General features: G+C 44.8%; 2 protein-coding genes across 4 annotated transcripts in view; both read right to left on the minus strand.

Moving 5' to 3' along the window:
• Window positions 1-29,027: 29,027 nt before the first annotated feature.
• SNTN (sentan, cilia apical structure protein) lies at window positions 29,028-44,156 on the minus strand. Its single transcript, XM_040454538.1, has 4 exons — window positions 44,047-44,156; window positions 42,034-42,068; window positions 34,067-34,206; window positions 29,028-29,186 (listed from the first exon to the last, which is right to left on the minus strand). The coding sequence occupies exons 1-4, from the start codon at window positions 44,154-44,156 to the stop codon at window positions 29,028-29,030; spliced, it is 444 nt and encodes a 147-aa protein (XP_040310472.1).
• Window positions 44,157-71,028: 26,872 nt separating this feature from the next.
• SYNPR (synaptoporin) overlaps window positions 71,029-71,810 on the minus strand; it is a 318,541-nt gene continuing 317,759 nt past the window's right edge. For all 3 annotated transcript variants that reach the window (XM_040454545.1, XM_040454546.1, XM_040454547.1), the window contains one exon: window positions 71,029-71,810. This exon is cut by the window's right edge and continues 917 nt beyond it. The gene's annotated coding sequence lies outside the window, so the exon portion shown is untranslated.

The raw sequence follows: 71,810 nt of genomic DNA on the forward strand, positions 1-71,810 counted from the left end.
AAAATCTCCTACCTTGCATAGCTTTTCTGAGCTCCTTTCTATATACTGGATTGGATGCTGCCTGATTTAGGAATCGCCGAATATAGCCAAAGAGATCTTTAAAATTTTAACTGAAAAACATTTTTTGACGCCATCAACTTCGCTGTGTGGTAGGACAGTCCACTGAGAAGATAACGTGGGTTTTTTCCTCCAAGCATTTTCCATTCCGTCCCCTGTCCTGTAGCGGGGTTGGAGGTGGGTGGGAAGAGGTGTGGATCCCCAGCCAAGAACAGGAGTTGTGGGCAAAGGCATTTGCCTGTGGGAAGAGCACATCAGCCTCATAAAGAGGAAGACAGTGTCTTCTTTGCTCCTGAACCATTATTGACCGACACCTAACAGGTTGGGCAATTAACTGTCATAGTTCGCCAGGATTGTCCGAATTGCAGTACTGAAAATCCTGTACAAGTCCTCAACCCCAGGTGATCTGGGACTGTTGTTCACTCTGCAAGGCTTTGTTGAACAAACGAATGGATGAATGAATGACTTTTGGTTTCCAAAAGTCTGCCCTCGCTGAGGACATGATGCTAGATTTCCTTGAGGCCCTCAAGAGGGTAGAGCCGGGGTTGGCCAGCTATTGACGAGGTACCAAATCTGGCTGGCCGTCTGCTTTTTTCTTTTTTTTTTTTTAATAGCCTGAACACTATGAATGGTTTTTTTAAAAAATCAAATGAAGAATAAAAGCTTGTGACATAAAATTTTTCTAACAGTGACATTTTAGAGTCCATAAGTAAATGATCCTTGGGATGAAGTCACACTTGTTCATTTATGTATTGTCTGGGGCTTCTTTGTCACTCCCACCAGCAGAGCCAAGATTGGCAGGTCTGCAAAGCCTAAAATATCTGCTATCTGGCCCTTTACAGAAAATGTTTGCAAAGCTCTGTGATGGAAGGAGCCTCCTGGATTCAGAAAGAGATGAGGGGGAGAGGGAGGAGGCGGGAGAAATGGCGGGACCCTCACATTACATAGTCACAGTACCTCTCAGGCAGGCAAGACATCAAAGGGTAACTGACTGGGCTGAAGTCACCAGGGCTTTCTGCTTTCCCAAAATCCGTGCATTCACAGAGGCTGAGAGCTTCCAAGATGGGGAGCTTCCACAGCAAGGGGGTTGGTGACAGCCATGGGGGATGGGAAGTTAGGGGCCCTTTCTATCTTCTGGGTACCACAAAATTCTCCTGGATTGTAAAGCGACTGCCAGAGAGGTCAATGCTCAATGGCGACTAACATCGAATTTCAACCTAGCCTGGAGGGGGTTGCATTTGGAAACTGATTTAAACTGAGTCTTGGGGCGCCTGGGTGGCGCAGTCGGTTAAGCGTCCGACTTCAGCCAGGTTACGATCTCGCGGTCCGTGAGTTCGAGCCCCGCGTCGGGCTCTGGGCTGATGGCTCAGAGCCTGGAGCCTGTTTCCGATTCTGTCTCCCTCTCTCTCTGCCCCTCCCCCGTTCATGCTCTGTCTCTCTCTGTCCCAAAAATAAATAAACGTTGAAAAAAAATTAAAAAAAAATAAACTGAGTCTAATGAAAACAAAGAAATAGTGATTTCTTGCACACCTGAGTGTAGGGGCTAAGACTCATCAGTTCTGTGGAAGATCCTGTTGTGGGAGCTGCAGTATTGGGGTGCTCTAGAATCCGAGGACCTTTGTAACCTTATGAGTGTACCTAAGCCAAGGAGACCTGGAGGAGTGTGAGAAGCGGGAGCCTGGCAAGAGAGGAACATTTTCAAAGTCCACAGGTTTGTCACCTTTCCACCCCCCAGAGACTGGTACAGACCTGGCACACAGTTGGTGCTCAATAAATGCTTAATGAGGGATCAGCAAATGTTTTTTTTCTCAAGGGAGGAAACTCTTCAGGACCTGCTATGGGGCACCTGGGTGACTCAGTCAGTTAGGTTTCCCACTCTTGATTTCAGCTCAGGTCATGGTCTCATGATTTGTGGGATTGAGCCCTGTGTGGGACTTTGTGCTGCCAGCTCAGAGCCCGCTTATGATTCTCTCTTCTCTGCCCTTCCCCTGCTCACATGTACACTCCCTCTCTCTCAGAATAAATAAATGAACATGAAAAAAGAAAAAGAACTTGCTATGACCTGATATGGATCATTTCTTTTTTGCATTTTCTTTATGACACGGATCATTTTTAGCATAAATTTAAGTAAGTTGCTATCTTTCCTAGATATTTGTAGCTAAGCCTTATTTATAATAGTGGGGTGAGACTATTCACGACTTAAGGGATTCAAAACATTAGCAAATTCGTTGGGGTGGCAGGTGACCCAGACACCTGCCTAAGGCTCTTAGAATCAAAACTTCAGTAATTATATTAATAGCTACAGGGCACTCATTGGGCATCGGGTTCTAAAAGAAGTACTTTTTTTTTTAAAAAATTATTTAAGTCCCCATTATAAACATATAGTGTAGTGTTAATTTCAGGTGTGCAATACAGTGATTCAACACTTCCATACATCACGGGTGCTCATCATAAGTGACTCCTTAATCCCCAGCACCTGTTTCACCCATCCCCCCACACCTCCCCTCTAGCAACCATCAGTCTGTTCTCTATAGTTAAGAGTCTGTTTCTTGGTTTACCTCTCTCTTTCTCATCCCTTTGCTCATTTGTTTCACCTCTTAAATTCCACATATGAGTGAAATCCTATGGAATTTGTCCTTCTCCGACTGACTTATTTCATTCAGCATAATACTCTCTATCCATGTCCTTGCAAACGGCAAGATTTCATTCTTTTTATGGCTGAGTAATATTCCAGTGTGTGTGTGTGTGTGTGTGTGTGTGTGTGTGTGTGTGTGTATCCACATATAGAATCAATTGATGGATACTTGGGCTGTTTCCATAATTTGGCTATTGTAGATAATGTTGCGATAAACATAGGGATGCATGTATCCCTTTGAATTAGTATTTTTGTATTCTTTGGGCAAATACCTAGTAGTGCAATTGCTGGGTCGAAAGGTAGTTCTATTTTTAACTTTTTGAGGAAACTCCATACTGTTTTCCACAGTGGCTGCACCAATTTGCATTCCCACCAACAGTGCAAGACGTTTTCCTCTCTCTGCATCCTCGCCAACACCTGTTGTTTCTTGTGTTGTTGATTTTAGCCATTCTGACAGGAGTGAGGTGATAACTCATTGCAGTTTTGATTTGCATTTCCTTGATAATAAGGGATTTAAGCATTTTTCATGTGTCTGTTGACCATCTGGGTGTCTTCTTTGGAGACAATGTCTGTGCATGTCTCCGGCTCATTTTTTAATTGGATTATGCATTTTTTGGGTGTTGGGTTGTATAAGCTCTTTATATATTTTGGATACTAACCCTTTATGGGGATATGTTATTTACAAATATCTTCTCCCATTCAGCAGGTTGTCTTTTAGTTTTGCTGATTATTCCCTTCACTGTGCAGAAGGTTTTTATTTTGATGTAGCCCCAATAGCGTATATTTGCTTTTGTTTCCCTTGCCTGAGGAGGCATATCTAGAAAGAAGTTGCTATGGCCAAGGTCAAAGAGCATGCTGCCTGTGTTCTCCTCTAGGATTTTGACCGCTTCCTGTCTCACATTTAGGGCTTTCATCCATTTTGAACTTATTTTTGTGTGTGGTATAAAAAAAGTGGCCCAGTTTCATTCTTTTGCATGTTGCTGTCCAGTTTTCCCAACACCATTTGTTGAAGAGACAATCTTTTTCCCATGGAGTATTTTTTCCTGCTTTGTCGAAGATTAATTGACCATATTATTGCGGTTTCATTTCTGGGTTTTCTATTGTGTTTTATTGATCTGTGTGTCTATTTTTGTGCCAGTACCATACTGTTTGGATTACTACGGCTTTGTAATGTAACATGGAGTGGAATTATAATGCCCCCAGCCCTGCTTTTCTTTTACAAGATTAATTTGGCTATGCAGGGGTCTTTTGTGGTTCCATACAAATTTTAAGATTGTTCTAGCTCTGTGAAAAATGCTGTTGGCATTTTGATACAGATTGCTTATAGCTTTCAGAGTATAGGTCTTTCACCCCTTTGGTTAGGTTTATTCCCAGGTATCTTACTGGGTTTGGTGCAATTGTAAATGGGATTGTTTCCTTAATTTCTCTTTCTGCTGCTTCGTTATTAGTGTATAGACGTACGACAGATCTCTGTACACTGATTTTGTATCGTGCAACTTTGCTGAATTTGTGTATCAGTGTTAGCAGTTTTGTGGTGGAATCTTTTGGGTTTTCTACATAGAGTATCATGTCCTCTGCAAAATAGTGAAGGTTTTACTTCTTCCTTGCTGATTTGGATAAATTTCTTTCTTTCTGTTGTTTGATTGCTGTGGCTAGGACTTCTAGTACTATGTTGAACGAAAGTGTGAGAGTGGACATTGCTATCTTGTTCCTGACCGTAGAAGAAAATCTCTCAGTTTTTCCCCATTGAGGATATTAGCTGTGGGTTTTTCATATATGGCCTTAATCATGTGAGGTATGCTCCCTCTAAGCCTACTTTGTTGAGGTTTTTTTTTTTTTTATCATGAATGGATATTGTACTTTGTCAAATGCTTTTTATGCATCTATTGAAATGATCATATGGTTCTTATCCTTTCTCTTATTGATGTGATGTATCACGTTGATGTGCAAAGATCGAACCACGCTTGCAACCCAGGAATAAATCCCACTTGATTGTGGTGAATGAGTTTTTTTAATGTATTGTTAGATGCAGCTTGCTAGTGTTTTGTTGAGGATTTTTGCATCTATGTTCATCAGAGATACTGGCCTGTAGTTCTCTTTTTTTGGTGGGGTCTTAATCTGCTTTTGGTATCAGGGTAATGCTGGCCTCATGGAATGAATTTGGAAGTTTTCCTTCTTCATCTAGTTTTTGGAATAGTTTGAGAAGGGTAGTATTAACTCTTTAAATGTTTGGTAGAATTTGCCTATGAAGCTCTCTAGTCCTGGACTTCTGTTTGCTGGGAGATTTTTGATTACTGGTTCAGTTTCTTTGTCGGTTATTCATCTGTTCAAGTTTTCTATTTCTTCCCATCCTAGTTTTGGTAGTTTATATGTTTCTAGGCATTTATCCATGTCTTCTAGATTGTCCAACTAGTTATCATTCAGTTTTTCATAATATTCTCTTATAATTATTTGTATTTCTGTGGTGTTGGCTGTTATTTAAGATAAGCCCTGTAAGTGAATTGTGTGGAGTCCTCACAAAGCTGCAGCAAAGTAGGTATTCTTACTGGACAGATGGCAAAAATGAAGTTCAGAGAGGGCAAGAAACAAGCTCAAAGTCACACAGCTAGTGATTATCTTTCTCAGCCTTTCAAGTTCCCAGTGGGAGCAGGGGTGCCTGCAAGGAAACAGCGAACCAACATTTCCCGAAAGAGTAACGAGTTGCCAGGACCCGTCTGCTAGCTTTTCTTCCGCATGCTGTAGCTCTGCACACTAGTAATTATACGGCTACGACAGACGGACTCACGGCTGGAGGAAACATATTTCTCCCAATTGTTTCCCCAGATATCTGCCGCTGGTTCCTTTCATTGATCATCCCAGGAGAAACACAGATACATCACTGCTTCACTAGCCTAATCTGAGGCCTGGGGAAGTGTAGCAAGAGAACTGCATGATTTTGAATCCTCAACTTTCTACCTCAGCATTCCCCTGCGGGTAAGAGTGCCTGGATCAGAGTCCCAGGGGCTCGTCTGGCTTCCTTATTTACTTATGTCAGAGTCTGTCTTATGTGGAGTCCAGGCCAGTGATGTTCCCGGGGATGCAACGAGGTGTGAATTGAGGATTAATTCTTTCTCCTGTTACCTGACCTATTACTGAACAGACTTCAAGATCCAACTCTAAATTATAATGCACTAGAACCCAGCCCCGATTCTCATAACACCTCAGGGACCTGAAGAGATGATTTACCTGGGAGTTATTTACATTTATTGCTTCTTGCTTTCATATGCCAAAAACTTCCAATTGGTTATTTAAGGATTCTATTTTTTACCAAACCCTTGCTCTAATGCTCCCCACGTTATCAGTTTATGGAATTGAACAGCCTGCCTTCTGTGAGGGAGACAGAGGGTTCTCCTAGCAAAGGCATATCTCAAAAGGGAGTTGGTAAGCGTTTTTTTTGTTTGTTTGTTTTGTTTTTGTTTTTTTTTTTTTGGTTTCAGAGTATTTCAGCATTAGTGGAGCACTTAAGACACAAACTTTTAAAAATATTGCTCTTTCAGGGGCGCCTGGGTGGCGCAGTCGGTTAGGCGTCCGACTTCAGCCAGGTCACGATCTCGCGGTCCGTGAGTTCGAGCCCCGCGTCGGGCTCTGGGCGGATGGCTCGGAGCCTGGAGCCTGTTTCCGATTCTGTGTCTCCCTCTCTCTCTGCCCCTCCCCCGTTCATGCTCTGTCTCTCTCTGTCCCAAAAATAAATAAACGTTGAAAAAAAATTAAAAAAAAATATTGCTCTTTTTTTTCTTGAGTATAATAAGTTAAAAAAGCAAAACAAGTAATTATAGACAACCTAAAAAAATTAAAGTGCGTATAATTATAACATACAGCTATAACAACGGTAAATCTATTTGACATATTTATATGTGCAGTGTTTTTAAAGTGCCAAGGGCTATGCTGAGTGTTTTGCATGAATCAACTTGTTAAATCCTTTCAGCCACCTCAAGAGGTAAGTAATATTATTATCTCCACTTTCTTTCTCTTTTTCTTTCTCTCTCTCTCTCTTTTTCTCTTTCTTTCTTTCTTCTCCTCCCCCGTCCTCTTCCTCCCCCCTCCTTCTTCTTTTTAAAGTAGGCTTTACATCCAGCACAGAGCCCAATGCTGGGCTTGAACTCATGACGGTGAGGTCAAGACCTGAGCTGAAATCAAGAGTCAGATGCTTAACCAACTGAGTCACCCAGGTGCCCCAACCCCCCTTGTATAGTTGAGAGACAGGGCACAGAGAAGTTAAAGAATTTGCAGAAGGCTACCCAGAGGGGGTAAGAGGTAGGTGGGGGATTTAGACCCTCCCAAGCAGTCTGATGCCAGTTCTCAGACTCTTCACCACTATGCAAGATTCTATTTCTATGTAGTTCTTCAATAGGTATCGTATCAATGGCTCTATATGTATCACATATATTACTCTAGATATATCATATATATTACTTACACTGTGTATATAGATTAGTGCTTCTCCCTTCTCACCATTTAACATGTGTCATAAACATTTCCCCTTGTCATTTAGTTATTAAAACAGTAAATAACAATGACGCCTGGGCGGCTCAGTCAGTCAAACATTGACTCTTGATTTCCTCTCAGGTCATGATCTCACAGTTCATGAGATGGACCCCCCACATCGGGCTTTGTGCTGACAGTGTGGAGCCTGCCTGGGATTCTTTCTCTTCCTCTATCTCCTCCCTCTATCTCTGCCCCTACCCCATTCATGTTTTTTCTCAAAATAAATAAATAAATACTTAAAAAAAAAAGTAAATAGCATTTTAAGGAGTGACAGGCCAATTGGTTACATTTGTAACAAATGAAATATTGGTGTCTCATTTCACATCATGTTTCAAAATAAAACCCAGAGAAATTATAGATTAAAAAAAAAATTTTTTTTTAATGTTTATTTATTTTTGAGACAGAGAGAGACAGAGCATGAACGGGGGAGGGTCAGAGAGAGGGAGACACAGAATCCGAAACAGGCTCCAGGCTCTGAGCTGTCAGCACAGAGTCCGACGCGGGGCTTGAACTCACGGACCGCGAGATCATGACCTGAGCCGAAGTCGGCGGCTTAACCGACTGAGCCACCCAGGCGCCCCTATAGATTTTTTTTTAATTCTCAAAAGAAAAATTAAGAAAATGCAAGTGAATCAGGCTCACCAAAGCTTGACTACAAGTCCAGCCATTTATTAGCTTTGTGACCTGAACAAGTTGCTTAACTTCTCTGAGCCTCTGCCTCTTAATCCATAAAATGGAAAAGGTACAATTTCTAAATCAGAGGGCTGTTAAAGGATTAAATGAAGGATGTAGCACTGTGCTTGGCAGGTAATGTGCATTCAGTGAACATTAGAAATTGTTATTATATGTAGGGATAGAAAACACCTTGTCCAAAATTTCAGGAGATTAGTGGCCCTGCTTGCTACCCGAAAGGCTGATCTTAACAACCAGAGTCAACCTGATTCCCCCAAACCTGCACCCCATCCTGATAAGAAGGGTTTATTCTAATTGGTTCTCTAAAGAGAAGGAATTGCTTTTACTCTTATACAGGCTTCAGAGTGAGTTAAGCCACCTTCAAATTAAGTCCAGAAATGAGAATGTTGTCTTCCTTTCTCTCAGCTTATTTTCTCTTTGTTACAGAATCACAAATGAGAGGTTTGGAGTATGTATCTGCATATTTAGAAGAGGCACAAATATGATTTCCCTAACCAGGAACAGTCTCCAAGGAAAAAATCTGTCATAATTGCTAAGCAGAAATGGTGGGTGAATTCTATTCCAGAGCGACAGGTTAGATTTAACCCTACTCACCCACCCAAACAAAGTCAGAATTGTTGGCAATTCACTGTCAGGATATTGACACTTAAATATTTTTAATTTGCTTGACATTCTGGATGGCAAGTCTGCATGTATTTTTTAGGGTTTAAAATTCAAGCCCAGTGGCAGGGCTCGAACTCACAAACTATGGCATGAGAACCGTGAGATCACGACGTGAGCTGAAGTTGGATGCTTAACTGACTGAGCCACCCAGGTGCCCCGCAAGTCTGCCTATAAATCCAGCTCTACATTCAGCATGTTTAGGCCTGGATGATGAAGTTGGACAGCAGCGTTTTATCAGAAAGGGTGAAACAGTATGTGAGAGACTAATGAAGCAGGTGGTACTTCCCAAGAAGTTCCAGAGTGACCATCCCAGCAAGCGTGAAGTGCAGTGTCCTAGGGTGGAAAGTTACCTTTGAGAAATGCACACTTTGAACAACAGACTCCTCAGCAGTCTGTTGACAGCCTAAAAGAGCATCTGAAAATGCAGGAAAGGCATTTAAATTTTTTTTTAATGTTTTATTTATTTTTGAGAGACAGAGAGAGAGCCCAAGTTGGGGGAGGGACAGAAAGAGAGGGGAATAGAATATCTAAAGCAGGCTATGCCCTGAGAACAGCAAGCTGGATGTGGGGCTTGAACTCATGAACTGCAAGATCATGACCTGAGCTGAAGTCAGATGCTCAACCGACTGAGCCACCCAGGCGCCCCTAGTTTTTAGTTTTAAATTGGTATCTTTAGTTCACTATCTTGTCTGGGACGTTGTGTGGGTCCTTTAGGAATTTTGTGGTCTTCGTTTTCCTGTGCTCAGATTTCTGTATGTTCTTCACACTCCTACTGAGTTTTCTGATTTGCTGCTTGGGGACAATGCAAGTCCTCCTTCCCGTCACCTTTCCCTAAAGGGGTTTGTCCCTTATTTATCACGTAATTTGCAGTTTTACCAAACGGCATTCGTTGCTTCAGCAGTTACAAACATCGAGTGCAATGGAAGGATATTAGAAAAATAGCTAGGTGAATAAAAAGACACAAACATGACAAACAGTCCCAAAGCAAATATCTAGTTCGTGCGTCTCTGGCAGACTTAGGCGAGCTGTCACCCAGCACCCATTCGTTCCTTGTGCCTTAGTAATTGAACACCGTGGTTGTTAATTGGCCGCATCACTTCCTGGACTAAAGATTACATTTTTATCCTCCTTTGCAACTCAGGGTGGCCGCGTGAGAGGCTCTGTCCGATGGATGCAAGCCAGTGTCTTGAGCGTGGCTTCTGGGATGTGTTTTTCACGGGAGGGATGTGCCTTCCTCCTTTTACTGCGGGCGAGAATGAGGATGCGATGGATGGCGGTCCAGCTGCCAACTTGGATGATGAGAAGAGAGCACCTGGGGCAGATGGCAAATCAACAAGACAGAGTCTGGCTCCCCAGCGCCTGCAGAACTGGCACGCCAGCCCCGGACTGCTCAACAATGTGCTTCTCCAGAAAAATAAACCTCTACCTTGTTTAAGTCACCTCTCTTGCACTTGAACCTAAGGGCCCTTCCTCCTGCCCTTCTCTTTTCCATCCTCCTCCAGCCGAACTCCTGCAAGCTTTTAGGCTCGTTCAGGGTTTCTCGACTTCTGTACTATAGACATTTCGGAATAGATAATTTTTGTGGGGGCTGCCCTGTGCACTGTGGGATGTTTGAAAGCCTCCCGGGCTTGCCAGATCGCAACAACTTTTGGATGACTTTCCTTCCGTGTCACTAAAACGAGCTCCTTGAAGACAAGACTGTATCCAATTCACATCTGTAGCTGTAGTGCCGGGTGCAAGGACACACTCAGCATATTCAGTGAGTGCCCATGGCTTGAATGAATGGAAGAGGGTGTATGAATCAATGAAACATCGTATCTCCAACCATGTTTTAGGTCTTCGGAATGTTTCTCCTCGAGTCTTTAAAATGTTTTCAACTTTGTCCTTGGAAACAATTCTAATCTTATAGAAGACTTTCAAGAACAGCACAAAGAACTCTTGGGTCCTCTATACCCAGATTTGCCAGCTGTTAACATTTTATTGCAATTACTTTGCTATTCGCTCTACGATTTTTTTTTCAGAACCATTAGAGAATAAATTGCATATTATATGCCCCTTTACCTCTAAATACTTCAATGTTGATTTCTTAAAAAGAATATTCTCTTCCAAAAGCCAGAGTAAAGTTAAAATTTCAACAAATGTCACATTGGCACGCTTTCATTTAATCTGTTGTTCACATGCCATTTTTGACCCAGTAATGCCCCTTAGATTACTTTCCCCTGACACGGGATCCAGTCTAATATTGGCCATTGCATTCAGTCATGCTATTTCTTTCTTCTCCTTTAATTTGGAACACTTTACAGCCTTTTATGACCTAGAAAGTTTTTGAAAATCTGGTGCACCTCCTTTAAAAATAGGATATTCATCATTTCGAGTGAGCCTTGTGCTTCCTCATGATTGGGTTCAGGTTATGCATTTCTGACTGGAAAACTATGGAAGTGATGTGTCCTTTCAAGCATCATACCTGGAGGCTCATGACGTCCATATGCCCTTCACTGGTGATGTTAATTTTGATCACTAGGTCAAGGTGTTGTGTGGCTTCTCCACTATATCGTTAGCATTTTTATCCCTTCTAATTCATCAGCCATCTGCGAAGATTTCCCAACTCCAGCACTCCCTTGACATTTGTTTGTTAGTGCTAGGAATTCTATTCTAAGAAAGAGCTCTCCCTGTTCCTCCTTGATTACTCTTTTTGTGTATTTTCATTAGGGACTCCTGTATTCCTATTGCCAATTCTTTATAACTCATTACTAGCCTTGATTATTTTGATGCCTAAATTGTCTTCGATTTGGCCCGGGCTGGTTCCTGTGATCTCATGCCATGCCTCCATTATGGTGATGATGATTTTGAGCACTTCCCTTCTTTCTGGTACAAGAAGAGGTTCCAGGTTCATCTTGTACCTTCCCTGGCCCTGCTCTGAAATCAGCCATTTCTCCTAGGAGCCCTGTTTCCTTGGAGTTTCCCTAGACTCTTTTTAAAAAAAAAAATTTTTTTTTAAGGCTTATTTATTATTGACAGACAGAGACAGACAGAGCAAGAGCATGGGAAGGGCAGAGAGAGAGGGAGACACAGAATCAGAAGCAGGCTCCAAGCTGTCAGCACAGAGCTGACGTGGGGCGACGCGGGGCTTGAACTCACAAACTGCAAGATCGTGACGTGAGCCCAAGTCGGATGCTTAATCAACTGAGCCACCCAGGCATCCCTAGAGTTCCCCTAGACTTTTAATCACCAAATCCTAGTAGTGCATACTTGTGAATGTCCTTTTTGTTCTTTTCTGTTTTGCTTGAATTTTAAACGTCACAAGCACACACACGTGTATGTGTATATTTTCCACAAAAGTCATAAAGATATTAGAAAAGGACCCACAACCACTGTCAACCAGACCACCGCCTCAGCACAGCATCCAAATGGTGCCCTCCACCTTCTTCTAGTTCTCTTTTCCTCTCGACGGCACTTCCGAAGACAGGGAGAAACAGCTATTTTTGTTCGCATAAGACCTTTAATCTTGGGAGGCCCAGACGGGAACTTTGAAGGGAAGTGGGGAGTGAACACTGCAAATGTGAAAACATAAGGTCGAAAAGTTAAATGTAACAAGAGCTGTTTTTCCCTCCTCACACCTGAAGTGGGATGTGGCAGGCCTCTTTGGCGTAGGCTGCACCCAGATGTGACCTTCCAAAGAAAAGGGCAGCCTCCCAGCTGCTCTAGGTTTGGTCACCGTCTCAGAGCATGAGGCTCGACACCTCATTACAGTCCCCTCTGGTCGAAGTGCTCGGGCATCCTGTACTCACAGAACACGAATAGTGAGCCCGGGCATCCTTGCCTCATTTCTAATCTTGGAGGAAGAGCTTTCGGCTTTTCACCATTGAGTGAGATGTCAGCCGTGGATTAGTCCATACATGGCCTTTATGATTTGGAGGTAATTTCCCTCTCTTCCTGGTTTGTGGGGAGTTGTTTTTTTTTTTTTTTTAATTTTTTTTTCAACGTTTTTATTTATTTTTGGGACAGAGAGAGACAGAGCATGAACGGGGGAGGGGCAGAGAGAGAGGGAGACACAGAATCGGAAACAGGCTCCAGGCTCTGAGCCATCAGCCCAGAGCCCGACGCGGGGCTCGAACTCACGGACCGCGAGATCGTGACCTGGCTGAAGTCGGACGCTTAACCGACTGCACCACCCAGGCGCCCCCCCGGGAGTTTTTAACCACGAGAGGGTGTTGAATTTTATCAAGTGCTTCCTCTGCATCTGAGATGATGGTGTGATTGTTAGCCTTCATTCTGTTAGTGTGATGGGTCACGTTAATTGATTTTTATGTTGAATCATCCTTATGTCCTAGAGATAAATCTCATTTGGTCATGGTGTTTGGTCCTCTTAAAGTGCTATTAAATTTGGTTTGCTAGTATTTTGTTGAGGGTTTTTTATATCTATATTCATCGGGGAAATTGGCCTGCTGTTCTCTTTTCTTGGGGTACCTTTGGCTTTTGTATCAGAGTGATGGCTGGACTCAATAAAATGAGTTTGGAAGGTTCTCCTCATTAGCTTTGAGAAGGGGCATTAATTCTTCTTTAGATGTTGGGTAGAATTCATAAGTGAAGCCATTTGGTCCTGGGGGAAGGAGGATCGGAGGGCTCCCTGGAGAAGGAGACACCTGTGAAAAGATGTGGACAAATAAATGTGTGTGTGGAAGGATAGGGAGTAGGTGTGGAGTCTAAGGAACTTCCCTTCTCCCACTCCAACAGGACTTCTGGAAGTTTCTTATTTCTCAGCCACCTGAAAAGGATGAGATTTAGATAATAATAATTGTAACTTCTTCCGCTGGAACATTTCTCGTGTGCCAGATATCATTAATTTACAAAATTCATGTTGATTGATTAAACAATTTTTTAAATGTTTATTTATATTTGGGGGGGGGGAGGGGCAGAGAGAGAGGGAGACACAGAATCCGAAGCAGGCTCCAGGCTCTGAGCTGTCAGCACAGAGCCCCACATGGGGCTCGAACTCACAAACTGTGAGATCATGCCCTGAGCCAAAGTCGGACACTCAACCAACTGAGCCACTCAGAGGCCCCCAGGCTTCATGTCAATTCTATGTTCTCTCGATATTTCTCTGAGGCAGGTGTTCCCATTTTCCTGAGAGGAAACTGTGACTGAGAGAGTCCATGTGATTTGCCTGAAGTTAACCAGGTTGTTACAGAACTAGAATTCACATTCCAGTGGGTTTTGGTTTCAAAGCCTGTAAGCTCATATGGAGTTTACATTGCTTCTAGGCCCCACAGAAGACCTGGATATTTGGGCAGGTGGGGGCGGGGGGGGGGGGGCAGATTGGCCTGTAGCAGTCGGACTCAAGCTTTTGGTTTTCCGTGAACTTTTGAATCTGAACTCCATGATCTAAGTGCCACTATATTTTGCAGCCTCAGAAGTGCTCCTGAACTGGAGAAGATGCTTCTGGGCCCAGCCTGATGTAAAGCCTCATGGTCCATCAGGGCCACGCCTGGCACAGGAGGGCAAGACAGTGACAGAAGTTTAGTCCTGTTTCTCGGATCCGATAGCATTCAAGAGAGGCCAAGTCAGGATAGAAGCTTTCCTTAAGGCAAGTGGAGAGGGGAAAAGAAAGTCTTGCGGGCTGTGCATATGGCGGACGGGAACGTGGACTTCGGAGCCTGAGGTCAGCGGACATCTTGTATTTATCACTTCTAGCTGCACCGCTTTGGAAAAGTTGTTTGAAATCTCTGAGCCTCTTCTTCTTTTTCTTTTTTTTAAGTTTATTTGTTTTGGGAGAGAGACAGAGATTAAAGTGCGAGAGGGGGAGAGGCAGAGGGAGAGGGATAAAGAATCCCAAACAGGCTCCATTGCTGTCAGTGCAGAGCCTATGCGGGGCTGGAACCCATGAACTGTGAGATCATGACCTGAGCTGAAATCAAGAGTCAGACGCTTACCTGACTGGGCCACCCAGCCGCCCCAAGCCTCTTCCTTATAAGCAACATGATTAAATGCAAGCCCTTGCTGTGGCGGTTCTGACGATCTAATGAGATAATGCTTATAAAGCCGTAAAGCAGTGCTTTATACATGGTAGCCATCACCACCACCACCATCATCGATGATGGTTATCACTGCTATTAAAAAGCTGGGAATCCTGAGCTACCTTATTCTGGAAACTTGACTCTTTGTATTGCTTTCTCTCCACGTTTCTTAATCACTTACAAATTTGTGCCGGGCCCTGGGCAAGGAGGAACAAGAGAAACTCAAGGTCCGGGGTGGGGGGAGTCCCATGAAAAAGGCAAGCCATATAGAATGAATGACAGCACAGGAAGGATGGCCTCAGGGCAGTGAGAACCTGGAAGAGCTGTGAGTGGTGAAAGCTAGCTGCAACTGGCTTGAGCCCAAAGAGCGGCTTACTGGTTCACACCGCTGAGATGCACAGGGGAGCCTGGCTTCGTGGACTGCAGTCGTCCAGCAAGGCTGGACTTAGGCGCTCGCACAAATCACCGTGAATCTCTCCATCTCTCAGCTGTGGCTCCTTGTGTGTTGCTTTCATTCTCAGGAACCTCTCTCCAGGTATATTCCACTGGTTTAAGAACTCTTGCTGGAAGAGAAGTCCTTTGGCTAGAGAGCAATGGCACCATTTTCCGCACTCTTTGGCTTGAATTGGATACATGTCCATCCCTGAACCAACCGCGGTGAGCGATCGTTGCAGGTTCAGAGTATGCTAATCCCCCCTCGCCCTGACAGACCACACAGTCCATTTTCCAAAGGGAAACTGAGGTATGTGGTCATGAGCAGGGGGAACGGACGCTAGGTAAGCAAAGACAATGGGTGTATGCCCCTGGAACGGTGGAGAGGCGGCCATTGAAAGCTTCTAGAATGAAGGGCCCACAGAGGCATGAAAATGTGTTTTGTTTGAAGAACACCAAATAGAAGGTAGAAGCATGGAGATGGGAGTGGAAAGGTACAGAGATATTTTCAAGGGATTTCATCGTTCCAAGTGTTGTCACTTACATTTCCTCGCTTAGACTGCCTGGTGAGGCGGGCCCCCTCCAGATTTTTCACCTGTAAACTGTGGATACTTATGTCTGCTCTCCACATGCTCCCAGCAGCTCCCATTGTCGCTAAGTTCAGGTGCTCAGCCCTTGCTGGCTTCTCTGACCCTGTCCTCTCTTTTGGGAGTGGTCCCTTTGTCAGTGTCTCTGCAATGATCCTCTTGGGGTGTGTTAGCTATGTCGTGTGGGGGCCTTGATGGGTACGACAGCATATACATTCAGGGATAATGCGCAGCAGAATCGGTCCCCCCCAAACCAGATGTTTCTGTGGGGAGACCCCAGCCTCATCTTCTCCCAGCACGTGGAGAGGTTGTTAAATAACACTTACATGAATCATGCAGCGAGTTGGCCAAAAGTCAGCCAAGAAAGAAATGAATTGCAGGCTATTTGTCACCAACAGCCTGTCCAATCAAGCTCCTTCATGATTTGTAATACAACGTAGGCTTCAACAGGAAACATTTATTTTAGCCTCATCATTCCCTGCTCTTAATGATGTTTACTTTGCAAATGCTTCTCGTAATTTCCTTTTTTTTTTTTTTTTGTGACTGCCTTCTTCTGTCAGTGTCCTCTTTTGTGCCAAGAGCACAAACAGCTCAGAGATTCCAAATCCCTCAGAAGAAATGCGACTCTATTTATTACTCTGTCAAATGGGCCTCTCAAATTCAGCTCTAGAGATAAATAAGACCCTGAGAAATATCACAGGAAGATGAGTGAATGATGCCACCTGAACAGATACTAGAAATTCAAGGTCAAGCTACTTGCCCAACAGTAACATTCAGAGGCTGCTGATTGCCTCCAGGCATTTTTCCTTTTGTCCATCCGTCTGTTATACATCCACTGGGTACTAAGGAAGGAGGCTGGGCTCTAGAGATACAATGATGAGCAGGATAGACATGTCGCTGCCTCACAGAGTTTATGGCACAAAGCGGCAGTGAGAACATTAAATAGTCACTGTGCAGTATAAGCTCTTAATAGGTAGGAACGAGGCATTACGTGAGCATTGACAAGAGGACCTCAGGCAATCCAGAAGGGAGGGCCAGCAAATGCTTCCCAGAGAAATAATGGTGAAGCTGAGCCTGTGGAGTTGAGAAGGAATTAGTCAGGGGAAGGTGGAAGGGCGCACCAGGCAAAAGGAACAGCATTTACAAAGGCCTCAAGGCAGAGAGACTGATACAGATGGCTTTCTTATCACATTGCCATCAGGACCCTGTCCAGCTGGGCTGCATTTTAATCTATCTCCTTCCTGCTGGATCTCAGAAGTAGCCTCCAAATCCTTCAGCCTGTTTCCATTTCATCTTTAGTCCATTTCCTTCTTACCCATGTCTACTCTTCTCCCCTCAAACCCATCTCCGATCACATCACAGCTCTGTTCAGACATACCATGGCTGTGCACATTTTGTCTGTCATCTCCCTTTGTCGTTTGAGTCCTATTGCATTCTCCAGGCACTCGCTGCACATTATTCCCTTAGCATCTGCAAGCCTGGCTTCCGTGCCTTTGGGAGAGCTCTTCCTTTTACCTGCATTGTCCTCATCCCCTTCGTAGCTGTGTTAGCCAGGGTCCTCGCACAGTCCAGACGGTACACTCAAAAAAATTTTTTTTACATTTATTTATTTTTGAGAGACAGAGCACAACTGAGGGAGGGGCAGAGAAGGAGACACAGAAATCAAAGCAGGCTCCAGGCTCTGAGCTGACAGCACAGAGCCCGACGCGGGGCTTGAACTCACAAACCGTGAGAATATGACCTGAGCCGAAGATGGACGCTTAACTGACTGAGCCACCCAGGTGCCCCCAGAGGGCACACTCAAAATAGGTAGCTGAGAAGCATTAGGAAAAGAGACTGTTTACATAGAGGTGTGCAGGGTTTAGGGAAACCAGCATGAGGTGGTACGGTCCTCACGATGGAAAGGTTAGCAGATACAGAAAAAGTAGCTGTGTGGAAAAGGCTGTCCAGCTCAGTCTCCTCCACCCTGCTATCAGCTACAAGCTCATGGGCTTCATCCAACAAGAAGCCAGAGGCAAAGTTGCAGATAGCTGCAACCCATGGAGGTCACCCTTCTGGACACAAGTTAGGTAGAAAAGAGTACCGAGGAGACCCGGAGGGACAAACAGAATAAGCACAAAACCTTCCCCTACTTCTGCCATTCATCTCAGCCTTTTCGAAATTAGATCCCTGAATCAAGATCCAACGTGAATCTCAACCCACCCAAGGTTCCCCCCACCTGTGCCGCTCCCTGTTCTCCAGTGGGAAGCACTTTTCCTTCTCAGGATCTCTACCGTGCTGCCCCTCATTTTGTACCTTACTCCAGCACAACTTCTATGCCTGTGTCTTAGGTTGGGCTCCCTGAAAACAGACCCTGAAATGAGAATTTGGGTCAAGGTGACCTCAGGAAATGTTCTCAGGAAGAGCCGGCAGGGAGATGGGAAGAAGGAAGGAACCCTAGCCAAGCTAGGGTATGACTTAGTGCTATAGGGAGGTCTGGGATCCGTGCACATCTGGCCTCAAAGTTGACTGCGGCAGGGGGCAGGCAGCTGCCTAGAAGGATTCCCACACAAGTCAACCATTGGTCAAGGGCTTCTGGTTCTCTGAGCTCGCAGGCAGAGTGGCTCTGGCAGCCTGTCGTCAGATGCTGACAGACAGATGTAGATGGTGGCTGATGAATGTGGGCATTCATTGGGGTCCGATGTGGACAAAAATGGTGAAGGAATTAAAAAAGTGGGCGGGGGGCAAAGCACTGACAGGGCGGGGGGCAAAGCACATCTTCTCTGTATTCTTAGTAAGCTTATAGAGTGAGGACTGGATTCATCTATGGAACACCATATGGATCGTTGTAACATCAACATGAAACACCAAGGCCGGCTCCGTGGGTGTGTGACTTATGCAGCTGCACAGCTCTTAGAAGAACCCCCTGCGTGGCGTGATGCTCCGCTGTCACCATTTTGAAATTCTTAACAATTGTTGAACAAGGAGTCCTACATTTCCGTTTCGCACGGGCCCCAAAAATTACGTAGCTGGTCCCGTCTACCACAAAGTGGGCATTTGATAGGTGCTTAGGAAATGAAGGAATGCTGCCTGGCATTCATTAGGTGGTCAATAAATGCAGGCTAAATGGGTATATCAGAAGCAACGGCTGTCCTTATACCTTCAAGCGCAAAAATAAAGAAGGTGGTGTGGGGTCTTGCCATATTATACTGGCTGCTGCTTCCCCAGTTTGCATCCCTCTCTAGGCCCCTGAGGAGGTGTGGGTAAGACTTGTTTACTTCAAGTCACTATTTATTTTTCTCTTCCCATGACATGGAAAATTCTTGGCATCAGACAGCCTCGGGGTAACACTATTTTTATTTCCCCAGCAGAATAATTAAATTTAGGCTCAGTTGCTCTTCCTGAGCAGAGAGACTGTGGGCAAAATTGGATAAAGAGGCTGCTGCAAATGACTGGTTGGGATGGGTTCCAGGTAGACTGGGCACCTTGATATGGAACACATTCACTGTGGGTCCACATGGGGAGGAGGGAGGAAAGGCTTTGCTAAGATCGGTCAGCCAGACCTCTCTGCTGCATAGGGCAATCACAAACGTATCTTAGAGTTGCAGAACTGGATGGAGCCAGACGAATGGTCATGTAGACCAGGGGTCAGCAAACTACAGCAAATAAAGTTTTATTGGAACACAGCCACTGCCATTCATTTCACGTACTGTCTCTGGCTGTTTTCATGATACAACAACAGAGTTGAACTGTTATGAGAGAAACTGATTGGCATGCAAAACAGATAATATTTATTATCTGGCCCTTTATAGACAAAGTTTGCTAACCACTGACCTAGAGAAGAAACCCTCAAAGAATGTTATGTAGACACTAAGAGTCCTTCAGGATTATTATGTAAAGCCTTTCCTATTTATTATTGAGTTGAACTCAAGTCTTTTTATTTTTTTTTAATGTTTATTTATTTTTGAGAGAGAGAGAGAGACAGCACAAGCAGGGTAGGGGCAGAGAGAGAGAGAGAGAGAGAGATACAGAATCTGAAGCAGGCTCCAGGCTCTGAGCTGTCAGCACAGAGCCTGATGCGGAGCTCAAACCTATGAACCGTGAGATCATGACCTGAGCCAAAGTCTGAGGCTCAACTGACTGAGCCACACAGGTGCCCCAAAGTTGAGCTCAGTTCTATATTGAAATCTGTCTTTTACTGCTGTAACTCAAAGAAAATGGGTCAATGGGAGACAGAATTGATAGAGACCTATTTCTTGTCTCATTGCCACAGTTCTTCTGGAGTCCCAGGCATACAGAACGATTTACCCTGCATGTACCACACATGCTCCTACTTTCCTATATATGCTGCTTCTCTTCTTGGAATAAAGGCCCTATTTTATCTTCTCTATTTCATGATGTCCAATTGCGAATCATCTTCTAAAAGATTCTAAGGAATGCCTCGAATTGTCACTAGGAAGATTTCCCAAGACATCCACATGTACTGTCTAAAAGCTTATGATAGGCAAAATAGTATTCTTGGTGCTGAGAACCAGGGGAGGGGTTTTCTCTGTTTGGGTTCCTCCCCAAAGCAGACCCTGAGACAAGGACTTAGGTACAGGAAGCTTATAGGTAAGCCATCCTAGGAAGGAAAAAGTTGAAGAAATAGGGAAAGTGAATTAAGGCAAGGAGAAAAGATAATAAAGGTGTGTTAATGGGTCGACGACCCATTGTGGGTAACTGGGGCTCAGTTTCCCTGGGGTCCTTCTGCTGGACTTGTCTCATGATCATAGCCCACCTTCGTTTCCCTCATCTGCTGTAGAGCAAGCTCCCAGAGCTGCATGGAAGGGAGGCACGTGTACCTGAGGCAGGAAGTTGTCAGTGGGCTGGAAATAGTCTCCTGAGATGACAGATGAACTCAGGTGTGCTGAGAAGACACGGGCTGGGCATCAGCAGCGTCTGCGACAGGGTGACATTCAAAATATGTAACCTGAACGGGATGAGCACAGACCATTCAGAACAGAGGCCGGTTGTGAACATCTGGTGTGGACACGCCAACAATCAGCTGTCCTAAGGGTGCAGACGTGAATAAGAATCTCAGTTTTTAGGCTGGGTTGCTCCAAGAAGAACTGAGGGGATTTCTACGCTGACATGCTCTTCCAGCCCCAAATCACCCAGAACAGTTGAAATGAAGATTCCAGTTGGTTCTGTGTGGCTTCAGGGCACAGCCCAAACCCTCCCTCCTCTCTCGGCCCAATTACCCCTCTGTACGTTAACTTAAAAAGGATTTTAAGAGCCAAGAAACCCCCCTTCACTCACACATGGTCATCTGAGATTGGAAGTGGTTTCCATTCTTCACCTCTCCTCCCATCCTGATTTCAGAGGAGGAGGTGGGTGGAGGGAAATCTAGCAGGGACAGCTCCTGAACCACGAGCCCCATTACTGCTCAATTTAACGTCTCCACTATTCCACGCGGGCTTTTCACAGGGAATCAAAAACTCTTTCCTTGAAGACCAAAGTGTCAGAGAAATTGAAGATCCTTTAGAATCCTCCTTGTGGTTCTCCTTTCTCCACTTTGAATTTCATTATTGATTTTCATTAAGCCCCTCAGAGGCCCCCTAGTACCCACAGCTTTCTCTCTTTCAAAACAAGAGATTTTGAGAAAGCAGCCAGTTACAGGCTGGCAGAGATACGGCACCCTCACAACCAAATAAGCCCTCGTCCTAACCCTGAGGTGTCTGTCTCCCCTGCTGAAAGGGCCAAAAATTTCCCAGGATTAACTTGTCCCGCTGTGGGGTACAAATCTCTTTGAGGTCGAAGCAAAGAGGGACAAAACCCAGGAATGAGAAGCCGATGAACCTGGTGAAGTAACTTTGAATATAAATCATTGAATTTTGTTTTTGGTGTTGTTTTTTTTAATGTTTTATTTTTTTTTTAATTTTTAATGTGTATTTATTTTTGAGAGAGAGAGAGAGAAAGAGCATGAGCAGGGGAGGGGCAGAGAGAGAGGGAGACACAGAATCTGAAGCAGGCTCCAGGTTTTTTGAACACTCTGCACAGAGCCCGATGCAGTGTTGGAACCCACCAACGTGAGATCATGACCTAAGCCAAAGTCAGATGCTTAATCAACTGAGCCACCCAGGTGCCCCTAAATCATTGAGTTTTGAAATGGCTTTATCTTTTTTTTTTTTAAACCTTATTTATTTTGAGAGAGAGCAAGAGAGAGTGAGAACACCTTGGTGGGCAGGGATGGGCAGAGAGGGAGAGAGAGGATCCCAAGCGGGCTCTGCACAGTGAGTCCAGAGCCTGGCGCAGGGCTCAATCTCACCAGCCATGAGATCATGACCTGAGCCAAAATCAAGAGCCGGATGCTTAAGCCACTGAGCCACCCAGGCGCCCTGTGAAATGGCTTTATCTTATAAAAACGTGCCTTGAAAAAAATGGCTGGGGCTGGCCGAGGTCCAGAAATCAATAAGACACAGAAGGAGTGATCATGTGGCTCTGCCTCCAGATAATCATGGCTGGCGGATAGTTCCAGGTTCTAGGTTCCTCTGTCCTAATGGGTTGTCCACTCTGTGTGGCTTCACTGGCCCTGTTTAAACAATGGGGACGTTTCATGGTCTGTGCCTCTGATCTGGAGAATATTCTCTTCACTTCTTATATGCTGGTTCTGAGCTAAACCAGAGTGAGAGCAATCTTTAACTCTTCATTCTTGCCAGTTTTTAAAACTAGCGGTCTTTGGGAGCGCCTGGGTGGCTCAGTCGGTTCAGCGTCCGGCTCTTGATTTCAACTCAGGTCACGATCTCATGATTTGTGAGCTCGAGCCCCACATCAGGCTCTGAGCTGACAGTGTGAAGCTTGGTTGGAATTCTCTCTCTTCTCCTCTCTCTCTGCCCCTCTCCCCTTCTTGAAATACATATTTAAAAAAATGATGAAAGAAAGAAAGAAAAACTAGCAGTCTTTGCAGTAAGATCCAGCTCACCCATTTACCATTGGAGCACACTGTGTTGTGTTTTTCCCCCCTTTGGTAGGACATCGAGCTGCATCTAAGCAAACATCTAAATGTTCTCCTTCGCATGTCTTCTATTCGAGAAGAACTCATTAATTCACGTATTTGTTCGTTCAGTATTCACCAAGCAGCTACTAAGCTGTAGGTGGTGTTCTGGGTGTTCAGGATATCATATAAGACAAGCAGGTCTCCCGCTTTTAAAGATCTTACAGGCCAGTAAATGAGCACATGAATTGTGGGTTTATATGGCACTTACAAAACATATATAAAGTATATCTTAAAAAAAATAAAATAAAGTATATCTACCTGTTTTTAACCTAAAAAAAAAAAAAGGAGAAATCATCTTTTTTTTCTTTTTTTTTCTCTAGGACATCCTCGGTTTACTGACATTTAGCTCTCTATATATTGAGCTTTGCCACAGACAGCCAAGGTCAAAACACAGCAAAAAGGAACAAAAGAGACAGATTGTTAAGTAATTAACATTTGTCCATGGGCTCACGGGCACCTTGTTATAATTTTCTTTTTAAAAACTCTTGGTCTGCACGAAAGAATATCAGAATGGAAAGGAATTTTCGGGAACATCTGGTCTCAGTGCCCTCCTTTACTAAGTGAGGGGGAACCTGAGATCCAGAAAGGAGGGGAGCCGGGAGTGAAACTCATGGTTGTGCCCCCACATCAGCCTCTCTACCACTGTCCCTGGAAGATTCCACTGTCAGGAAGACACTCTCCCCTCCTCCCCCAGCCTCCTGCCTGCCATTTGCACTTTGTTCAAGGAAAACCATGGGCCATAAGCTGCACCGATTACACATTCCATTGCCTTCCTCCAAAGGAAGAATTCCCCTGAAAATTAAGCCTGAACGGCATAAAGAGGCAGGAAAACATGTTTTATTGTTACTGCTTTTCTGCTTTCACTCTTGTTCAATCCCTTTGGGTTCTGGACCTAGGAAACATACCTACTGCTGCTGCTTCTTCCTGGTCGCTTTGGAGGAGAATTTGGTGTAATCAGGTATAGTCCTCAAATAACGGAGAAGCTCTTCGTTGGTGGTTTTACATCCACTCATGTTATCAGAGACAGGAGCCCAACTGTGGCACAAAAACACAGGCGTGGGGAGGAATCCTGGGTTTTTTCTGCTCTTTATTGCTATGTGACCCTAAGTAACTCACTCGAACCCTTCAATTTCATGCTGTTGTGTGAAATAGAGATAACACCAGTATCTCACAGTTATTTAGGGAATTCAGGAAAAGACCATATGGCAATACTTGGGTATAGTAGGTGCTCTATATGGGGTAGCTATTAATAATAATAATGATAACAACTTGTCTTGAATCAAAGTAGAAAGGAAGGCATATGCATATGGATATTTTGAAATTAAAAAAATATTTTATTTTATTTGAGAGAGCGCATGAGCAGGGGGGAGACAGAGAGAGAGAGAGAGAGAGAGAAAGAGAATCCCAAGGAGGCTCCACACTCAGCATGGAGCCTGACATGGGGTTTGATCCCACGTCCTTGGGATCATGATCTGAGCTGAAATCAGGAGTCAGGTGCTGGACAGAGCCAGCCAGGCACCCCCTAATGTGCTTCTTTGAGTCTCACAGCAACGTCTTTAAGAAAAGCGGTCCCATTCTGATCCCAAATTTATATTTGAAAAAACACAAGGCTCACCTCAAAACAACAACAACAACAACAACAAAAACAAAAAACCAAAAACAATGGTGGAGGACTTTCTCAGAGCCACTCAACTGGTAGTGGCAGAGCTTGGACCCAGAGTCCAGGGCCTTTGACTGTCTGGTCCACCTCTCTGAGTCAGTGATTTCTCTAGGGGCTTAGCCCTCCCAGCTACAAAGTCTGAACACTCACAAAAAGTAGAGGAAATCAAGACTACAAGCAGCCTCGCTTTAGATATAGTTCATGTTTTGTGAGCAAATGAGTATAAAAAAACAGCACTGTGTTCTTTAGATTCAGAATTGTGGATGAAGTATTGAAAACTTGTTACAAGAATGCACGGTATTCCTCAAGTATGCTGGAGCAGAAGAAATGTTGAGACCCTCCGCATGCCACGGCACCTCCAGAATTTTATTATGCACAATTGTACCCCTAAAGGATCAAAGACAGATGTGAATCCATGTGGCCTAAATTGTAAATAGATGACAGGAGACTGGCATAATAAATATTTCAGGCCTGAACTCCCTGAATTCATGGATGGTCTCTCCCTGTCCATGGGCTGGGCCACCCTTTCTGGATTCAGCAGACTGGTCTCCCCAAGAGCACTCATCAGCTCTACTGATAGTGAAGGTCAGCTGATGAGCAGGACGCCTGTTGGGTTGCTGCCAGTCCTTTCTCCCTGTCTTACAAAGGCCTATTTAAAGCACAGTTCCTGATCTCATACTTGGACCCATTTTTAGACACTAGAATAAAGAAAATTAGGGGTTCTAGGACTGGGTATGTTGCTGTCACACTCACCAAATTGCAAGGGTACTTGCAGCTCTTGGAAAGGAATCTTTTAACTATATTTAATCACAGGAAAACTTTCCAGGGAGCTCAGGTTAGCTCCTTTTATACAGTGACAATGCAAGAAAGGATTCGCTTGGAATAACAAAAAGATTATTCCACCAAGACACTTTTAATGAGCTTATACCTGAGAACCAAATAACATTACCTTCTGGCCCAAGTTACAGATTTGGCATTAGAGATTTTTGTTAATTTCCCCTGTCAATTGTTCCCCAGCTCCTTCCTTCTTTCTTTGAGAACCTGCCCATCTACTTTGCAAAGACTCATTTCCCACTGTCCCTGCTGAGTGGGCATGTGATTTGCTTCTCTGAATGCAGCCAAGATCAAGAGTCCCTACTCAAATGCACACAATCAGATTCTCTCTCTTGGGGATTGGGATCCGGTTTCTGAGCTGCTACTGAGGGTCTGTTGGGCATTTAAAGGAAATGGTGAAGTTAGCGATGGGGACACGGTCTTTGCTCTGTGCCAAGGAGGGGAAAGAACTGGTTGAGTGAGACACAGAGATAAAAAGGGAGATAGAGATAGGGATAGAACTGAGAACAAGGGAGCATGGGGTGGGGGAAAGGAGAAGGAGGCAGAGGGAGAGAAAGCAGAATAATGATCACATGTAGACAGATGCAGAGACAAGAAACCAATTCATTTAGGAGAAAGTAAGCACAAAATCTTGTCCTTGCTTTCTGTTTCTGCTTCCAGTATTTTGTGCACATTAATTGCATTCTCTGACTTTTCATCTCATTATATGCCCCCATACCTTGGTGATGAATATAACACATCCCTTTTTCCTTTGTGTGTGTGTGTGTGTGATTAAATGGGTTTTGTTCCCTGCAACCAAGAAATCCCAAGACAGATTTACATCCACAATCTCACCTATGATGACCAGTAACATTTCAAGATGGCACCTTTGTCTTAAGAGTAGAATTCATAGTTTTGGGACGAGCACCAAGAAGTGAGGGAGGCCTTTGTGATCTACTGTCTTAGCATCATGCTCATTGATTTATCTGTCACTAGTGCTTCACGTGCTTTGGCTCTGTTTTTATTCTTTGCATCAAGCTAAAATAGATTCTATAATTGATATCCTCCGAGGAGCGTGACTTTCCATCTGGGATGGATTTTCAAAAATTCTTCCTGGGAGCCCAGAGGGTTGGAATGGCTCCAAGATTCCTCATCACACCATTGGCCAGCACCTCTTTTTTTCTTTCTCTGAAAGGTGTGAATTTGACCTTTTCATTGGTCACCGAGGCTGCCTTATATTCCAGCTACTTGTGACTAGGATACAAAGGGCTTTGAGGGAGAGCAGCCCACAGAGTTCTATTTGAGGAATGCCAAATGGTTCCCCAGGACCCAGCTGATACCTCTTTCTCACACAGTGCCTGAAATGTGCAGTTATTTCTGTTGAATTATAATATTATTGCTCACGACAAAGTCTAATATTAAAACGAAATTAGCAATACCCACAGAGAGGGCAGAAAACTCTCAAACTTGCCACTTCAAGGACTTTGGAAAAAATCAAAACCTCTGTGCTTCAGTTTCCTCATCTGTAAAATGATAGTATTAATACATACCTCAGAGGGTTGTTATGGGGGTCGAAAGAGTTAATGTTTGTAAAGCCCCTAAAATGGTGCCTGGCACTTAGTATGAGCCCTATTGAACATTTGTATCCCCTGTTAAAAGGATGATAGAGGGTAAAGTCTGGAGGTTTTTCCTTACGTGGTATGTAAACTCTTCAATGTAGAGTATCTGAGGTTTGGGGAAATACAAATCAAAACCACATTGAGATACCACCTCACACCAGTTAGAGTGGCTAAATTTAACAATTCAGGAAACAACAGATGTTGGTGAGGATGTGGAGAAATGGGAACCCTCCTGCACTGTTGGTGGGAATATAAACTGGTGCAGCCGCTCTGGAAAACAGTATGGAGATTCCTCAGATTAAAAATAGAATTACCCTACAATTCAGCAATAGCACTACTAGGAATTTATCCAAAGGATACAGGAATGCTGATTCATAGGGGCACATATACCCCAATGTTTATAGCAGTGCTATCAACATGTCCATTGACTGATGAATGGATAAAGAAGATGTGGGATATATACACAATGGAATACTACTGGGCAATGAAAAAGAATGAAATCTTGCCATTTGCAACAACTTGGGTGGAACTGGAGGGTATTATGCTAAGTGAAAGAAGTCAGTCAGAGAAGGATAGATATATGTTTTCACTCATGTGTAGAATTTGGGAAGACTATGGGAAAAGGAAAGGGGAAAAAATAGTTTCAGAGAGGGAGGCAAACCATAAAAGACTCTTAAATACAGAGAACAAACTTAAATACAGAGAACAAAAAAACGTGATCGGGGCTGGGGAGGTGAAAATGGGTGATGGGCATGGAGGAGGGCAACTTATTAGGATGAGCACTGGGTGTGGTAAATGATGAACCACGGGAATGTACTCCCAAAGCCAAGAGCACACTATACACTGTATGTTAGCCAACTTGACAATACGTTATGTTAGAAAAAAAAAAAGAATGCCTGAGGTTTGGAAAGTGGAAAGAAGCAAGGAGTCAGATCTTGGTGGATTGGGAACACTACAGGGTGAGACCAGGGGTGAAGGTCTCCCTCCTGAGTTTCTTCACATTATGTATGTGAGGCTTACCATGCTGGACTAGGAAGAAAAGGGGGAGGGACTTTCGAAGTTACAATAATTTTGCAATGAGTAGAAGTCTTTGTGAAAGTCTGTCTCAAAGGCTCAGGCATTGACCTGTGTGCGTGCGTGCGTGTGTGTGTGTGTGTAACTTAAACTCAAGAACACAGGCGTGGACATAGGGGATGTGGGTCCTTGAAACACACTTTTAGAAGCTTTTCTCAAAAAGTTGCTGGTTGACAATAAAAAGTTGACACACAGATTACAAGGATATTGGGGTGTTGGGATTTTAAGTCATGTTTATTTAGGTATAATTCACATACAGCAAAATTACCCTTTGTAGCATACAGTTTTAAGAGTTTGACAAATGTAGGCAGTCATGTAACCACCACCACAATAGAGATATAAAACATTGCCATTCCCCCCCCAAAAGTTCCCTTGTGCCCGTTTGTGGACAACTCCATTTCCCGCCCACAGTTTTGGCATCCACTGATCTACCCTCATGTAGTTTCGCCTTTTGCAGAATGTCGGTAAAGCTTCTCTGACCTTTGAGCTCAGGTAATGTGATAAACACTTCTAGCATCCTGGTGCCCTTATAATTATACTGTATATGCAATTGACATCCATTGTTAAATATCCACCTCTTCTGCTAGACTTCTGCAGGCATGTCTGAGGGCAGAGAGTATGTAGCTAGGGCGTTACTGTATCCTCAGTACCATCCAGAAAAGGCTGAACAAACATTCATTCATTCATTAAGTGATAACTCAAAGACTATAAGGAAGATGCTCTAAGTCACTATTGACTAAGCAAAAGCAATTTGGTACCCAGTGGTATCAAATGTATCCTATTGTAAAGCACCCAGAGACTAGATCATTCAAACATTCCTGGAGAGTATACAGGCACTTTTGGAGTTATTGGGTCTAAATATTAGCAATCAGAACCATCCCAGGCAATCCCAGGTTCATGGGATTAATTGCTCAATTAGCTAAAAATAAAATGGAAAAGTCTTCAGTCATTTAACAGTCTACTGCCATTATTTTGTTTACTTGCATATTTAAATTTTTAAAATGTTTATTCATTTTTGAGAGAGAGAGAGAGAGAGAGAGAGAGAGAGAGACAAAGCATGAGTGGGGGAGGGGCAGAGAGCGAGGGAGACAGAATCCAAAGTAGGTTCCAGGCTCTGAGCCATCAGCACAGAGCCTAATGCAGGGCTCGAACTCGTGAATTGCAAGAGCATGACCCAAGCTGAAGTGGAACGCTTAACCAACTGAGCCATCCAGGTGCTCTGATTGTATTTTTAAAGCTGTTTACTTCCTGATTTTTACACTCCATATATTTTGGAGCAACTCTGAAGTTACAGTGATGCTTAAGAGCAAAATCATGAAATCCTCAAAATCAAGCTTATTTTCAGTGTGCTCGTCGAGTTCAGAAAGGAGGTCTTTGTATTTTGGTTTTGTTTCTTGTCCCTGTGAGAATAAAGAATAAGTAAAAACCGAATTCATTGTGCCACCTTGGTTTTACAGATAACAAGCAATTAAGAAACATGTTATTAACATGTTCTTGTAACATGGCATAACACGGTAGTTACAATATCATGTCAAGTTGTTACCAGGGCTACCAGTGGGGCACTGTGTTAAATCTTTTCATGGGTTATTTCCTCGAATTTCCACAGTGACCTTATGAATATACGACTATTATCCCCACTTAACAGATGAGCATCAAAGGACTCAGTGAGAATTAAGTCACTTGCCCCAACCTATGCAGCTATTGGTGTGAAGCTAGAGTTCATGGTCTTGGCCGCCTGATTCTGGAGCCCACCTCTTAACTACTAACCATCTGCCTCTCTAGAAGCACAGATGTGTTACATTTTTCACAATTTCAACATATAATCTCTGTTATGAGAGGTATTCACTCTGTGTTCTAATGAACAATAAGATCGTCCAGAAATACGAAATTAAAAAATGCTCATAGAAAAATCTGTGCTTTGGAAAATTGTCCAGCGTTCAGTTTCATCACAAATCACACCCAAGTCCATAGTCCTCCTAAATAGATTGAGGGGAAACATGTGAGTAGTACATCCATGAAGAGGCTTTTTAGTTTCCAACCACAGCCTGTGAAATATCCTCCCAAGTGGCATTAACAACATTAAGGTCATTTGATTCTCTGGTATTCTGGGCTGTGTTTGCATTTAGTACAACCCCAAATGCTCAGCCATGTGCTAGCTGTAAAAAGCCATCACAGCAACGACTAAAGCACTTTAGGAAGATGATACATTCCTCTTACCGACTAGACCATTCTTGTCTCTCCAGGCTGGTTGTCCTCAAGAGGTCACACCTAACAGTGAAGGCAAAAAGAGTTTCCCCTGCCTCGCTCCATGACAGCTGAGTGCGCTGTGGACATGGTGGGGCCCACGGCAGAGACAGGACTACTTACTAGTGGAAGGACACACTGCTCAAAGGTCAGAGGCGGCTGTAGATCTTCTCTCTTTTTTCTCTATGTATTTTAAGTACCTGGGAGCTGGCCCAGGTAGTTCTCTTGGGGCCTGATCAGCCGTCTTGTTTCTGTATCTTCTTATCAGTGCGTATAAATGCTCAGTTTTATTTTATCTGACTGACTATAGAGTGTTAAGATCCCCCCAAATTACGTTAGGCTTGTGAGAAAGGAGATGTTCCTCTCAGAACCCAGGCCTCAGCCCAAAGTGCCATCTCAGTTAACCAGAGAGCTCCACATAGGGATGTAGGAGAAAGCCCAGTTAGTCATTAAGGGGCTGTGGTCTTTTGCCGTTGACCTGTGTGCCCCTACCTGCCCTGAGGAGTCTCACAGAGCTGGGTGCTAGGTCCAAGGCAGCATCCTGACATTACTCTCCATGTTTGCTCCTTAAAGTTACCACTATTAATACTGAGAATGTCCTAGAGTTCCCTGAAATATGGCTTCTGCTTTCTGTCATCTTGCGCAGAGAACAGCACTTCACATGAGGCCTGGATAGGTCTGCTGCTGGAGATCCAGAAATTGTCTGCCTCTCTCAAGTTTAATCTACATTGAGGGACATGATTTGGCTTTAACTTTCTTTTACCCTTGGCTGTTCTCAGAGGGGATGGTGAATTACAGCAGGAACCCCCTCGTCTGAGGTTTCTCTTTGCACAGTTCGAGTTGCCTGGGTCAACTGGGATTTGGAAGCAACCATTCTCCTTCTGATGATCATCAGAAGGTCAATGGAAGCCCAAGTTGACATGACAGTGCTTACATCATTTACCTCCCTTCCTCTCAGTCACGTGGCATTTTATCATCTCACATGCCCACCGGAAGGGTGACTAGAGTACGATAAGGTATTTTGAGAGAGAGACCACGTTCACGTAACTTCTACTAGAGTATATTGTCATTGTTCTATTTTATTATTATTGTTAGGAGTCTCTTACAGCATCTAATTTATGAAGGAAACTTTATCATAGGCCTGTATGCATAAGGAAAAGCAGTCTAGAGAGGCTTCTGTACTGTCTGTGGTCTCAGGCATCCACGGGGGCCTGGGAACTGTCCCCTTACATGGGGTGGGGGGGGGGTAGGTGGTGCGATTGTACATCAGGATGACCATCCACTAGGTCCTCATTTTCATACTTGTGAAAAGCTCCCTGAAGATCTGCCCAGCCACCAAGTATGAGGCCTTTTTCTAGAATGTGTCATCTCGTTTGGCCTCTGATGTAGGCAAGTGTTCTAGGATTTCTTCACCCACGCTTTCCTTAAAGGCTCCCCAGAACTTTTTACCACTTGGCAAATTCTTGCCTGATACTTCTGGCTACAAAGATTTTTCTTAAAAGAAAAAAAAATCAAATAATCATACAAATAATACTTATTCTTCCTGAAATTGAAAATGTCTACTCTTTGGGAGCCTGGATGGCTGAGTCGGTTAAATGACCCTTGAGCTTGGCTCGGGTCATAATCTCATGGTTGGCGAGTTTGAGCCCCAAAACAGGCTTTGCACTGACAGCACGGCTGCTGCTTGGGATTCTCTCTCCCTCTCCCTGCCCCTACCCCGCTTGCTGTCTCTCTCTCAAAATAAATAAAATTAAAAAAAAAAAAAGAAAGAAAGAAAATATGTACCCTTTGACCTCTATCAGTTCACTTCCTCCTCCCCCTCCCCCTCCCCCTGGGAACCACATTCTATTCTCTGTTCTAAGGAAATTGAGTTTTTATAAAATCACTTTATTTGTGGGATAAAAAAAAAAAGTCGATTTCTCACAGTCTTTTGAAATAATCCAAGATTCACAGGAAGTTGTCCCCTTGGCCCACCTTCCCCCAGTGGATGACACCAGATATAACTGTCATATGCTAGAGCCAATACATTTATATTTTCATGGAATTATAGTACTTATTTTCGTAGTATCTCCGAACACCCATAGAACTTTAGAGACTGCTTTAAGTCTTTTTCTTGCTCTACCTACTAATAAATATTGGTGGTCTAGACTCTGTACGAACCCCTCTTTTCTTCTTATGCATGTCCCCTCAGCCAGCATTTCCCTAAGTATGCTTGTAGAGTGTAACGCAGTTTTAGGCGAGGCAGGATGAACTATTAAATACAAGTTAGTAGTCATCTATTCTTTTACTACCTTCCACTCTTACCCATTGAATTAACACTTAGAATAGTGATGTTATTAAAAAGAGATAATTCTCTCTAAGTTTATTTACTGAGAGAGAGACACACACAGACAGACAGACAGCAGGTGGGGGAGAATGAGAGGGAGAGAGAGAGAGAGAGAGAGAGAGAATCCCAAGCAGGCAGGGCCCTGACTGCAGAGCCCAATGCGGGGCTCAAACTCATGAACCGTGAGATCATCACTTGAGCCCAAATGAAGAGTCGGGTGCTTAACCAACTGGGCCCCCCAGGTGCCTCAGTGATAAAGTATTCTTATAAAATAAATTTATTTAAAAAGAAAGTTAACTTAAAGAAGAAAAGTTCTAAGTGAATTGTAATACAGACTCTAGGCAGATATGGGAAAGATATTGAAGGAGGTATTCAAATGACTGAAGGTTGGAAAATACACCTCTAGGTAATTTAGGTCACTCCCTTCAGGTCAGTGACTGTTCGTCTACTGCTAACTCTGACTTCTGAATTGCGAACACAAATCTCTATTCTGACCTCCCAAGTCATATGTCCTGTTGCTCTGTTTCTCCTCCGGAATGTTTCATGGACATCTTAAAATTGACAAATTCTGATGGAACTCATCATTTCGCCTCCCACCCCACCTCACCTCAAATATGCTTATTCCCCAATCTTTGACTTCTCTGGAAATGAGGCCACCACCCATTTCTTCCCACAGTCGGAAACTGGGGTGTCATAATTTGCTCCTCCTGTCCTTCAACCCTATAGCCAGTCAGTTATCGGATCCTGTTCATTCCACCTTCCAGATGTCTCTCCTGTTCAGCACCCTAGTCCCAACATCATTGGCCTCTGTTTGGAGTGCTTCCTCACAGACACTCTTTCTTTGTCCCACCCCCACCCCGATCCCTACCCCAATCCCATCTGCAGGTGATGTAATTTCTTCACCCTTGATTTAGAAACATTCCTGGCTTCCTCCTGCTCTCAGGCTATGCCTTTGTAATTTTGCTTCTCTCCACCTTCTCAGCCTCATCGCCTAGTGCTTCCTACTTTCCTTTCCCTTCTCGGCTCTCCCAGATCTTTGACCTGCCTTACAGGATTTGCATATGCCATTGCCTCTGCTTGGAATGCTACGTTCTCAGTGCCCACCCTCCTCCCTTGCAAAACTAACTCTTGCTCACTCTTCAGATCTCAGCTATACCTTTATTTTCCAGGAGAGCTTCTTTGACTGACTGCCCCAAGATGGTCCCTCTGTTTTACTCTTTCAATGCATGCCATACTGTTTCATGGTTATTTGCATATTTCTAATGACCTTTTCAGCAGATCTCTCTACTCCGCTAGGTTTTTTTTTGAAGCTTATTTATTTTGAGAGAGAGAGAGAGAGAAACAGCATGAGTGGGGGATGGGCAGAGAGAGAGGGAGAGACAGAGAATCCCAAGCAGGGTCTGCGCTACCCGCACAGAACCTGCTACGGGACTTGAACTCACAAAACCATGAAATCATGACCTGAGCTAAAATCAAGAGTCCCACGCTTAACCAACTGAACCACCCAGGCACCGCTCTACTCTGCTGGATTTTTCGCTTGTTCACTGCATTAACTTCAGTGCTCAGTTCACTTCCTGGCAAGTGGTAGGTGTTCATTAAACATTTGTTGAATGAAACAACATACTAGGGCCCTTTCGCTGGAGTTGTTGGCTCTTTGGGCCACCCAGTATGGCGTGGCCCCCGTTTCTTCATGCCTGTTCATTTTCTCACCTCCGTGAAATTCCTAAATTGGGTTTGCAGCAGATTTTTGGCAGTAGCTTTTCCAAGTTTACCATCAGGGTCAGAAGAGTTTCTGAAAATCAGAGCAATGGTAGCAATGGCCTTTTCCAGATCTGAGCCCTTCCTGAGAGCTGTGAGGGAAGAAACGTACAATGATGTAGGTCTAGGTTAGAGATGGTTCCTCCCCAGACACAGGGTTGTATTTTCCGAGGGAACGGGGATGAGCAGGGTTGGAAGATGTATGTCAATGTGGCCCTGCCCTTGGACTCTTTGCCCCCTATCTGGGAGTGGGATGTAGGGACATCTGACACCAGGTCCTTAAATAATTGAAACAAAAGTTCCTTCGGGAGCAATAAGAATTAGTAGAATCAGGATAAGATTTACCACCTGCTTGTCATGTGACCTTGGGAAAACACCTCACCTCTCTCACAGTTGGTTTTTTGATCTGCAAAATATTTAAAGGGCACCTGCTTGATACTAGGCTCAGTCCCTGGCACTGAGGGTACCACAGTGAGTAAGACAGAGTCCTGCTCTTGTGGAGTTTATATTCGATGTCAATCAAAGCATCACTTCAGGCCAGTGTGATAAAGGAGAATAGCATTTAAAACAAGCTCCTTGATATCATGGTGGATAAGGGACCTCTTTGACCTAAGGCCTCAAACATACTGATTTCCCAGCTGGTTTCTCTGGTTTAAACTCCCTGAAAGGGTGATGCTAGCTCATTCCTTTCTAGTGGGTAGCACCCAGTGGACACTGAGAACTACACAAGATACAGCAAAAAAATTTGTATGTTCTCTGTCCTCTGAGGCTCTAACACATCCTCTATTATAGAACTTCTCTCATGTTATAGTTACCATATTAAAAAAAACCTTTTTAAATATTTATTCTTGAGAGAGACACACATGCACACAGAGCACGACTAGGGGAGAGGCAGAGAGAGAGAGAGACACACACACACAGAATCCGAAGCAGGCTCCAGTCTCCGAGCTGTTAGCACAGAGCCTGACGTGACGCTCAAACCCACAAACTACGTGATCATGACCCGAGCTGAAGTAGGACGCTGAACCGACTGAGCCACCCAGGGCCCCAGTTACTGCATTTTTAATGGCCTTTCTTCTCAACTACATTGCAAGCCCTGTGAGGCCAGGGAATCATATCTTTCTTCATCACTGTATTCCCAGTGACCAACACAAAGTCCTGTTATATAGTAGGTGCTAGGACATGCCATTTAATTAATGAATAAGAAGAAAAAAAAACCAAAATCCTATCATTTTTAACCCAGGTACTATGCAACAATTGTTTATACAAAGAATGACGATCAGACAGAATAACGCAACTTTTGTATTGAGCACCCACTGTATTTCTAATATATTCCCACTCAGTACCCAGATGTGGCCTCTGCTCTTTTACAATATACTTTACAATCGAATGAGATAATAAGTAATAATCAATAAGATAAGTGCTTATGCATGTATTTGCTTTTATATACATTCAATAATTATGTCTCTATATACATATATAACATGGATTTACAGCTTGTGATGTATGAGGCAAAAAAGGCACAGAAACAGAAGAAAATTTAAAAAATACATCTGGGGGAGTGCCTGGGTGGTTCACTTGGTTAAGCATCTGACTATGGTTCGGGTCACCTTTTGTGAGTTCAAGCCCCTCTGTGCTGACAGTTTAGGACCTGGAGCCTGCTTCAGATTCGTGTCTCCCTCTCTCTCTGCCCCTCCCCCACTCATGCTCTGTCTCTCTCTCTCCCTCAAGAAATGAATAAAACATTAAAAAAAAATTACATCAGGGAGGAAAACTACTTAGATAGCTGGTCTTGGAGGTCTCTGTGAGCAGATGAACATTTAAGTTAAGACCTAATGGATGAGAGGGATCCTGCCATGTAAAAGGGTTGGGGTGGGGTGGGGTGGGGTGGGGTGGGGTAGTCAGGCTAGGATTAGGGTTGTGCCGAATGTCCCAAGCTCAAGCAGAATGGTGAGGGCTCGGATCAGAAGGAGTGTGGCACATCGGGAGAGCTGAAAGGAGACAGCTGTGACTGAAACCCAGAAGAAGGAGGTTTGGTTAAGAAAGAAGAACAAGACCACGGAGAGCTTACAGCCCATAGAAAGGCATCAGACTTTTCTTTGCAAACATTTTCTCCCAGTTCATAAACTGTTGGGTTTTTAATCCTTTGAGATCTTTTGTGGAGGAATTGTTTCCAATTTTTATCAAGTCTGATTTATCAATGCTTCCTCTTCTGAAAGAGTTGTCCTATGTAAATTTTTTTTTTTCAACGTTTATTTATTTTTGCGACAGAGAGACAGAGCATGAACGGGGGAGGGTCAGAGAGAGAGGGAGACACAGAATCGGAAACAGGCTCCAGGCTCTGAGCCATCAGCCCAGAGCCCGACGCGGGGCTCAAACTCACGGACCGCGAGATCGTGACCTGGCTGAAGTCGGACGCTTAACCGACTGCACCACCCAGGCGCCCCAAGAGTTGTCCTATGTAAAGTTAAAAGTTTTGTCATTGTATGGTCTACATTTAAATCCATGGCGCATTCTGAGTTCATGTTTCTAGAAGGTGTAAGGCTTAGGTGGAGGTTCAGGTTTTTAACCGGCAGAGGACCAGTTGCTTTCCACATCAGGTGTTGGAAATGCTATACTTCCTTTGCTGAATTGCTTCGCATCTTTGTCAAACGTCAGTTGGGCATATTCGTATGGGTCAGTGTCTGGGTTTCCCGTTCTGTTTCATTGATCTGTACATCTGTCCCTCTGTCAACATCACATTTCTTTGATTCCAGTAGCCATATAATAAGCCTTAATATGGAGGAGAGTGAGTCCCCCACTTTCTTCTTTTTCAAAATTATTTTGGCTATTTTAGGGCTTTCCATGTATATTATATATGACTTGCAGTAAGCCTTAAGAGAATTTTTTTAAAGTTTATTTATTTATTTTGAGAGGGAGGGAGAGTGCTCAGGGAGGGACAGAGAGAGAGGAGAGAGAGGATCTCAAACAGGCTCCATGCTGTCAGCACAGAGCTCAATGTGGGGCTTGACCTCATGAACCGTGAGATCGTGACCTGAGATGAAACCAAGAGTCTGACGCTTAACCGACTGAGCCACCTGGGCGCTCAAGCTTTAGCAGAAATTTGACGAGAATTGCTGTATTTACTGTGTCAACTCTTCCAGTTCAGGAACACAGTATTTATCTCCATCGTCATAGCACTTTACAGATGAAGCAAGGATGTGACCTCGCTGGGGACCCACCACTAGTAAGTGGCAGAGCTTGAATTTGAATCCTGGTCAAAAACATAAGCCTCCTGAAGAGATTTTTTTTTTTTTTTCCTCTGCCTGTCTTCTGCTCTATGGCACCTGGAATCTTTAGAAAAATGCCTGGCACATGGTACATGCTTCACACATATTCATGGAATGAATGTCTGCCAAATCTATGTCCTTAGCTTCTTAGTCCCTGATTTCTTCCCTCGTTCCCGATGCTCAGTCTTACCTGCCTATGGTTCTGCTTGACATTTCCCACTTCTGCCTGCTCACCCAGTGGCTGGGCCTCCATCTAGCCTAGAATGCCAACCTCAGAACATTCTCTGCTTCTTTGGATTTTATTGTTAGCTTTTTCTCCCCCTCTCCCCCATCCTTAGCCACCTCTTCCCTTCACCTCTTTCACATCCCTGACATCCACAGTCAGAATGGAGACGCTTCTCGATTACCCAACACTCTGCGGCTCGTCGAAATCCATGGAGATGAGCTATTCCTCTAGCTTGGGTCTGTCTTTCCTGGGGTGTGTGCTTGAGGAGGTGGGACGCTATATGGCGGTAACCTTGAACTTAAGTGGCCAAAAAATAGACTCCATTCATTCTGTCTTTAAGAAGCAAATTGCTGGGGCGCCTGGGTGGCGCAGTCGGTTAAGCGTCCGACTTCAGCCAGGTCACGATCTCGCGGTCCGTGAGTTCGAGCCCCGCGTCAGGCTCTGGGCTGATGGCTCAGAGCCTGGAGCCTGTTTCCGATTCTGTGTCTCCCTCTCTCTCTGCCCCTCCCCCGTTCATGCTCTGTCTCTCTCTGTCCCAAAAATAAATAAACGTTGAAAAAAAAAAAAAACAAAAAAACTTTAAAAGAAACAAATTGCTTAGAGGAAATACCTTAATTCCTTAAGAGGTAAACATTCCTTCTGTAATTTTGACCAGTTGCTTCATTAATTAATAACCAAGAATAAATTAGGGGAGGCTTTACTATGAGCTGCTCTATTCACCAGTCTCTTTCTGGTGAGGAAGGGGTGTATTTCCAGTCTGGAGTGGGCTTGCAAATAATGACAGACACTTCCTTCTTTATTGCATGCCAGGTGCCTTTCACACTTAATCTTATTTAATGCTTAGTAAAACCCACAGAGGTAAGTGTGATTTGTGTCTCAATTTTACATATTGGAAACTGACACATGGAGAGATTAAGAGTTTTAAGGTCACATCGCTCAGAAGTGGCAGAGGAAACATTTGAAAGTCTGATTTCAAAGACCAGAGAAAGATCTGCCACTTTGGAATATCTCTTTATAAGGCCACCTCCGTGGAGGCTGTGGAACCAGACATTTTCCAACCCTTCGAGGAACTCGACGTCTGGCTGCCTTCTAGATGGGGACTCCATCTGGACTAGCCAACTCCTCTTTCCTTCTCCTCCATTCTTTTGAACCCGGCAGGCAGTTTTTGTCCTGACTATAAAATAGCATATGTTCATGGTAAAAACTGAACTAGAAAACATCACGCATGAAAGTTAACAAGGCACTCTGGTTACCTTACCAACACCGATGATACTTTGCGAGAGGTTTTGTTTTTCTGTTTTTATGGCTGGGTTCTTCCCTTACTAAACCCAGCGTGTTGCCTTTTAATTCCTGTCTGCCTCACAGAGTTGCGAGCAAATATGTGAAAGCATATTGTAAAGGACTAAGTCCTAATAAAAATGCAAGGGCTTGATGTTTCTCTTTTGGCGTCTTTTATCAGCTTTCTTGCCTCTGGAAGGGGTGTATCGGAGAGGGTGTTAAACCAGGTACTTCATGTCGACCTCTCCTGTTATTTCCGATCTCGCTTCTTACGCTTTGATAATACTAAACTGTGTGTAGTCCCCTTACTCTGTTCTCCCAAAAAGTACTTTTTGGCAAATATTTATTGCCAGGCTCTGTCTTACTTCTGGGGATAGAACCGTGAACAACAGCAGTGGAGACATTCTAATTTCCTGGTGCTTGCGTTCTGGAGGACAGTTGTAAACGAATGATCACGGAGCTGGTATTCTACGTGTCAGCCCCTCCTCTGTAGGATATACAGGGTTCAACTCAATTCTTACATCAGCCTTCGTAGGTAGGTTCCCGTATCATCCCCACTCTATAGAGGAGAAAACTGAGGGACAGCAAGGTTAGGTAGCTTGCTCGAGGTCACACAGTCTGGTCCCTCCCCATGATGCACACTGCCTTTAGATATTGTTTTTCAGGCAGTGTATTCTGTACGACTCTTTCTGACACCCCCAGATTGGGCAACAGGTCCCTCTTCTGGGCTTCTCGATTTCCCCAGACATACATTTATCATAACCCTCACACTAGAACACTCTTCAGCTATCTAAATTTCCTTCTAGGTCAGTGCTGTCCAAGAGAAATGTAATGTGAGCCGTAATGATAATCTAAACATTTCTGGTAGCCACATTAAGAGAGTAAAAGGAAACATACAAAATTATTTTCATAACACATGTTATTTAATCCAGTGTATTAAAAATATTATCATTTGGGGCACCTGGGTGGCTCAGTCGGTTAAGTGTCTGACTTTGGCTCAGGGCATGATGTGGTGACTTTGAGCCCCATGTCAGGCTCTGTGCTGACAACACAGAGCCTGGAGCCTGCTTCCAATTCTGTGTCTCCCTCTCTTTCTCTGCCCCTCCCCTGCTCACGCTCTCTCTCCCTCTCTGAAAAAGAAACATTAAAAAATTTTTTTAAATATAATTTCAATATGTAATCCATCTAAACAAATTATTGAAACAGGCTCCATTTTTTTTATATTAAGTCTCTTAAATCTGACTTATCTATTACACACATTTCAGTGCTCAGTACCTTCATGTGCCTAGTGGCTGCTCTGTTGGACAGAACAGTTCTAGACTGCACACTCCCAAGGGCAGTTACTACATTTTATTTATCTGTACGCTCATTCCCAGGCCCTGGAGTGTTGTGGGCCTTAGTGTACGTGTGTTGGACTGAGCTGACTGGAACTTCAGGGCAATCCTCTGCCTCTTTCTCCTCACCTGCCGTGGAACGTGGGACACAGATCTAGACACTGGATCTAGCAAGTACCTGACACATTAGTGTCATAGGAACACAACTCTCAGTACAGCAAGGTGTCAGAATCCCCTCATTTTAGAACTTTTCCTAGTAGCAGTTATTTTTGCAAATGGAGCAATGGAGACCCATGGGAGAGAAGTGGTCTGTCCAAGTTCACGCAGGTAGTATGCGGCAAGAATAAAAACTGGGTCTCTTTTTTTCTCTCTAGGTCAGTAGTTTCCCCAATACTCTAGTGCTTCTCAAACTTTTCTGCCACGAAACTGCTTTGGATGCTAGAGGCAGAGATGTACTCATCCCCCCACTCCCACCCTCAAGAGGTCAAGGGCATACGCCCAAGTAGCCAGCAGAGAAAATGTGGGTTCTCACTGACCTCTACTTCATCCTCTATCCCTGCCTTATTTCAATGGATAACGTTTAGAACTACTTGCATTGAATAAAACACATTCTGGGAAGTTGAGCCATGTTTATCCTGTGTTTTTTTAGGACATGGGAATAAATGTGGCCCAATGGTCCAATGCTAGGGATCTGGTGCTAAAAATGGTGCACACGTGTGTGTGTGTGTGTTCAGGGGCAGTGAGGGTGATGGAGAGTTACTACTCCCCTCAACTTCCTAGAAGGGATAAGTCGTATTAGAAATGCGGGACAATTATCACGAGTGTCCGAAATTGTGTATATTGTAAAACAGAATAGGTTTTCTGTTGTCATAGTATAAAAACAATTGTTGGGGCGCCTGGGTGGCGCAGTCGGTTGAGCGTCCGACTTCAGCCAGGTCACGATCTCGCGGTCCGTGAGTTCGAGCCCCGCGTCAGGCTCTGGGCTGATGGCTCGGAGCCTGGAGCCTGTTTCCGATTCTGTGACTCCCTCTCTCTCTGCCCCTCCCCCGTTCATGCTCTGTCTCTCTCTGTCCCAAAAATAAATAAACGTTGAAAAAAAAATTTTTTTTAAAAACAATTGTTCCATCAAGATGGAGATTTATTTCAGTAAAAATACCAAGTCTCCTTTGGAGATGTTGGCCAGCCATTTAGGAAGAAAAACAGTTTCAATATAGTCATATCCAAGTTTATGCTGGTTATTCTGTGAACATTTTAAAGCCACAGATTTTGGAATAAGATAATGATCCAAGTATATGAGTGGGGGTTTTTCTTAATATTACCACGGAAAGAACAATATGTTAGTTCTAAAGATATTTTACCTATAAAGTTGAATTCTGAGTGTAAATATTTCTATTTTGAGAGTTGGCAACACTGTTTTCACTCGACCAACAGGGGCAGTTGGGGGTTGTTTGCATTCTGAGTTCCAGTGACCATTCACGAGTTAGATATTGATTGTCTTGCTCTGGATGGTCTTGCTCCAGAGGATGCTACCCATAGACAGGCAACTGCGCATGTGGGAAGAACACTGAATTAGGAGTCATGGGATCCATGCTTTCAGCTTGGCCTTTAATGGACTAACTTGGGGCAAACTAATTCTTATCACTGGACTTCAGTTCTCAAAAGAATTCTATAAAAAGAACATGGGTATTTGATGATTTGTCCACAAGGTCTCTTACATTTCTGGCATCCTTTGCCGTCCTGTTCTTTTTTAACTCCCGGTGCACTATCATGGTAGAGGGGAAATACACACATCTCAGTCACTCCAAGTCTTACCTTTCACTGAAGCCAGTTGTTTGGATACTGAAATGCTGCCAACAAAATGAAAGAAACATAAGGATTTTGGAGACTGGGTATTCATCTCTGCGTTGAAAGTAAAGCAATACAATGATTTAAAAATCAACTTATTTTCAGTAAGCTTTCACTGAACCTTCTAGTGCAGCAGCCATCTGTCTTGCAAACTCCATTTCCTCCTGGCCACATAGGAAAGAAGCGCTTGAACGTGCCTCGCCCACACATCCTGGTCTTTCTTGCATTCATGTAACCACATGACTAAATTCCCTCCAATGGGAAAGGAGTAGAAAAGAGTGATCACCTTTCATGTGAGCTCTTCTCTGTTCTCTCTTATTTCCAGCTGACTAACACAGAAATTATCGAGGACACCTTGGAACCCACATGTTGAAACCACAAGCGTCCTTATCCTGGGTCCCTACATGGCTACATGGAGTCAGTCTGCCACAGACCTGGAATCCCCACTCCGGACTGTCACATGAGAAAGAAAAAGAAAATAACTTCTTGTTCCATAAAACACTAAGGATTTGGAGTTTATTTATGTGCCCCAGGAGCTGGGCCTACCTAAGAGTCTAGGTCCTCTGCTGGGGGGAGAGGATACATCATGAACGACGGAGACATGTTCCTGCACTCTTGGGGCTTAAAGTCTAGTGCAGAAAGCAGACTTCAAACACGTAATTCAATACAGAGGACTGGCAGAGCATTTAAAGAGGGCAGGGAAGAACTAACCCAGTCTACAGGTCCGAGTAATGGCATTTTATCTGAGCAGTAGGTGAAGAAGGAGGAAGAGTGTTCCAGGCAGAGGAAACAATGTGCATTAAGGCCCTGAAATGGGAGAAGGCAGGCCATGATCAAAGAACCAAAGGAAGCACAGAGTGGCTAGAACCCAGAGAAGGACGCAGATGGTGGTGGAAGGGGAGGCTGCAGTCAAGGGCCAGGGCCAGAGCCTGCTGAATCCTACGAAGGACTCTGGGCGTTATCCTAAGGGCAGTGGGAAGGAAGGGAATGGCATGATCACGTTTGCATTTGGGGAAGTTGGTCCACCTGATGTATCAGAAAAAGATTGGATAAGGGGCCAGATAGGAGGCAGGAAGATGAATCTCACTCCTTTACAAGTTGCAAATCAAAATTTGCTCCATATTTCAACCCCGATGGCTTTTGAGAGAGCCAATAAGAACAATAGTTCTTGGTCGTATCTTAGACAACCCCTTAAAGAAAATTTTTGGGTTGAAGATCTGGTTTTGGCATTAACTAGTCAAGATCTCATCACCTTGGGGGCCTCATTTTTCTTGTTTGTAAAATTAGGAAGCTGGACTCTGATATTTTATACCTTTTATGGTCTTCTTGGTGAGTTCCTCTTAGTTTTCTAGAAACTTTGCACCCTTATCATCCCCTTCATATAATGTGCTATCTTTTTACTTTGCATACATATAGTATACTTGCAACATGACTTGTGTTATTTTCTATTGTCATGATCTCCTCCATTAGTCTGTGAGAACTTTGAGGGCAAGAGCTGTGCAGTTTATCTCAAAATCTTCCCCTCCCCACCTCCCCCTAGCAGAGTACTGCCTAGCACTTGTGAAGTGTTTAAGAAAGTGTTTTGAACTACAGGACATCTAAATAACATTACATGAGAAAGATTATTTTTCATTTATTAGCCATAGTTTGACACATTTGAATGATATGAATCAATTTCCCTCTGTCACGGATAATCTGCAAGTATTTGTTCCACAGTTAAAATCATTGCTAGTTTTGATTCACAAATGTTTCTCAAGAGGCAATCAAAGATATTTGTGTTGATTGTATCATCTTTTCAGTTTTGCAATCAAGGCTGCACATTTGTTCCCTTTGCTTCCCCAATTCAATTTAAAGCTGGATTGGGGTGGGTAATAAGCACCAAATTGGCAATTTCTTGGCCATCAGGTTGACAGGATCTCTTGGGAAATGCACCTGCAGGCTTAAATAAAACTCATTAAAGGAGAGCCACGCGTCACTGACCTTTTGGGCATTTTCCTAGGCGCTAAAGTGGATGTTGGGGCTGCAGAAAGACTGGGGTCCCCTTCCAAGTGGAGGGCTTGGTCCTGGGTACTGTGCATACAGCCACACATACTCTGCTTGCCTGTTGTGTGTTGGTCCTTCCTAAGCAACAGTCACTTGCCCACTGTTACTATGGTCATTCACTCCATGACAACTATATAAGGCACTTTTAGAAGAGCCTTTTGCTGGTGTTATTGTATGTAAACATTAAACCATTCATGCATCCAACAAACGTTTGAGTGCCTACGATAGGCCAGGCACTCTACAAGGTGCTGGGGACACAACAGTGAACAAAACCAGACATGGAGCCTGATCTCAGACAGCTTAGTGGGAAAGACATATTAATCAAGTGATCATGCAAAAAAGTCACACCTGGGAACACTACCATGCAAGAGGATGCTAGGAGATTGGTATCAGCCAGGGAGACCAGGGAGGAGTCCCAGGGGAAGTGATGCTGGATGAGGAGTAGGAGTTAAGTAGATGAAAAGTCAAAGGATCCGCATTGTGGGCAGAAGGAATAGCCTGTACTAATCTCAGGGGCAGTGGGGAGTGTGGTGATCAGGAGGGACTAAAGGAAAGGCCAGTGTGGCTGGACCGGAGAGGCTGGTGGGGAGTGAGGCCCTGCCTGAGGAAGAAGAGAAGGCATGGTGGTTAAGACCATGCAGGAGCTGGGAGGCCACGGTAGGAGATTTTCACTCTAGGCCACAAGGACAGGAAAGGGTTTGTGGTTTTTAAGCAAGGAGGGTAATAAAGTTAGATTTCCTTTTTGGAAAAAAAAATCACCGTAGCTTGTATGTGAAGAATAGCGTAGAGAGGTGGGCGGTATAAACGCACGAAGACCGGTGGGAAGGCTACTAAGAAAGCTTAGACCTCCTTCTGTAAAAAACAAACAAACAAACGAACAAACAACCCAAAGAACAAAAAACACAGGGGTTGTGTCAGCTCGGCCAAATAGGTCTGGTTCGCGGAAGAAGCGACCAATGATTGTTTAGGTCACGGGCGAGTTGATGGGGGAGAGCAGAGAGATCTCAACAGAAGCTAAGAACAGTCATTGTCCAGGCTGCAAGTTGGCTCCAGGACATCGCTATCTTACTACTGCATCACGGGTCACTGTGTCCATAAGGCCATTGTCACTCTCTCATCGCTTGCTTCCCTTCACGGGCTTTCTCTTCCCTCTTCCGTCTACCTCTTAACTCTAATTCCCTTAGCATTTTTCATTTAAACTGGAGGTGGGAGGGTGGCGGAGAATTTGGCCTCGGTCATTACTGTTGCCCACACCGGTCAGAGTTTTAATGCCAGCTCTCTCCGCACGTTGTCAGTTAGCCTGTGCAATGATCTCCGTTGGATGAGAGGATACTTCAAGCCAGCCTCACCGCCCAAGTTCAAACTGACAGCTGGTTTCCTCACAGAGGGCTCTGGGTAGGTTCCCCAGAACCTGGACCTGTAACACATATTCCCGATGATTCCGACGCGGGCTGGATGGGGGGACTGTTGGTAGTGGTCGAAGAGAGGCTCCGCGGTAAAAAAGGTCTGAGTTGGAATTCTGACTCTGTCACTTACCAGTGGTGTCTGGAATGAACAAGATCTTTCGAACCGCCAAGTCCACTTTGCCAGCTGCACAAGAATACTTTCCTCACGGGGTTGTCATGAAGGCAGAACGAACGAAGGTTGGCGAAGCAGTCAACACGGTGTCTGATACGTGAGGAGCAACTGACCAGTCGTGGTCACGGAGATGACGTTAGAGAGGTCTGTGTCATCAGAGTTCTGGCAGGACATGGAATCTAACTCAGATGGTCCAAAAGACGCCCACCGAAGAATTACCCAGCGGGCGGAGTTAGGAACCTAAGCATGGGTGGTGACGCACCGAGAGCCCGGCAACAATAAGAGACCGTTGGCATCCTTAGTCCTGAAGGGGCAAGGAGAGGAATTGCATGCTGGAGCCCAGTGACAGCGGGATTCCTAGAGCAAGGGCCACTTCACAGCGCTGTGGTTGAAGGAAAGCAGCCACGGCTGGATATCAGGCAAAATAGGGAGGGGGTGCGGAAGAAGTAGCCTACACTGTGATCTCCAGCCCGGGAAGCCGGGGAGCCTGGGAGGCTGAGTCTGCAGGAATTAGTCTCCAGGGGCATAGAGGAGGGTCCCGATGGAATAGGAGAGAGGGACAAACAAATGGGCAAGAAGCAGAGTGATGATGCAGAGGAGCAAGAAAAAGAAGAGGAGGGGAGGGGACAGGAAAGAGGAGCAACAAGGCAGGTCTCAGAAAGACATGGCAGCAACTGCTGACAGTTCAGGTGAGAATGTATTATTTTTCTGAAACCATGATCTCGTAACATCATGAAACATACTATTTACACACAGGGCCAAACCGTCCAGAAAAAAAAAAAAAAATTCAAAAAGTCCCTCAATCCACCTGGCCCTTTGGCAATAGGAGGGGGTCACAGGAACGTACCGAGGTACGTACCAGTTTGGGGGGAAGGAAAGGTGTGGCAGGTCAGCAGGGGTTTCACAAATGATGCCACGTGCATTTACTGACCCGCGCACAAGACGTTTCCCGAAGGGAACGACACGGGGGCTCTTGCACGTGGGCTCAGGGGGCGCAGGCAGCGGACGGTCGGCACAGTGGTAACGGTGCTGGGGTTTGGTGAAACTATTCAAGGGAGCGAGAGGTGTCGTCACAGAAGAGGGTTTTGCTCCCGGCTTTGTTCTCCCACCTTGGTCCGCTGCCCTGCTTTTTATCCTGCCAATCTTGAAGAGCAGATAATGGGAGTGAGGTTCTAAGAGACTGGTCTTTGACAGTTTGGCTTACCCTTTTTTTCTGGTGCGAGGTTATTTGGGGCCTCTGGAGTCTCGGCAACTCCGTGAATCACATTTTGGGGAGCCTTACAGTCTCTTGAATTACGTAAAATTTTTTACATAGGTGTGCATTTTCCGGCCTGAGAGGACTGCTAGATTTTCTACGTCTCTTATGACATCACGGCTATAGGCAAATGCCACCAGGTTGGTCGTGCTGTTTTCTTTTTGGAAAGAACCACCAACGTTTCCCCCAAGAGGAACTGGGTGGGAGGACCTGGAGTCCCTCACTCAGTTCATGTGTTTGTTAACGTGTATGCTTTGAGTAACGGGTGTTGTGCCAGGCATTCGATAAAGATTTCTTTTTCTGCTCAACAACCACTAGAAATAGGAGTTGTCATCATTTACAAATGACGAAACACAAGCTTGGAGGTGTTAAAGGACTTGTTCAAAATCCTACCGCTCATAAATGAGTGAGCCTAGATTCAAGCCTAAGGCTTTTTTTATTATATCATGTTGCCTCTCACTGCACTATTTGATCATTAAAATTAGAGCTGTAGCCCTTGTTTCCTAAGCTGACATCTAGCTCTCTCTAAATCCTATGAGAAACCGTACGAGAATTTTTCTAGCACAAATTAGCCTCTTCTATTTCTCCAAAGCACATTTTACCTCTAACACCTCTGACCTTTTGTGTTTGTAATTAGTTATGGTGTGTCTTTTCTCCTCATTAGATATTGGTCATCATCACCATCAATAGCATTGAATTAAAACTTCTTAAGTGCGGCTCATTGTCCTATGCCCTCCACATGGAGTTCTTAGAAAGCTCTTTTGGTGGCACGATTATTATCGTTTGCATTGTGTGGATGCCTCACACAGATGAGATCAGGGCTTGCCCAAGAGCACACAATAGGGTTTGGGAGTCAAGAACAGGTCTTTCGGGCTCCAGGAATCACACTTTCAAAAACCAGCATCTGCTTAGCAGGGACTACATCTTAATCTTTGTATCTTCCTCTCCGAGTCTAGCATCCTACTCAGGAAATGTTTATGATATTGGACATTTGGGGACTACCGTGTGGCCCAGAATCTAGGATGGGACATACACCAAGGAAAGTTGGGCATATACGTGGTCCTGGGAGGTACAGAGTGTCCAGTGCCCCCCTCCCTGCTTTCAGGGGGACCCGAGGAGGAAATAGAATCCCTAAGAAGAGGGTGTCATGCCCAGTAAGGGAAGAGAGGACAAGGAAGAAGGGTGTGTTTCGCCCACAGTAGGACCTCAAAAACGATTCATTTGAATATAGGACAGGTTAGGTATCTGGATATTTGCGATGTTTCCATTTTGGGGTCATTATGAAAAAAGCTGCTATGAAAATTTTTCTGTAAGTATTTTTGTGTACACGTGCACTCCTATCTCTTGGGTATAGATCTAGGAATAGAGTTGTTGGGTCATAGAATAAATTACATTTCATTTTCTTAGAAACTGCTAGATACTTTTCCAAAAAGGATCACTGCGTTTTCCACTTCCACCAGTAATATGTGAATGCCAGTGTTGTGATATCCTCACCAATACGAGGCATGGCCAGTCTTTTTTAAGTTTTATTCATTCTGGTGTCACGTGTGGTTGTAATTTGCATTTCCTTGATGAGTGATGACTTTGAGAGCCTTTTCATGCTTACTGGCTGTTTGGTTATCCTCTTTGAACTACTACTCATCAATAACAAAAAATTCAAATACACAAGAACATGTATAAACTTCAAACCCACATGTTGAATAAAGAAGCCAGACACACAAGAGAGCATCTACGCGGTATGATTCCATTTATATGAAGTTCAAGAACAACAAAAACTAATTTCAGGCGATAGAAGTGAAAATAGTGGCTACCCTTACAAAGGGACAGTGACTGTGAGGCAGCACGGGGGAAGTTTTGTGGATAATGAAAATGCTTGATCTCTTGATTCGGAAGGTGGTCACATAGGTGTATACCTGCATGAAAACTTTTTACTTCGTGAAGTTTATCAAAACTTTGGCCAAATGAATTCACTTGAAGAACGAAGTTGAGGAAGCTTGGATCACCTCAGTTTGAGACCACCACCAGGGAAGACGCTGCTTGTCTTCCGGTACCATGCGCTCCTGTGTTTCCACAGCCAAGGGAAGGCAATTGCCCGACTCATCAACCCACCAGGGCCCTGATCTGGTCTTTGAGCACTGTTACCCCTTACACAAGGCAAGAATACGCCTTAGAAAGTTCCTTCTCCAACTCAGTAAGGTCTTTAATTCCATTAGTAAAGATGATCCTTTCCTTTCCAATGGGAACTGGATAGGAATAATTTAGTTGACTGAGTTCTTCAATTTTGTTGCCACAAATTCAGCTGAATAAACTGCAACGATGGGCTCTGGGCATTGGGATAACTCGTATTGATTTTTTTTTCTCAAGGCCTAATCTAATTCTGTTATTTTATAGCCAGCTCTGCTCTTTTCCTGCAGTATAAGGAAACCCGACACTTCCTTTCTTTCCTGCTGAGACACGATCTTATGTATGTAGCCAGGCAATAGCGATCTAACTTTTGGATGGTAGTGTTACGGCAGCCACTGGCACTGGCCTTTCCCCGGCATTCCCCTTTTTCCTGATTGATCTTGCTCAAGAGGGGAGCTGGTGTAAAGGACAACGAGACCTACATACATGGCTAAGTCCTCTTTTGTTAGCCTGTAATTATAGGCAAGAACACAAGGTTGTCCTGATAGAAATTTTATACTCCACCTCTATAATCTCCACCCATCGAGTCTCTACTATGTTGTTGATATTACGCGAGTTGTGTTTTTGTGTACTTTTCTAAAAATATGGCAAAATACACATAACGTAAAATGTACCCCTTAAACGTTTTTAAGTGTACAGTTGAGTGATGGGAGGTATATTCACATTCTTTCCTTGCACAAGCATCACCACCACCCATCACCAGGACTCTTTTCATCTTGCACACTGAAGCTCTGTGCCCATTAACACAAAATTGTCCATTTCCCCCTCCCCGGTGTATCTATATGCCATGCTTTGTTTGTTCCTTCATCCACTGGTGGACACTTGGGTTGCTTGTACTTTTTGGCTCTTGTGAACAATGCTGCTGTGAATATGGGTGTGCAAATATCTGTTTGAGTCCTTGCTTTCAATTCACTTGGGTAAATACCCAGAAATAGAATTAGCATAAGCTCCAAAATTCAATTTTTAATTTTTTGAGGACCTGCCACACTCTTTTCCACAGCAGCTGTACCATTTTACCTTCCCACCAAGAGTGCACAAGGGTTTCTATTTCTCCACAGCCTTGCTAATGCTAATTTTTTGTTTCTTTCTTTTTGTGGTAGCAGCCACTCTAATGAGATAGAATTGCATTGTGATTTTGATTTGCATTTCCCTAATGATTAATGATAGGGAGCATATTTTCACGTGTCTACTGATCATTTGTTTATCTTCTTTGGAGAAATGTCTATTGCAGTCCTCTGCTCATTAAAAAAAAATTGTTGTTTAATTGTAGGAATTCTTTATATACCTTAGGAACATTGTGTTTTCTCCTTTAATCCTATTAATAGGGAATAGAAGTATCAGTAACTCAACTTTACACATAGAGAAATAAGCTTGCAATTCATCTCCTAAACACATATTTATTGAGCGCTCACTAGGAGTCTGAGGCTATCAAAATCAAGGAGGATACAATCGTAAAACAAAACTGACAAAGAGCCCTGCCCTCCTACAGCATACATTCTAGAGGGGAGACACACGATAAATAAGATAAAGAGAGAAAATATAGAATACATTATGTTTAGAGAACTTCTTTTAGCCCTATTTTTCGGATAGATCAGCAGGCAACAAATTTGCTTAGCGGTGGGGGGGAAGGGACGTTTTATTACTACCAGGTGGGGGTAGACATCCAGTTCCCCATGTGATCTCAGCTGACACCATGGCAGACAAGAGGACTCATTATCAGCCCTGGAGGATGGAGGTCCTGGCCGCCTTCCCAATCTTCTCTGCCACCACCTTGATGGAGTGTTTGGGGCTACTCACTACAGCCTGAAGAGGGTGGAAGTCTGGACCCATCACTTGACCTTCGTCAGTGTGAGTGTGGGTGTGGGTGTGGGTGTGGGTGGGGCACAGTCATGTGTAATGGTGTTTAGCTGAGGCAGAGCAGTTATTGTCTACAAGTTTTCTGTTTTGCTAGGCTGTCTCTTTCCTGTCCCTTCGACTAGAGAGAACAGGCTTTTGTTAGGGGTTTTTCCCTTTGTGCCCTTTGGTGTTTTGGGTAGGTGATCGCTTTCCCCCTCATCCAGTCTGGAATACATGAGACAAAAGGAAACCCTAGGGAACCCACTGTCCTGTTGTCCGAGTTCCGAGGCCCCTTGAAGATCGGTTTTCTTTTCTCCAGCATTTACACTTGCGTTTTGTCTTATGTATCATGTCCAGGCTTTTTAGTCATACTCAGCAGGAGGATTAGGGAAAATAGGTACATTTCCATCTTTCCGGAAGCAAAGTTCCTCTGCAATGTTGAAAACATTGGCTTGTTTAAATACTTGCTGTATGTTCGTGAACATGCCCAGAGAGCTCAGTGCTTTGCTCAAGAGTCTATTTTCTGATCTGATGGCATACAGTTTATACGACGTCCCCATACTTCTTTGCCACTACCCCATTTGTGGAACTTCACTGCATCCCTGTTCCTACTCATTGCCCTCAGACCGTGTAGCCAGGCATTTATTTGTTTGTTTATTTCTCTCTTTCTCTAATAAGTTTTATATCTACATTCTGCCGCCCTCTTTCTGCCTGCCCACGCTGTTGTGATCTCATAATAGTGTGCACTGGGATGTCTTGCCTTTATAATGGGCCCTTGCTATTAAAACCCTGTGCTGACAGCCAGCACACTCCCACAGTCGGGTAGAGATTCAGGCGGAATTTGATCCTTTCATGTTATGGGTTTCACGCGACATCTTTACTTGTTTATCTGTTTTTTAATGAAACAATTCTTTCGGATTCGTTTTCCAGAAGCCAGCAGGCACAGGGCCCAAAGCTACTGACAATGCAGAGGGTCTCTTGCCAGACCTTTTTTCTCTCTTCAGTTGGGCATCCGCAAAAACACTTGGAATGACTGTAGCTTTGTCATGGGCCCACCCAGCGAAGTTGCCAGCAGATGGCCGAAAGCATTTTACAGCCTGTCCGATGTAGCAGGCATTAAATTTCTGAATAAGAACGCTGGACATTTGATTGGTCTGGGCTTACAGCCTCTTACGGTGTAATGGGGAAAAAAGCGAGAACCTTCCATTTTCCACTGGCGACTCTCATTATGCAGACTTTTCGGCTGCTCATTTGAGAGGGAGGGACTGGTTCTGATGATCGCTAGAACAATCTGGGGCCTCTCATACATAAAACATGCCCTATAATTGCAGTGACGGAGCTGACACACGCGTACGTGTGGAATCGACCCCTATTATCCTGTCAATTAACATGGAAAATTAAACAAGATTTTAGGCTTTGTTATTGTTAGTAATCCACTACTCACTAAGAGGGTCTGGAAGTCTTTGGCTAATCCATGGCTTCTTAATTTAGGATTTTAATACCCACAGGGTGAAGAAATCAGGCGAGACAGCTCAGCGCCACAAAATCTGCTTAAAGAGGTCTGGCTGACAGACTGAAGGAATTGTTCACCCTGGCAAGGAAGTGCTCGCTTGCATTTTCCCCAAATGGTAGCTTATGTGGGGAAAAGGCTTGCTTTCAAAGTCGTCAGAGAGCGGTTAACTATGTACTTTTATTTTTGAATAGATCATATATTCCCAGGCTTTAAACCAAACATATAAAAGGCCTATAGTAAAAAACCTCTTTCTTATTCCTGTGCCCCATCTGATCAGTGCTTTCTTCCCCCAGTTATAACCATCTTAATCTGAATGAGTTGTGAAACCTGAATTTTTTCCCTCCCTCAAGAAAATCTTATGCATGGTTTTCATACAGAAGCAGGATTGTTTTAAGTCTTTTAGGGGACCAGGCACAGAATACATGGAGACATAAATCCCTAGCTGTAAAACCAGGGATCTCGTGGACACACGACAGACAGGTTGATGTTTCCCTCCCTGTCTATACCGTGCACCTTTCAGAGCCGTGCGCCTGCTGAGTTCTAATGAGCCACTTTCTGTGCTTCTGAAAGTCGAAGAGGTCACAGCATTGCTTAGCTCGATAATTGGGAGTGTTGTGAGCCTTCCCTATTGTCCTGGTGGAGTTCTTCGCTGTCCCCTCGCCCTGACCGGCGATTAGTCCTTTCCTCGCTGCTGTGTTGGGTCCGCTCTTACGTACTCCTGCCTTCCCCCAGGGAACTGGAGTGTGCAGCCTTCACTCAGATCTTTATTTTTCTCAGTTTAGGTCTCCAGCACATACTTTTCAAACCCAGTGGAAGCGTTTTGTATGCTGCTGTCAGAGTTTGAGACTAATCTGCCGTGAGGAAGTCAACTAGAATGGGATATAAATCTCCACTGGTGCTTCTGTGTTGGAGGGAGTGTGATTTAACCTGAAAGACTTGGATACCCAGAATACTCACAAGATCTATGCATTTTCTGGTGCTTTTGTTTTATTCTATTTTGGGTCGCATTCTCACCATAAGGTGCCTGTGGGTTTTAAAAAAAATATTGTGTTGATACAATTGCACTTTTAAAATGTAAAACAGCTGGCAATATGTCTCCTAGTGGCATGTTTGAAATTGGACGGATACAAATAAAGATAACGAAGTTGTAAACAGAAATATCCAATCTTGAGTCCAGCAGAGATATTAATACACTGAAGAAGCTATTTGGAGGATTCTAATTTCCCTAACAAAATATGTTTTCTCCTCAGCTCTGACTTAGGAAAGCAGGCATCAGCACGTTGCCTTGAACTCCTCAGCACCTGTCACGATGATAAATTGTTACATAGCAAGTCTGCTTGAGCAAATCCCACTAACCAATTTTAAGTCTCTCAGCCCTTTGTAGGTTTCAGGGAGCACAGAGTACCGGAAATTACATCCAAATAAGAGTTAGCAGCTACCTTAGTTACCTCCACCTAATTATCATTGACACCACTGATCAGGGAACATTCCTATCTCCTTATACACTCTGAGAGTTCTTCTTTCCAAATATCTAATTTGAAACAAGCATTGCTTTTGGAAAGAACACACTGGAACACATTTTGGAACGATTTCTTCATAGTTGCAGGAGTTAGAATAGATGCTTGCTTTTTGTATATGTCTGTCCATCCATCCATCCATTCATTTGTCCATCACTCATTCACAGAGTTACTCATCGTTTGACATTCAATAACCAACACAGGCTGGGTGCCAACTGTGTACCAGGCAAGTGTGTAAGGCTTAGGGCTGTACAAGATCCCTGTGAAGGGTTTGGGGGCTGTAGGAGGTCACTGTATAGGGCTTGGGGTTGCAGATAGAGTCTCCAACCTCAAGCTGCTTACATTTTAGGGGGAGAGACACAGAATGAACAAGCATGAAGTTACTGATTTGAATAAGGGAACCTGATATGTCATTATGGAGTAGCATGCGGTGACCGTTTAGGTAGGGGCAATTTTTTTTTTTTTTTTTTTTTTACCTTTTTAACGTTTATTTTTGAGAAAGACACAGAGTGTGAGCGGGGGAGGGGAAAAGAGAGATGGAGACAGAATCTGAAACAGGCTCCAGGCTCTGAGCTGTTGGCACAGAGCCCGATGCGGGGCCCAAACTCACGGACCGGGAGATCGTGACCTGAGCCGAAGTTGGAAGTTTAACTGAGTGAGCCACCCAAGCGCCCTTAGGTGGGGGAAACTAAGTTGAGAGAATCAGGGATGGCTTCTAGGATGATATTTGAGCTGAGTCCTAAACAATGAGAGTCAGCCATGGGAAGTGCTGTGGGAAGAGACTTCCAAGCAGAGGAAACAGCATATGTAACGTTTTGAGGTGCGGAAAGGAAGCTGTTGGGGCTGGAGCACAGTGACCAAGAAACCATCATGCTTTGGTGGAAAGGTTATGGGCAGTTGTGGAAATGTTTCAGAGGAGTTAGTGAGGAATTGATTATGGGGAAGAGTAGATCAGGGTGGTGTGAAAACAGGTGGGGAGTTAGGCTGGAGACTGTTACCACTGTTGACCTATGGTAAAGATCAGAAATGAGGCATTTGTACCAGGGATGGTGGGAGAGTGGGGAACAAAAGGGGACAAATTTTACATCCCTCCCGAAGAAGGGGCTCAAACGACTCCCAGGTCATTAGCTTAAGTAACCGTGGGATGGTTACAGGTTATCTGCTATTTCTAGAGGCAGAGAAAACAGCAGATGTCACAGGCTTGGTGAGAAGATGGGGAGGTGAAAGGGGAGGGTAGGCAAGTGGAGGCTGGAAGGCCTTAGGGACTTTGATCATCAAAGTCCAGCAGGGGCGCCTGGGTGACTCAGTTGGTTAAGCGTCTGACTTCTGCTCAGATCATGATCTCATGGTCCAGGAGTTCAGGCCCCACGTCGGGCTATGGGCTGACAGCTCGCAGCCTGGAGCCTGCTTCAGATTCTGTGTCTCCTTCTCTCTCTGCCCCTCCCCCACTCACACTCTCTCAAAAATAAATAAACATTAAAAAAAAAAAAAAGTCCAGTAGGCAGGTTAGAAAACTCTTGGCAGTTTCTCCTGGGCCCTGTAGGAAGCCTGGGCTAGAGATTCAGTTTCCAGAATTCATTCATTCATTCATTCATTCATTCATTCAGAATTTATTCACCTGTGCTAGAGTTCAGAGATGCTAAGGTAAGACGCTAGTCTTTCCCTTCAGGAAATGCTTGTGTGGAGTGGAGGACGGAGGGAAATCAATGATGACAACAGTGTGCAGAATGTACAAAGTTCGCTGAAGAGGACAAGAAGCCCTGCTCTGCCTGGCGAAATCCAGGTGGCTTTGTGGAGGAGGTATTCTTTTGGCTGGATTTCAAAAGAGGAGCCAGGGTTAACCAGACAGGGGAAGGCCTTCCAAGTAAGAATAGTATTTGCAAAGGCACAGAGGTACAGAAGTACAAGGTGTGATTAGTGTGAGGCACATGGATAAACGGTGTGTGTGTGTGCACATACACGTGCATGCACGTGCGCATGGGAAAGTCCCAGGGAAACGGCCAGAGACGGATCCAAGCCCTAGAGTAGCCGTCACAAGCTCACATGGCTCCTGGGGCCAGACAGGCATTGGGTAAATGAGTGAAGGGAGACAGAGGGAAGACAATAGGGAATGGTGGGGACTTTGTCAACCTGGAGAGTGCAAGTCCCCTCTAGAGGGAGCAGAATCATCACAGCTCCAGTTACTACAGGGAGAAATGTTGTCAGGACTTTGGGATTTGCTAATAAAGTCTGAAATGCAACATCTTTTGAATTTTAGATGTTGACCATTAATTCAAGTTCTAAAGCACTGTGTGGGCCGAATGAAACACTTCTGTGAGCTGGGTGGGACTTATGGGCCAATGGCTGGCAACCTATGCACTACTGACTACAGAGTCGCTTTGGTTCCATTCTGTGCCTCCTCAGGTGGGCAACGCACAATAGTTGCAGCCTGATTCAATTCAGTGACCTAAGCTACCGGGTCACCCGCCAGCCCTTCGAGGGGCATCAGAGTCCAGAAATTCGTTTCCCAGGTGTTAAGGGAATCCTTACTGGGCACTTAGTGCTTTTCCTCAACTCTTGAAATTATGCACAAGACCTGGGGTGGTTAGAGCCACGTTGCCCAATATAGTGGCCACTAGCCAGGTGTGGCTACTTGAATTTCAATGTAAGTGAGCTGAAATTAACAGAAAAGTAACAATTCAGTTCGTTAGTCATACTGGTCACATTTCAAGTGCTTGACAGCCACGTGTGGCTCCAGTGGCTTTCACATTGGTCATCCCAGATACTGAATGTCTTTATCACTGTAGAAATTTCTATGGGACAGTGGTGCACCAGATTTTAGGTGGTGAGTTGACAGAGATGCTGTTAAGTGAGGAGAGCCAGCTCCGTTCAGAAAAATGAACCGAAGGAGTATATTTAGTGTAGACACAAAACATTTTTTAAAAAACTCTTTTATCTGTGTCTTTCTAAAGCTAATTTGGTACTGTCTGTGTTATTTCGGATGGGGATGATCTGAAACACTTGAACGATAAATAGTTCTCGTGTTTCCTTGGCAGTCCTTACGCCTGAATGGTTTCGTGTTTCAGAATTTCCAAACAATTGTAGCTGAGCGAGTGGAGACATGCTCAGACTCGGGGGCCATGGTTCTGTACTTGCATGTTTGCAGCAATGGATAGAGTTGCTGCTCGCTTTGAAAGTCTCTAAGAATGAGGAAAGGCAAAAATAGCTGTTTATCCGGCAAATTTACAATGCTTCATTATCATACGTTGTCACCAAGGGAAACAGCTTAAGTGTTTAAGAGCTTCCATTCCAGTTCAGAAACACCTGGGGTCAAACAGTGGCTTCACCACTTAATACCATTAGCGTCAAAGCCCCCGTGTATTTCCCAGTCTTGCTCCGGATGAGGAGTACTTTTGTTATTCTCACTAAAAAAAGAAACTGAGGCATAGAGGGGTTAAATTACATTCGCGGGGTCACACAACTAATAATTGCAGTGAAGTTATAGTTCAAATTCAGGTAGTCTGACACCAAGGCCAGTTTTCTTAACCACCAGCACCCCTATGCTTCTGATCCTTGCCAGTTTATTTAACCTCTCTGGGCCTTTTGTTTTCTCATCTGTGAAACAGGAATAATGCAACTTAGCTCACTGGGGTTGCTGCAAGGCTAAAGCTCGTGACACGAATCTACCAGCTATGTTGGATTTGTTCACTTTTATTTTTTGTAAACATTTTTTAAATGTGTTTTTATTTTTGAGAGAGAGCCTACATGCACACAAATGGGTAGGGGCGGGGGGGGCCCGGGGGGGGAGACAGAGGATCCGAAGCAAGCCCAAGGCCGTGCTAGAACTCAGGAACCGTGAGGTCATGACCTGAGCCAAAGTCAGAAGCTTAACCTACTGAGCCACCCAGGTGCCCCAGATTTGTTCACTGTTAAAAAAAAAATCCTTAAGGGAGTAAGGGGTGCTCTTGAACACTGCTGGTGGGAGTACATTCATATAACCTGTAAGGAAGGAGTTGGCATTATCTATGAAAATTATAGTTTTTGATCCAAGAACCCCACTTCTGGTAATTCATCTTTTAGATGTGTTTGCTAGTGTGCTTAAAGATGTCCGTTTAAGAATATTGATGGCTCTGGGGCGCCTGGGTGGCTCATTCGGTTAAGCCTCTCTTGATTCAGCTCAGGTCATGATCTCGAGGTTCAGGAGTTCGAGCTCCGCCTCAGGCTCTGTGCTGACAGTGTGGAGGCTTCTTGGGATTCTGTCTCTCTCCCTCTCTCTCTCTGCCCTCCCCTGCTCGTGCTCTCTCTCAAAATAATTTAAAAAATATATTAATCGCTCTGGTATTTGTTGTAGCAGAATGTGGATCTGACAGTCTATGTGTCCTTTAGAAGGGGATTGTCTGAACTAGGGGTCAAACTTTTTGCATAAAGGATCAGATAGCAAGTATTGTAGGATTTGTGGGCCGCGGGGTCTCCGTTGTTGCAGTGTGAAAGCAGCCACAGGCCATATGCAAATGAATGGCCATGGCTGTGTGCCAATAAAACTTGATTTACCAAAACAGGTGGCTGGGGCGCCTGGGTGGCTCAGTCGGTTGAGCCTCTGACTTCAGCTCAAGTCACGTTCTCGCAGTTCAGAAGTTCGAGCGCCACGTCAGACTCCACACAGACAGGGCAGAGCCTGCTTAGGATTCTCGCACTCCTGCTCTCTCTGCCCCCCCCCCCCACCTGCATGTGTGTTCTCTCTCAACAAACAGGTGGCTTCCTGGATTTGGGCTTGTAGGCAATTAATCATTTGCTTGCTTCTGACCTACATAAATTGTGGTACGCCCACACACAGGAATACCGTGCCGCCATTAATATAGAACAACCTCTAAGACACGTGTTAAGTGGGAAAATCACAATGTAGCAAGCACTTACAGAGCATCTACCGTGTAGGCGATATTCCAAGTGCTTTACGTGTGTTAATTCATTAATCCCCACCGTTACTCTAGGAGATAGCTGCTACCACTATTACCCCCCATTCTAGGGGAGATTAAAGCGGCACACATTAAGAAACGTGGCCAACTCCCACCACCAGGAAGTGTTGGAGCCAGGATTCAAACCACGGTTTGAAACCCAAGAACAAGCGTCCACCCTACCGCATGCTGCCTCCTAGAAAGGGGTGCACCAGTACGGTGCTCTATCCTTTACGTACACAAATGGGGCAACATCAGCACTTCCCAGCTGAGTTTTCACTAACATCCCTAAGGAAGCTTTTTAGGCATTTTTTCCTAATGGCCTCCCAGTGAGAATTTAAGATCACGGACATACAGCGTATCTGTTTATGGAGTGTATTCTCTGTGCTTTGTACACAAGGGGTAGGACTTTTCTGTCCTCCCACCCTTCTGGGAGGCACTACTGCCTTGTGGAGAATGAGTGGATTACAGGCATACTTACATCTTCATGGACCATCTCTGGAAAGATCTAGATCAAAGATCTGGGGGTACAACCCGGGAGGCTCAGAAGTGGGAGACCTCTGATTATATTCCTTTCTACAAAAAGAGGGAGGAGAAAAATAAAGAAAGGCTTGCCAAATCAAATAACCATGTAGCGAAGGAGGGAGGGAGGCCCAACCTTAAGAGCACCTGCTGGGCTCCCCTTATTTGTCCCCAGCTGGCTGTGGTTCAGGAGCATTAATGAGGCCGGAGTCCCGGGAAGTCCTTGATTGGAGGAGAGCTGCTATTTCTTATACCTGAGGGGAGGGTCTGTTTGCCTGGCTTTGGTGGTTCGGTTAACAGCCTCTCCTTCCCTTTCCCCTTTTGGGATACTTTGTCCCTCACAAGCAACTTCAAACTGGAAGAAAGAAATCGATTTTTAGTAATTTAACTTCTTCTCTCCTGGAACCCAGACATCCCGCTTAAAGTCATTGCAATGAAATATAATTCCCATTCCTTCTTTGTTTCCCAATAAATGAAGGCTTCACTGGACCCAACAGGGCATTTTGGAAGAAAAAAAAAATGAGTGAAGGCAGAGAGAACTGGTTAGAACAGGCTAAGAATCTTCTAGGTTCTAAGCTTTGCTCTTATCCATTAAGCCCTCCACTTCTGATCTGATGTCAAAACTTTGGGTCATGCAGAAATGATCCACAATGATCTGGATCACACCATTAGCGACCCTCAGTGTTTGGGAATCCATGGAGAGTGGAGACCAGCATTAAAAAACACATGAAGAAGTATAATGGAATGGGACAGAATTGAATCTAGTAAAAAAACAGGGTCTGTGTCCTATGGTGAAGGTAAGACTGGTTTTGTGAAACTGAATTTACTGATGTGCATGCACTGGGCACATCCAAAATGTATTTACTGTTCAGAGTGCCTGCACCATGGAGACAGGACCCCAGTGCTGTGGCTGGACCATGTGTGATCACCTGCAGCTTCTGTATGAACGCTCACCCCTCCAGGGATCCTCTATCCCATCACCCCTTTTTTTTGATGTTTATTTACATATTGAGAGAGAGAGCTGAACGTGTGCACTCACAAGGGAGGAACAGAGAGGGAGAGAATCCCAAGCAGGCACTGTGCGAAACGTGAGATTGTGACCTGAGCTGAAATCAAGAGTCAGACACTTAACTGACTGAGCCACCCAGTCGCCCCTATCCCATCACACTTAAAAATTTTTTTTTTAACGTTTATTATTGAGAGACAGACACAGAGCGTGAGCAGGGGAGGGGTAGAGAGAGGGGGAGACACAGAATCTGAAATAGGCTCCAGGCTCTGTCAGCACAGAGCCCGACGCGGGGCTCGAACTCACGATCTGTGAGATCATGACCTGAGCCGAAGTCAGCCACCCAAAACAACTGGGCCACACAGGCACCCCCCACCCCCATCACACTTTTTAAAAGTCCTCCACTGGTATCAATATCTACACTTAAGTTTTTGTTTGTTTTTTTTCTGTTTGAGCAGAGCTCAATTAAGTAAGGCCAATTATCAAACGATGGTGGCTATTAAACCATATTTTTAGGTCAAGAGAAAAGGTGATTTCCGTTTTATTTTTTAAGTACATTTTCAAACATTGGTGCCCCTTAACGTGTGAGAGTCCTTATTCTATTAGAATCAAGTATTGGCAGTTTAAAAATTCACAGTAATTGATTTCCCCCTTTGTAGGAATAGAACGAAGAAGGGTCAGGAATACTATGGTGGAGTGCTGGCTGGGGGTCAGGATAGGGCTTCAGTGAAAGCATATTAAAGGGTAAGTCTGCCGCACTTGACTCTCTCCCTCCCGATCTTTTCTTTCCCCAGCTAGGTTCTGCTCCTCAGAAAAAGGTCATTTTCTGAGTCAAGCCTGGTGAGGCTCAGCCCTGCTTGCTTACAACTCTCATGTCTCTGGGATCCTTCTTCGTAGATCGGCTTACTTCAGTCATGTGCCTCCTGCGACACATTACCTTTGGCGTGGTCTTCGCCTAGGCATTTGCTAAAAGCGGTGGTGTCGTTTTTAGAAACACAAGGCCGAGGGCTGGGTGAGGGGAAGGTGGGAGGGTTAGATCTGCTGTTTCCATTTGGCCTCTGGTCTAAATGGTCGGTTGTGGTGGTTAAGAACCTCTCTGCTGTCCCGGACCAGGACCCTTCCTTGGATCCTGGCACATTCTGTTTGTGAAAACGTGGTCTCTGCTTCATGACATGTGTTATGTTGTGGGAGCAGCCTGGGCCGGGGGGGCTCCTCCGGATTTGTTGTGAATGTTCAGGGGAGCCAAGCCTATCACACTGGCTGTCGTCAGGGCTTGGTCCTGAATCTCCTTCCACACCGGAGCAGAGCAGATGGAGCTCTGTGGCTCCGTGGTGGTCCCTAGTGCTGGGCTGGGGACTAGCCTTAGCCTCCAAGCATTGGGTGAGCCTGTGGAGACCAGCTAAGAATGCCCAGGGACGGCCGAGAGGAGAACCAGAAAACTGGATTCCACAAGAAACCAGCAACGCGTAAGCTCGGCTTTAAGCGCACAGTCCCTATCTCATGATGGTCATCCAAGGCTTAGAGTTGAAATGAATTAGATGAGGATATTCTTTCTCTATCTCTGATAGGTTACATCTTCTGGCTTCCTTGCTCTGATTTTTGGAATATTTGAGGATTAAGTGAGATTGGAAACATAGGAGGAACAGACTTGAAGGAAAGATAGAAAACGGTTAGTTTTGCAGGTGCTAAGTTTAACACACACCTGGGCCCCTGGTACCCTAGGAGACTGACTTCTCTTTTTCTTTTTTAGGTTAACATACGGTGTAGTCTTGGCTCTAGGAGTAGAACGCAGTGCTTATCCCCAAAGTCCTTCTTAATGCCCCTCACCCATTTACCGCTCCCACCCACCCCCACTCAGCAGCCCTCTCTGTATTTAAGACTCTCCTATGGCTTGCCTCCCTCACTGTTTTTATATCTCCTTTTTTTATAAGATCGGGCAAAGCTCTTGCACGGTGATCACGTGTTGCAGACTAGGAGTCTGGAGTTCTCGCTTGTCGAGCAAGAGAGCAGGCACAGAATTGAATACGAGAGGCTAGTGTCTAGGAGGAGACAAAAGCCCCAACAGGCCTTTCGTCCCCGTATTTATTGAGCTCACAAGATATTACCCACGTGGTGAACGGGAAGAAAACAAGATCTTACACACGTGAACGTGGAGAAAACAATCAGACAGTAATCGTTAACTTGTGTGTGTAAGAAGCAAAGGGTCTGGGGGGCAAGTGGAGTTTGTGATCAAGGCACAACAGTATACTGGCGTCAGATGGAAGGTAATTTCCTGCAGGTGATGTAACAAGTTACTCGTGATCCCGTTCTAACCCACTTATGTAAGTAGAACCTGTTTCCCCACAGTCACAAATTCACCAGATCTTTCACTGCCCCTAAAATGGAATTAGCTTATTTATTCCTTATTGGGGGTCTGGGGGGTGTACCGGGGGAGGGTGGGTACGATGACAGTCCTTAACATGATGCACAGGTATGGGTTTCAGGTGACTACTGTATCGTGACCTGGGGAGGTGAGGTTTGCCAACCAGGGTGGTAAGGGTAAGAAAGAGTACACTGAGAGGAGCCAGTGAGGTCCAAGGTCTGCAGGCCCTGCAGGGCAGGGAGCTTTCTGTGTGGGCGCACGGTGAGCTATTTGTAAATATATTGGAAGCTTTTTATAGGAGAGAGGTTTCTTTTTCCTCTCTCTGGTTGTCAAAAATGTTCCATCGCCTAGTTTGCAAATTTTATGAAAAACACAATAGCGTGTATAACGTATTGCGTTGACTTTGTTCAACATATATTCATCAAGTACCTGGTATATTCCAGGCATTCCTCCAGGTGCTGAGAATACAGGTGTGTACGTTTTAGTAAAGTCCCAGCCCTTCATGGAATTTATATTCAAGTGGGAGACAGATGAAGGACAAATAAATAAATGAATACATAACACAAGTTCAGATAATCTGTAATCTCTCCCGTTGGACTATAAGGACATTGAGGGAAGAACTGTGTTTCCCCAGCTGTTCCTCCAGCCACGTGTTGGACTGAAGGGATGTTTGAAACATCCAGGATCCCATCAGTAAACACTGTATTTTAATTTACTAGAGCACTTCAGCAAGGAATGTCATAAACACTGGCCACGTGACTGGGGATTGTCAAAGCTGGTGTCTCAAATAAGAACACTGAAAACCCATCAGTTGCCACACATTCGTGTTACAGGCTGGGCATTTTCTCACAGAAAAGTTAGTGCTAGTGATTGAAACAACTCTCCATTTTATTATTGTTATCAGCTACCGAGCACTCTGACGAAGCAAATCTGCTAGGAAAGTGACTTACCTAATAGGGGGATAGTACGATAGGCAGAATAATGTCCCTCACCCCCAAATGCCCAGAGCCTGCAGATACCCTAATCCTAGGAAACTATGGATACCTTAGGTTACATGGCAAAGGTTGCCGATGAAAACAAGGTTGCTAATCAGTTGACCTTAAAGTCAGGAGATTTTTCTGGTTTATCCAGATTGGCTAGAAGAAATCACAAAGATTCTTAAAAGTGGAAGAGAGATGGAAGAAATTACAAAGATTCTTAAAAGTGGAAGAGAGACGAAAGAGGAGGTCGGCGCGATGCCCCGTGACCTGCTGTTGTTGGCTTGGAAGATGGAATAAAAGGGCCAGGAGCCATGGAACGTAGGTGGCTTCTAAAAGATGGAGGGGCGCCTGGGTGGCGCAGTCGGTTAAGCGTCCGACTTTAGTCAGGTCACGATCTCGCGGTCCGTGAGTTCGAGCCCCGCGTCGGGCTCTGGGCTGATAGCTCAGAGCCTGGAGCCCGCTTCGGATTCTGTGTCTCCCTCTCTCTCTGCCCCTCCCCCGTTCATGCTCTGTCTCTCTCTGTCCCAAAAATAAATAAACGTTGGAAAAAAAAAATTAAAAGATGGAAAAGACAAGAAAATGGATTCTCCCCTAGAGACTCCAGAAGGGAACAGCTCTGCCAACTCCTTGATTTTAGCCCAGTGAGATCTATGTTGGATTTCTATCCTACAGAACTTTAAGATAATAAATTTGTGTTGAGCCACCAAGTTTGTGGTAATTAGGTTCAGCAGTCAGAGGCAGAGACCAGGCTCTCCCATTATGTGGATGAGGAGTCTGGGGCTCAGAGACTCAATCTCTCAGTGAGAGATTGAGGCACTTCTACAGGATCACACAGGCTGGTCCCAATGATGGAATCCAGATTTACTACAAGACCATGTTTACACTCTGCTGCTAGGATTTACAGGATCAATTTGCATTTTTTCTTTTTTTAATTTTTTTTTCAATGTTTATTTATTTTTGGGACAGAGAGAGACAGAGCATGAACTGGGGAGGGGCAGAGAGAGAGGGAGACACAGAATCGGAAACAGGCTCCAGGCTCTGAGCCATCAGCCCAGAGCCTGACGCGGGGCTCGAACTCACGGACCGCGAGATCGTGACCTGGCTGAAGTCGGACACTTAACCGACTGCGCCACCCAGGTGCCCCTCAATTTGCATTTTGATAAAACCAATGAAGATGCTACCTAGGTCTCAGCTCCCACGACATAGATCTGGGCCTCAGGTCCCCTCTGAGCAATTGTCTGTATTGAAAAATGCACTCCTCATGAAGGCATGTGGCTCCACGCTAAGTTCCATGGAACCATACATCATTAATAAATGTGAAATTTTAAGAGGGTCTAGGAGCTTTGAGACAGAAAGATTAACAAAGGACTTGTAAAAAGGGCAACGATGCTTGGGGCAATGTGTAAGCTATAGAGAGAATGTACAAATTCTAGAAGTAATGTGACAGTGGGGATCAATCAGAATAGACTCAACTGTCAGAAGAGACCAGAGGAGAAAATATCCAGGAGAAAGAAATGTCAATTCACAGAAAATAAGGGAAAACGTTTTAAGTAAGAAAGCCTGTTGAGTTTGCATTTTACTTTTTTTGTGTGTATTCCCCAAAGTGGCATGAAAACAAGTAATGTGTCACGGGAGATTGTTTCTGGTAAGTAGGGAGATGACTTTAAGGTCATATGTCAGTGTCTTCAGTTCACAGCACAAGCCAATTAGACCCTTCTGGGCTGCAAGAGGGCAGACAATTAAAATATGAATAAAGGAGGGGCACCTGGGTGGCTCAGTCGGTTAAGCGTCCGACTTCAGCTCAGGTCATGATCTCGCAGTCCGTGAGTTCAGGCCCCACATCGGGCTCTGTGCTGCCAGTTCAGAGCCTGGACCCTGCTTCAGATTCTGTGTCTCCCCCTCTCTCTGCTCCTCCCCTGCTCATGCTCTGTCTCTTTCTGTCTCAAAAATAAATAAAAGCATTAAAAAAATATATGAATAAAGGAGCAGAGGCTCAAAGACAAACCCTTTCTCAGCCACCAGGAAACCTATCAGATTTGTTACAACCTCCTTCGAGGGTTATGTTTGATCAACCGGGACACCTGTACCTTTAGTGAAACTGCTCAACTAGACTTAAAATATTTCTACTTTCAGGAAGTCTTCCTTCCATTTTCATCTCGGCCTTTTAATGTCCACTGTACATTGTGCATGGAGGTCCAGAACCAGGGCCACTCCTGGAAGTACTTGCTTCCAGCAAGTTCTAAGGGCATTCAGCTGAGCCGTAAAACCCAGCAAAGCCTCAGACTCCGAGGTGAGCATGTTAAGAAATCATTCTTAGTTCAGCCGGACCCTTAGCGACCTTAACAACTTAATCAACTTGTTCAGTGAATTGGGTCTGATTCTATTCACGTTGGCAAATGATTGTGACAAAAGCTATGCTTGCAACTCTTAGGGACTCAGCATCCCTATGGAAGGTCAAGTGAAGCACTTGATGGTCTGGGTCTTTGTTGAATGTGCCCCACTGGGACAAAGCACTTTTGGCTTAAAATGCAGTATAACAGTGGGGCGGCACCGTTGGGGTCTAGCAAGGTGGTTTAGACCAAGGCGTTTTGGACACAAAGAGACCTGGCCTTGAAAATTGGGATCTGCCTAGTTCCAGCTCAGGGACCTTGAGCTATAGGTCACCTAACCTTGACTAATCTCACTTTCCTCATCTGCACAATGGGTGTGAAGATAGTATTTTATCTTGCATTTCCTGCGAGCGTGAAATAGGGAAATGGGTATAAAGTGAACAGCACAGTTCTCTGTGCAGATTGGAGGCTCAGGAGATATTAGCAGTTAAGAGCTATGTTTAGTAGTGACAGTGACAACAAGGATTTTGTCATCATCTCAATTCTCTGAACTTTGGTTTTCTAACCTCGTATAGGAGTAATACTAGCACCTCTCAGTGCTTTTGTGGTTAAATTGCCGAGTGCTTAGCTCAGTGGCTGGTGCGCTATACGTGCACACAAAAAATGTTAGTGGTTATTAAAATTGTTGTCTTTGGGCAGCTAGACAATATCCCATGGCATATTCAGGTTTAAGTCATATTTATATGCTAGGTAGACTGGGGAGTTAAAAGGAAAAAAATCTCTTAGGATTAAAAGGAGAAGGACTTGTTCTAGTCTTTTCCTGGCATTGAGTTGGTGAAGCTCCTTCCTGTAGCCAAACCTCGGTGTGGCAGACACTGTCGATGGCCCACCCGTGGACACCCATGGTTCCACCTCCTGGAACTCAGCACTGCACACACCCGGCACCAATGGCTCCTAGCTACCTTGGCACCAATGCCAGCACCTGCTACCCTGCCCGAAGCTCTGTATCCGCTGTAGCCACGTCCCCCATGCACAGGGTGGTCTGAAAGTGCTGGGGAATCCTCACCCTGCCAAAGTCACTGTTCAGCGACTGGCAGGAGTTGGTGGGTCCGTCTCACGTCTCCTTTGCCCGCTGGCGGGACTAAGTGTGAACACGGTGCTGCTTTTCACCTCCTGTTCTCCAGGGGGATTGAGCCCCGGGGGCCCACAGCTCTGCCCTCCTCCAGAATGCAAGATCAGTTGGCTCGCCTCCCTTCTTTCCTTCCCTTTCCCAATCCCCCACTTGTAGTTGAATTCTTGCCTCAGGGTCTACTTCTCTGGGGAACATGGCCACAAGGCATCCACCTTTTCACTGGGTCAAACGAAATTATAGTTATGACCTTTGGACATCAAACTACAAGTGTTCTAGGTTCAGTGAAGACTTCTTCTGATTCTTCTGTCAGGATTGAAGATTTCCCCACCCCAGTTCTGCAGACCTAGGAACCAGCTTAAGCTGTTGTTAAACAACCAGGCTGTAAGATCCATAAGCAGAGACATAATGTCTGTCTTCTTCAAATCTGAATCCTCGGCAATTTAAAGCGGAGCTTGGCACATGGTAGGTACTCATAAATAGCTATTGAATCAATGGATGAATTAATTCATCCATTCTCGGCATCCTCACTGACAGGAAATTGCAAAAATAATACAGAGTCCCATGAGCCTTTTATTCAGCTTACCCCCAATGCTGACATCCTTTATCGCTGCAGCACTGTATCAAAGCCAGGAAGTTGAGAGAGGGATCTTTTCCTTTTTTTTTGTTAATTTTTTTTAACGTTTATTATTTGTGTGTGTGTGTGTGTGTGTGTGTGTGTGTGAGAGAGAGAGAGAGAGAGAGAGAGAGAGAGTGTGTGTGTGAGGGGAGGGGAAGAGAGAGAGGGAGACACAGAATCCGAAGCGGGCTCCAGGCTCTGAGCTATCAGCACAGAGCTTGATGTGGGGCTCGAACTCACAGACTGCAAGATCATGACCTGAGCCGAAGTCGGATGCTTAACTGAGACACCCAGGCGCCCCAAGAGAGGGATCTTTTCAAACCGAAAGTTGAATCACGTCATTACTCTGCTTACCTGCCTAGCGGCTTCCTACTTCACTTCGAATAAAGTCTGTTTCCTATGTCCTCACCGTGCTTTGTGGTCTGGCTCTTCCAGACTCTTCAGTCCCATCTCATCACCCTCCCCTTATGTATCCCAGCTCCACCAGCTTTAGTCTTGTCATTCATTTCTTCAAAGATGCTTGGCAGTCTCCTCTCCGAGGTCCTTGGATGTGCTCTCCTCTCTGCCTGACCTGTTCTCCCCATATCCGATGCCTTCCCATTCTGCATGTCTCAGCTTAGACGACACCCTCTCAGAGAGGCTTTCACTGACCACCGTATTCCACTTCTCCCCACCCTTGTGCCTCATTTCTTCCCTACATAGCACGAATCAACGCTTAGTCTTACGTATTTGGTTTGCTCGCTTGTCCGTTAGTGGAGTCTTTGAACCTTGAGTATGGGCTCAAAGATACCAGGAGCTATATTTTGCTCATCTCAGTACAATTAGAAGTTTGACTTGTAAACACTCAGGCTTTTTAAGTGTGGACCAGGGTTAGACCTCAACATTAAGTAGCCAGCCACCATTTGTAGAGCATTGTACAGTCCATCGACCTTTTCTACATACGACCAGGTCGCTGTCCTATCAGGTCGGATTATCTGCATCGCCATTTTACAGACTGATTACAGCAGAAGGTGATTTCAATGCCCTAGGTAGCTCCCCTTGGCCGGCCTCGAATTTCAGCCACAGCTGGGAAGGGTAGTTACTGCTCATGCTGACAGTGATCCGCTTCACGAGCGCACCTTTCAATTCTCGCCTTTATCCCTCCTCAAGGCTTCCCTGGGGGTGGGGGGAAGAGAGGGTGGTGGCGACACCCGTGCTCCTTCACCTCCTCCCATCCCAGCCTGTCACCGAACACTTATGAGGCTGGTTTCTCTGAAGTCACAGGAGCCTGCTCAATCGGTAGGCCAGCGCAACCGGGAGAGGAGGGAAAATTACTACCCCATGTGGGCTCTCACCCAGTGGGGCCTGGGGGTTGGTAGATAAATACTCCAGCTTCTTTCCCCTGATGGAAAACCGCTGGAGCCACTCTGAACGCGACTCAGGAATCCTGTCCGTTTTCTCTCCTCCCCGGTCTCTCTCCTCCCCTTACCCCTTCACTCTGGCCTCCTGGAATCACCCTCCTGTGCTTCCAAACTCAGCGTCTCTTGGGTGTTCTCATGCCTTTACATGCCTTACCTTTCTCATCCCGATTACCATCCTATGAGACAGACGTTACCATTATCCCCATCACAGAGAAAGAGGGCAGGTGAATGAATGAGAAGTTAAGTGTCTTGCCAAAGGCATTGATTGACTTGCCCACATCCCCCCAGTGATTGAGGATAGTCCCTGGCGTGTTAACTCCCCTACATGTCCAGGCCGTGTTTGTCTCAGGCTGTGGCTTCAGAAAAGTCCCAGGGCTTTGGAGAGGGGATCAGTGGAAGAAACACGAGACTCAAAGAAATGGCAGCACAGGGGGGAGTTTCACCCAGGCAAGTGGAATCGCAGAACCCACCTGTTTGTTCCACTTGGATGCCTTCCCTCCTTCCAAGGAAAGAAGGTTATGACTTCACCTTCCTACCCCGAAATACATCCAGGAGGAGCGAAGCTTCACTTCCAAGTTAGGTCAGGTGGACACAGAGAACTAGGCTCTCCTGCTGCCCTGATCGCTCCCCTTTGTAAAGGCCAGGTCTACTGCTTTTCTTCTTGAAACCAGAAGGAATAAAAGCAGCTTAGTGAAATCCCTGTCGGATTACAGGAGCATCTCATTGTGAATCTGCAGCGGACCGTGGAAGCTCGTCTCTGTCTCCACCAGGACGGGCAGTGCGTTCCATGGATCAGGGCCCCAGGGCCCTCTGGAGCTGCTAAGGCCGGTGAAGAGGAGTGCCGGTTATGCGAGTTTCTCCGCATCGGAGAGTTCACAACGGTATATGAAGCAGAGGCCACTCTCTCCTCCTGGAGAGCGCTGAAGGAAGCGGTCACATCCAGCCGTGTCCCGGGAAATGAGAGGTGAATGGGGTGCCTCGTGTCAGGTCCCCCCTCCCCCTGCCCCTCACCGTCCCAGGCCCAGCCCGCTGCCGTGTAGATGTTAGCAGTCAAGGCCACCTCCTCCGCCCAGGCTGTCCTTCAGTCTACACTCTACCCTGCAGCCACGGAGATCTTTCCAAAATGCTGATCTCATCGCGTCCCTCCTCTGCTTAAAATCCACTAGTGAGCTCCCTTAGCCTCTTGGGGATAAAGACAGAAATCCCAATCACGGCCGCCTAGCAGGGCACCAGCGGCCCTCGACTCAGAGAGGCCTCCTCGCTCATTGCACTCTGGCAACCAGACGTATCCATCCTGCCTCCCACCATCCGAGCTTTACAAGGCTGCTCTCTGCCTGGGATTCTCTCCCTCCCATTCCGTCCCTGGGAAACCTGGTGCAGTCCTCAGGCCTGAAGCACCTTTGACCTCCCTCTAACTAGCTCAAGCCCCTCTGATAAATGTTCTCGTGGAATCCTCTGCCTCTCTTTGCTGCACGCAGCCTAAGTGGCGTGTGCTTATTTTAATGTCTGCCTCTCCTCCTAGAGTGTGAGCTTCTCAAGGTGAGGCACGTTTCTGTTTTATCTCGCTCCCATAGCCCCAGTGCCTTGCATAGCAGTGGGTGCAGACGGCGTCCTAAAATGAGAGAATCAATGAATGAGCAGCCCTAGGCTTGGAAACAAGGGCATGGGGAGAGCGTGGAAACCCCGTGCATTTATAACTTATTCTTCCATTGTTAAAGCTAACCAGATTCTATTGTAATTTTGCTCTCTCCAGCCAGCACTGTAAGCAATAACTTTATTAAGGTCAAATAGATATCACAATACAGTATTTATCCAACAGGATCCAGAAACCGGTTACAGATATCATCTAAGAACCACAGCTGGTTTGTGCTAAAATGCTTCCAACATCACAGATCACACAGAGTTTATACATCGATAACAACTTTTATCTGGAAATACGGATGCACAGTTTGCCCTCGCTGTTAGGCCTTGATGTTCCAATTGAGTCAAAACAAAGAAGGGAAGACTGGCGTTTTCTTGATAATGAAAAAATTCTGAGGAATATTTCATGAGAACTGTCTCTGGGATCAGAGTTGCTCATGGAAGTCATTTCTAATTTATGATTCAAATCGGAATTAGTAATTGGTAAGTTAAGCTGTGACTTGAGAATTTCTAATAATTGGATCAAGGAACATATTAGCTTTACAAATAGGATTTAAAAGTTTGGCTGCTAGTATAGGTTCTACAGAACTTCCTTTATAAATTAATACATTAGCACAAAAGCTTCTCGACTATGGTATCTGATATCTGCATCTCTGTTACTCTAAGAAAACAGCACTCCATAAACACAAACAGTTATTGGGCCTATTGTTTATGGTCCATAGGATAAGAGCCACAAAACATCATAGAAAGTTACGAGAATGTAAATATTTAGCTAAGTAGATAGAATAAGTATTGGGCAGTTACCATATATAACACTGAATATTGACTAATAGGGAAAAAAAAATCCCAAACCTTAGTTACGGTGCAGTCAGAATTGGGTAAAGCCAAAGACAGATTT

This window comes from Herpailurus yagouaroundi, unplaced genomic scaffold, assembly GCF_014898765.1.
Source record: "Herpailurus yagouaroundi ecotype Mexico unplaced genomic scaffold, PumYag 213, whole genome shotgun sequence".
Taxonomy (NCBI): domain Eukaryota; kingdom Metazoa; phylum Chordata; class Mammalia; order Carnivora; family Felidae; genus Herpailurus; species Herpailurus yagouaroundi.

Excerpts from the sequence above, each read along its gene's own strand:
- SNTN (XM_040454538.1), bottom strand. The coding sequence starts at position 44,156 with ATGTGTGGCTGTATGCACAGTACCCAGGACCAAGCCCTCCACTTGGAA. Across the intron at positions 34,207-42,033 it reads ACAACTGGCTTCAGTGAAAG|CTCTCAGGAAGGGCTCAGAT; the intron begins GTAAGACTTGGA and ends CTTCCCTCACAG. Across the intron at positions 29,187-34,066 it reads AATTTAGGAATTTCACGGAG|GGACAAGAAACAAAACCAAA; the intron begins GTGAGAAAATGA and ends TTATTCTCACAG.